This window comes from Aphis gossypii, chromosome X (assembly GCF_020184175.1).
Source record: "Aphis gossypii isolate Hap1 chromosome X, ASM2018417v2, whole genome shotgun sequence".
Lineage (NCBI taxonomy): Eukaryota > Metazoa > Arthropoda > Insecta > Hemiptera > Aphididae > Aphis > Aphis gossypii.
In genome coordinates, this window is record NC_065533.1 from 14785050 (window position 1) to 14857138 (window position 72089).

Here is a 72089-nt window from a genome sequence, read left to right on the forward strand (position 1 = left end):
TATGTTTTTGTAGTTTCACAAATAGTCCACTGCCAGATGGAAATAGATTTTGAATTATATCAGTGTATTTATTCCCACCTTTTTTAATTTTCGAACCGTCTGCTGTTAAATGAGCCGATGTTTTATTTAATATAGATTTATAGATTTTTAAATTGTTGCTGGTGTATAATTTCGGAGATTTCGAAAATATTAAATTTCCAAGTCCTGGTGTTATTGGATAAGATAAGTCTTCAATAGTCAATGTATTATCGACAAGCTTAATTTCTTTTTTGCCCAAATACATGTTTCCGTTTGTATTTATTTTAGGTCCGTACGTCTTGTCTATATCGTAACACTTAAAAAAATACTTTTAAACTCACTAAAATTTATAAAGACGGGACGAGCGAATAATATTCGTGTACAACGATTTGAGACTGTAGACGGACTAAAGACAACTATCAGTTGTTTCTTCATAGTTTGGTGTACAAGACATTAGTATAATAGCCGTGTGAATTGTCTCTACGATATGTAAGTTTAAATATTCTAATGTATCCGCTATTAAAGATCAATTAATATTGCTAAACATTTTAAAATAGTCCTATTAAGAATCAATACATTTAATAATATGCTTACCAGGTGGTATATGTCTCCAAGTATCAATACATTCTTAAATCACAATATAATATCCGGATTTGCTAATGTGTCTGCTATTAAGTATCAATACATTTAATTACATACTTACCGAATGTGCCTGCTATTAAACATCAATAAATTCTTTACATTTAATTCAGATGTATTAATGCGTCTGCTAAAATTGCCAATGATTATTACATTTAATTAGATGCCTACAGGATGTGTATACATTCTTTACAATATCTTAATGTGCGGCGACCCTATTAAGTATCACTATTATAATATGACCAATTAAAGACATTTGATCGGATGTGTATGCTAAAATTGCCAATGACTATTAAATTAGATTTTATTCTTAAGTATAACAGTTTTGATTACTATCATCAATGTAGTCAGAGTCGAAGTGGGTAAAGACGTCTTCGAATGTAATGGGGGTATACGGTTCAACTCTAAGACCAGATTTTTTATATATTTTTCTTTACGCTATTAAAATTATATATGATAACAGTTGATAATAAAATGATAACAGTGATATGAAAATGATAACATTGATAAGAAAATTATAACAGTGATAATGATTAACTGGCGATAACATAAAATCGATGTCGGTTACGTAGTGGATATGGCGGCGGCGGGCGATGGATGAGGGATGAGGCGGCAGCGGGCGATGGATGAGGGATGAGGGGTGCGGGATGAGGGATGAGGATGGGGATGAGGGATGAGTGATGAGGGATGAGGGATGAGGATGAGGATGAGGCTCCAGAACCTACCAAATTATACTACTAAACTTATTTTGATACATGATGTTTGAAAATGTTTGGAACCACTTATATATTTAATACCTGACTAATGGGAAGCAACTAGTACTAGACCCTTTTCGTTTATGATAAAATTTAGGGTACGTCAGGAGGCAACTCGTATATAGTCGGGAGGCAATTCGTATATAAATTATGGGCATTTTTTACTTCGGGAGGCAACTAGTGTGCGCCCGTAAAAAGGTATGTCAGAGAGAACAATAAATCTTTCAAAATACAGGACGTCAAAACTTTTATGACTGAAGGAGTAAACAGAGTTGGTCCTGACATGTGGAAAAATTTCATTAATCATGTCATCAAAGAAGAAGGAAGAGCTTGGAAGTTGGATGACATGGTCAATGGTTCAATGACAGCAGAAAACCATCGTTCGTCGTCTGTCGACATTCGTCGATAATCTGTCGTTATAGCGATAACAGAAACAACATACGTGATCTAAATTATCTGAATTATTTTTGTATTTAGTACACTCGCGAATGCCAACCTTATTCGCTGTCGTTTTTATAATAATTTTTGTTAATTTGTGTATTATTTTATTTAAATTTTAAACATTTTTCACATCATGGAATCTGAATCGAAAAAAAAAATGTAGGCAGTATAATATTGAATATTTGAAGTATGGTTTTATTTAATCACCCTCAAATATAACATTACTAATGTGTCAGATTTGCCGAAAAGTATTTTAAAATGATGCTATGAAACTGTCGAGACTGCAAGAACATTTAACAAAAGTTCATGCTAATAAAAAAAATATGGATTTATTTTATTTTCAAGCACTTGAAAAGAAATTTTTGAAAGAGCAGACATTGGTCAATATGTTTTCAACAACGTCGAAACAAGATGATGACGGATTGCGAGCTTTGTACAACATTTCTCTACTGATTGCCAAATCTGGTAAACCACATACTATTGGCAAAGAACTTATTTTACCAGCTAAAAACAAGGTAATAAAAACAATGCTGCATAAACCAGTTTTTGACATTATTAAAAAAATTCCTTTGAGCAATAATACTGTGCAAAGGAGAATTGATGAAATGGCACAATCATGGCACAATCAAATGATACATAAAAAGAGATTTGTATTGAGTCAATTTCACAACATTTTACTTCTAAAGAAAATGAATATAGCCCAGAAGTAGCATTTTCAGAAATAATTACAAATCCAACTAAAGTTTTGCTTCCAAAAGGTTGGGAATGCAGATCAATTAATGGAAAAAACATATTTGTCACATTCTATTATCTAGTACCGTATATTGATGGAACTCCTGAGTTTATAATTCAAAAACAGATAAGCGTTGGAAAAGAAATGGTTATATCATGCAAAATACACGATCAGTTGATTGATTTTAATAAATTTGGTATAATAGTTCCTAAATTGCCATCAGTAAATGATATATTTTAAAAATAATAAACAGGTATAATGTTTGTATTGGTAAACCTTGCAAAATTCAGTTCCTTGACTTTCCTATTAATACTGTTAATGTTACAAATGGACGATTACGACATATTAAGTGTCCATACCTATTGTAAGGCAATGAATTAAAAAATCAAAGTTGTTTATATTGCTTACAACTAAGTAGTGCATACCGAATGAGGAAAAAAAGAAAATTGGATAATAAAAAATATAAACTGGATCTATCATATAGTAACAAGCGACTCCAAGTATTAAGAAAAAATAAACATATTATACAAAAAAAAGTGTTGAGAGTAAAGTTTAGAGTAAAACAGTTACAAGATAAACTGAATGAAGCAAAAGAAAATTTAGACAAAGTATCATTGAAGAATATAGAAGACTTAATCAAAACTCATAAATTAAATGACTCTCAATCTGTTATGATTAAAGAAATAGTATCTGCAAGCAAGTTTAGCAATCCTAAAAATCGTCGATATTCAGAAAACTGGTTATTACTATGTTTATTGTTTTATATAAGAGCATTGGGTGCTTATAAATTTTTGAGAAATCAACAATTATTACCATTACCTTGTATTATTACTATACAAAAATATATTAGTATTGTTAAAACAGACTGTGGTTTTGATAAACAGTTTTTTGAACTCTTAAAAAAAAGAATATCCAAAAAACCTGAAAAACACAGACATAGGATGTCATTATTTGATGAAGTTCAGTTGCGAAAAGGTATTTATGTCAATACTAGAAATCTTTCATATTCTGGTTTAGAAGATTTAGGTGATGACATTATAAACTCTGATAAAAAAGCAGACCATGGGTTGGTGTTAATGTTTCAAAGTTTAACACCTAAGTTTTCACAACCAATCGCAGTGTTTGCATCACATGGTACAGTCTCTGGCAAGTAATTATTTTAGTATTATTATTGATAATTTAATAATTTACATGGATTTTTTTTAGGTTTAACACTTGCACAAATTGTTTTGAAGGCAATTGTCTTATTAGAGAAATCAAATTGCATTGTTGATGGTATAGTATGTGACGGTGCTTCCACAAATCGTAAGCTGTGGACAGAGTTTGATATCTGTGAAATAAAAGGAAATGTAAAAAATTATTTTACACATCCTTCAAATGAAAGTAGAAAGGTGTATGCATTTTCAGATGTGCCACATTTATTCAAGAACATTAGAAATCGACTTCATGATAAAAAAATTCTTCAGGTAATCATTATTATTATTCAGGTCTTATTGTTATAAGTATTTTGATTTCTAACCTAAACCAAACTAATAACTAGGTGAAGCCTGGGAGTAAACCAATCAGATGGGATCATTACATAGAAACTTTTAATGCCGATAGTGTACATCCTGGCATTGCAAGAGCAGTGCCAAAAGTTACAAGAGACCATCTTTTCCTATCCAGTATAATGAAAATGCGTGTGCGTCTTATGACTCAAGTAAATGTTACAAAATAAAAATTGTTTTATTTGTACTTGATTAAAGTATTATTGTTAATTTATTTCAGGTATTTAGTGGATCAATGGCCAGTGGGATTGAATTTTATCGCCGCAGAAATCTTCTTGCATTGACAAATAGCGAAAGTACTCAAAATTGGACATTATTTTTAAATAATTTATTTGATGCCATGAACAGACGTTACAAAGCTGAAGGAATCAAAAAATTTGGAAAAGATTTAACAGTAATATTTTTATGTTAGTTCTGAATTATTTTTAAAAATGTTATTACATTTCATAGGTTATGGAAGATGCTGAAAAATGGCTGAATAATTGGGAAAGTTGTTTGCAAGAAGGACTTATTTTTCAAGATGAATACCTTACTATGTCAACAGCTGAAGGACTTAGGGTAACATTGAGGTCAACCATAGAACTGACTAATTATCTGCTTTCAGACTGTGGATTTAAGTATGTTTTGACTGGGAAAATGAATCAAGACCCATTAGAAGTTTGTTATATTAATTTATATTTATTATTTTTAAAGAAATTTTTTGGTATGATACGCCAAGCAGCTGGTCCTAATGATCACCCGACTGGACCAACTTTTCTCCATCTTTACCGAATTCTGTCACTTTACTCAGTATTAAGTCCACCTAAGTATGGAAATTGTACAATTTTAGACAACCATGCTCCGAAAATTTCAGTTACCGAGTTAAAAGAAATTTTCCAAAGTAATAGTACCGAAAATATTATGAGAAAAATTAAATTGAAAAATTTGGAGTCAAAAGTTGATAAATTAGTCAAAGATGGACAATGGGAAGCTGATGAAATTTTCGAAGACCATAATTATAATAATGCTGAAGCATTAGATTGTATTATATACTACGCTTGTGGGTAGGTAAGTAGTAGTATACATTTGTATGTTCTGCGCACTTTTGACTGCGGAGATTGCAAATTTTTAAGGGGGATTTTTCCCCTCAAACTTTTTTTTTCTCCGCTCTACCAGACTGCGGTGATTTTAAAATTTTTAGGTGGATTTTCCCCCTCAAACTTTTTTTTCTCCGCTGTACCAGTAAAAAAACACTGATTTTCAAAAACCATAATGTATGTTCTGCGCACTTTTGACTGCGGAGATTGTAAAATTTTAAGGGGGATTTTCCCCCTCAAACTTTTTTTTTCTCCGCTGTACTAGTAAAAAACACTGATTTAAAACCAATTATTTTTTCCCCTGTTACACATAAAGTTTAAACAGTGTATACACTATTTATTTCCCGTGTATCACAGACGGAGTATTCCGCTACAACCAATAAATTTTTTTCTATGTTACACATAAAGTTTAAGCAGTGTATATACACACTTCATAATTATATTTTTTAGTCATGTTTTTTTTTAAAAATAAAAATAATACGTTTTGGTTCAAAATAAAAAATATATATTTATATGTATTGTCTCATTATTCTAAATTAATTTTAAATTGATTAAACTAGTTTTCTTACTTCTCTAGTAAAAGGTACATATTCTACAATGCGATCATGAATTAATAAACAATAAGCAGTTACACCTGAAAGAGATTCTGATGCTTCAATTTCTAATTGAACATCTACTGATGAAGCTGTAGCTGAATCATTCTGTTTTGACGTATCGATAACAATAATTGGAGCTTGCGTTAGAAATGTAGATGGGCTTAATATCGGGTTCCGAATACTTTTTTCATAGTACGATTCTTGAAACGATGTATACATATCATATAATAAGGTAAAATTATTTTTAGCAAAATCCAAATTTAAATTATCATAAGGATATGCTATTGAGTTTAAAAATACTTTTACATTAGTTATATTACAATGATCGAATACACCACAATCTTTTTCTAACGAATTTTTACGTCCCTTTTGTAATCCGATTATAATGAATCGAGGTTTTTCTAATTTTGAAGCAGTTTTTAGGTTCCATACAACTTTTTTTGTGGTTCCGAGTTCAGGATATTCAAAAGTTTCAAAAGATCTGAACGGGATAAACAAACTTTTTTCTTTTTCAATAAGTTTTAATAATTTTAACCTTTCTTCATCATCAACAGTAATATGTGGAACCTTCCAAACTATTTTTTTCAAAACAACTTTTCCAGAATTTGTACTTCCACTAGTAATTACTTTTAGAGCGTTTAAATCGCTATGACTTCGAGTTAATATTAGTTCTAATCTAGAATTAACTAATATCTTTTTAAAGTCTTCAAATAGACCTAACCAATATTTTAACGGAATGCATGCACTAAATTCTCCATTACTATTTGCTGGGTTTGAACTATTTTTAAATATCCAACCAGCATTTTCATAACAATTATAATTATCAGGTGTACCTGATAGATAACCTTTTAACGAACTGGTAATACCAAGTACACGTGTACTATCTACTTCTATTCCATTGATTTCAAGTCGTATTTGTTCAAAGAGATAGGAAAAACCGTTATTAGTAAGTTTTACTTTTCCAGCATCTGATACTTCACCTTCTAAATATATAAAGCTTTCATTCAGATACGGATAAACATCTGTTTGTTGGATTGATATACGTATTTCATCATTATTATTAAATGAAGTTGTATACGGTGTATATGAATGATATTCGATTTTCGTAATTTTAGAATCGGTTTCAAACGGTGAACTTATATCTAAAATATCACTTTCTGGCATTCTGCTTTAATTTATAACCTAAAGCCTTTAAAATTGTTTATTTTTCGTTGTTATTTTTTTTACTTTATTCGATGTTACCGGTAACGCTTTAGTTATATGACTAGCAAGATTTATCTTTTGTAATGGGCTTATATTAAATTTTAATCCCATCTTAAGATCCGTAACGTTTAATATGTAGATTGATTACTAATTTTTCACCTAAATTGTTTATCGGATTATGATCTTGATCAACTAATTGTATAGTTATTAAATCGATATTTGTTTTATTTAATTTATAATATATTAGGTTAGTTGGAGATTGAATCAGCTTCGCCCCTATGTTCTCAGTAGGAGAAAACTCATAAATTGAATGACTTGGCATGTGGTTGTTGAATGAACCTTGAGCTATACTGCACATTACTTTTATTGAATTAACATTGTTTAAATTTACCACTTTCTTTGAACGATGACCATCAATGTTTTGCAAGTGTGGTTCATAATTTGTTTTTTCAAATCCTAATAAAGGTCCTATACTGTTTGCTACGTTAAAACGTATTGTTGCATTACTGAATATGGTTGTCTTAAAATCTACTTGATCAATCCCGATATCAAAAGTTATTTTCTCTGTTAGTTGTATTCCAATGTATTCGTTAACATTATGAAAGTCATCTATTTGCTTTAAAATTTGATTTTTAATATCCTTAATACCGTAACACCCTTTTTTCAGTGTGATAAAACAGGTTGGAAATTTATTATTATTTAGTAAACGATCGGGGTTTTCTAAATGTATTTCAAACTGGTTATTAGTTTCATTTATGTTTGGAAATGTATTATATGTTTGTAAATTTAACAAAGCAATTTCCGAGTCATCGTACACATCAATTGCTGGAAAATAATGTACAGATAATGTAGTTTTACCAGTTAAACTTAATGTAATTGATTCATACATTGTAAAAATTCAAGACATAAATGTCCACAATTAAATGAATTAAAATCTTGATAATTTGAATAGTTATATATAATCGTGTTTCCTTTGAAATAGTTTTGTAATTCAATTGGTGGAGGTAAATCACCGAAGCTATCAAAATATACAACCTTATCTTTAATTTTGTAAAACGCTACCCAATGACTTCCATCACCTGAAGATACGTCTAAGTTTAATATACCACATTCAATTGTTCGTGGTTTTTTAGGTAAGTCATCTCGTGAAAAGACTCCTCGGAAATGATTGATATTAAACTTTGCAATGTATTTTATAATGTCTCTAGATGTGAGTGGTCTGTCAGGTAACGTTTTTATCAGTTTTTTTTCCTTGATCCATTATTGATTAAATTCAATCCGCTACCTTCTTTTTTTTCGAATTTTGAATTGCATTATAAACACTAGCACTCCCAGACATTAAACTACCGAGAGCTGATAACCCTGCGAAAATAGGAATTAGAGGAATCGCACCTCCTGTCTGACCTGGTGTTAAAATCAATCTTTTACCATTAGGATTTTTCTTAACCTTTCCTTTTTTTGCAGCTAGTGTTCTCTTTTTTATTTTTTATTACTTTTATGTTTACCTTTATAACTCATACCTATTTTCTGTTTAACCTTCATCATACTTTATTTCAGTATTTATAAAGAAGTTTATAAAACCTTCACCAGTCTTATCTGATTTCTACTTACAGGTTGAGCACACTATCTTTCACTGGTTATAAATTAAAAGATCCAGAGTATTTATAAGAAAAAAAAAATGGATTTGATTGAACAGAAAGATAAATTAGATATTTCGAACGTTGATACTCAAAAATAAAAAAAAAACGTCAAGACATGGACCGTTATTACCTGATACTATACGTGCTATTATAGTCGGTCCTAGTGGTTCAGGTAAAACAAATATAATGTATAATCTAATCACTCATGAAAACGGAATAAGATTTGAAAATATTTATTTATACTCAAAAACTTCTAATCAAGAAAAATATGTTTTATTAAAAAAAATAATAGATGATATAAAAGGTGCTAACATTTTTATATTTTCAGACGCTGATAAAGTTATAAAACCGAATTTAACTAAAAAGAATTCTGTAATAATTTTCGATGATGTTTTATGTGGTCCGCAGTCGATAATAAGAGAATATTTCGGAATGTGTAGACATTCAGGTGCTAGCTCTGTATTCTATTTAGCACAAACATATTCTAAAATTCCGAAGCAACTGGTAAGAGATAATTCAAATTTATTAATAATTCTAAAACAGGATGATACAAATTTAAAACATATATTCAATGATCATTCATCAGCAGATATGGATTTCTCAGAATTTCGGAAAATTTCTCATTTCTGCTGGAATCATAGTGATTACGGATTTATGGTTATTGATAAAACACGTGAAATGAATGAAGGTAGATATAGATGTGGTTTTCATACTTTTATTAAAAAAAATAAGTATATAAATATAGTTGTAATATAGACAAAATCTACATAGCATTATCTTTAGTTGAAGGAAACAGATATATTAAGTTCATTATTTTCAATGAATAAAGATAAAGTTTTGTTAAAAAATTTGATATTATCAAAAAAAATATCAAACGTAAAATAATGAACATGAAGCGTGGTGTTATAGATTCTGATAACTATTTTCGCGAAACATTTATACCTTTACTCAAACCATTGACTTCAATTCCAGAAAAAAACACTTCATTTATTTCTGACACTACTAAAAAAAAAAAAATACCTTGATCACTAGTGATGGAGATAGCGAAAACGAATCAAATTCATCGTTCGATAATTTTTTAATTTCTAATCCTAAATTACAGCGATATGATAAATCGTATGGCATGCATTATGATTCGGTTAATGATCAACTTAAAATATCAGATATTCCTGTCACTTTTGATCATGGTAACTTACGCTTGCTTGATAATTACTACCCTTGGACTAAAGGACTTTGGTCTTTATTATGTGAGAAAGTACCAAAAAATATGACGATAGAAGATATGGAATCATATTATAATATTCTAAAAACAAGTAAAGTTTATTTAAAGGCAGACGGGAAACCTAAAACCTCAAGATATTTCAAATGGATGAACGTTGTAAAACCTCTATATGATCGAATGAAAATTGATGAAAAACAATTAAATGAGGAAGTATTGAAAATAAATAACACAAAAGTTAAAACTCCTTCTCAATTAAAATTAAAAGAATTTGATAACTTTTTATCTAGCTCAGGCGCAAAACAAAGAAGAAACATTATTAATGATACAGCCATATCAAATGAACCATTTGATTTTTCTTCTTCAGTGATTAATTCTAAATTTGAAGAACCTCCAACTGATCAGCTATTTAACTTTAGTTTATCACCGTCAGTTAAGAAAGGATCTGGTTTATATAAAGATGTAATACCTCGTACACAATTAGTGTATTATGATGATCCAAATGAATTAGTTGTTAGATTAAATCTTTTAACATCGTCCCAAAATGCTGGTAATACTGGTGTAAATAATGAAATCATATCTATTATAGAAGAATTACGTGAGAGGAATATTATAGTTTAATGTCTACATTAGAGGGTTTAGCTAATGAGCTACATCGACCTGCAAGAAAAGTATTTCCAAGACGTAGTATAATAACACGATTTAAAGATGACCTTTGGCAAGCTGATTTAATGGATATGCATATCTCATTCTAAACAAAATCTTGGTTTTAAGTATATTTTAGTTGTTATAGATACATACACGAAATATGTATGGGTAGAATCATTGAAAAATAAAACAGGAAAAGAATGTACAAAAGGTATGTTTAATATATTAAAACAAGCTAATCCAAAATTATTACAAACAGATAATGGTACAGAATTTTATAATAATCAATTTCAACAGTTAATGAAAAAAAATAAAATTAGACATTATAGTACGTATAGCGTTATCAAGTGTTCAATTGGAGAACGTGTTATACAAACTCTAAAAAATAATATATACAAACATTTTACTGCAACAGGTACATGGAATTGGTATAACAAAATATCAAAAATTATTTATAATTATAATCATACAAAACATAGATCAATTAAATGTACACCATATGAAGCTAGAATAAATACAAGTAAAATCAAATCAAATATACAAACAAATAAAACATTATATAAACCAAAATTTAAAATTAATGATAAAGTAAGAATATCAAAATATAAGCATATATTTAGTAAAGGATATACACCAAATTGGACAACAGAAATTTTCACAGTTTCAAAAGTTTTACATACAGAACCAATAACTTATCAGCTAAAGGATGGATCAAACAATATAATTCTAGGTGGTTTTTATGAGCAAGAAATTAAATTGACTGATTTTCCGAACACATTTCTAATTGAACGTATTATAAAAAAAGTTAAAGATAAAATGCTTGTTAAATGGATGGGTTTTGATTCCAGTCATAATTCATGGATATTATCGAAAGATATTATTAAATAATTTTTTTTTTATATATATTTTACCTTTTTATAAAAAATAAAAAAAAACAGTATTAAATTAAATTATTTTAGTTATTCATATAATGTTTTCCTTTCACTTTGAACGATACCTACTGATGATAATAATTTAAATTTTAGAAATAATTATTATCACTAGATAGCGTGGAAAAAACACCTACTGATGATAATAATTTAATTTAGAAATAATTATTATCACTAGATAGCGTAAAAAAAACACCTACTGATGATAATAATTTAATTTAGAAATAATTATTATCACTAGATAGCGTAAAAAAAACACCTACTGATGATAATAATTTAATTTTTTTAGAAATACTTAATATCGATTTTCTTAAACATAGTGAATATTAGAATAATTATTTTTTTAACTATAATGTTCGTATGCTAGTGAGTTAATCCCATCGTTGTTATAAAACGTTTATCATCGTTACCACTTAGTACAAGCTTATTCATTGTTTTAGAATGAACAACATGTTTATTCGATTGAATAAAATTCATGTTTCTACAAGTTTGTTTATTATCAAGAGAGATATGGTTTATGTACGCATTTAATACTTCTATATAATTTTTAAAATACATATGTTGATTAATTACATATTTTTTTACACCTTTAGCTTTTTTAACCTCATCGTTGTTTTCAGTCTTGTAAGCATATAATTTCGGTCTTAATGAAACAAATTCTTTTAAAATTTTTCCCCCCATTTCATCTTTAAAATAACCAGGTTGATTTTTATGATTTTCGCTAAAACAATAATGATCTTTTGGATAGTTTGATGTATCAAAATACGGAAATAAATCATATCTAATATCATCAAAAAAATTAAATGTTCGAATATTATATACCAAAGAATCTGTATCCGAGTACAATAATCGTATTTTATTATTATATTTATTTTTCATTACATTATAATGAAAATCATACATAAATGTTTTCGAGACATCTAAAATTGCAGACCCTACATAAATTGCTTTATCGAATTTGATAGTTTCCTTATGTTGGTGAATAGCCATAAGATTTTCAGAGTATATAGTTCTATCTTTAAAAGTATTTTTCATCATCAATTTATTTGCTTGTTTATCTGATGTAACCAGTTTTAAAGAAACTCTAGTTCGAACATTCTCCATACATTTACCAAAAACGCTATTAATTAATAATTTCCAAAAATCTTTTTCAAATCTATTTTTAGCTTCTCTCCTCATTCTCGTACATAGTTCGATATATGAGGCCATCCATTTACTCTGTGAAAATTTGATTGCTCGATGAATTTTTACTAATTTAAGACCATTAGCAATTGCTTGTTTTAAATTTTTATAGTGTAATATATATTTTTTTTTTGATGATAAAGTAGTTAATAATTTTTTAACTTTTGAATTTGGAGGACATTCGTTTAAAGGTAAAAACGGGAAATCATTATGTTTTTCATGTAAATATTCAGGATAATCAATATCAACTTCTAATATATATCCGACTTTTGAATCATCAGGAATTTTAGTAACATCTATGTTCAAGTCATCAACCCATTCGAAATCTTTGAAAGGTAGCTCAGTTAACATCGATTTTCCATATAAATTTACACAATCAAGATATGTAATCCATGAAATTGATTTATTAGGATTATAGTTCAAACCTTTAATGTTTGGTATGTTTGCTTTAGCATATCTTTTAACTGATTGACAGATACCCCCTCTGATTGAGGATTCAAAATATAAAAGCATGTTATAATCAGCCAATTTTTCTAATTTAACCTTAGTATATTTAAGCATACAATCGAAAGCAAAGCCTGGAGCAGTCATATAATGAGCAGGATCTAGACTAAGAGTAGATAAACATAAATCTCTAAAATTTTCGAACACATCCGTTAGTATGGTGACATCAGTTTTCAAATAAAGATCACTATACTCACCCAAAGTTTTAATATTAAATACTTTCCAAATTTTTTTAGCATGAGAATAATCATTATTATTAATTTCTTCATTTTTTAAAGAGTTATAAAATGCAGATTTTGAAGGTAATCGAGTTTCGTTTAATTTACTCCAACTATCAATATACTCATAAGGGAAAACCCTTTTCGTGTGACTAAATCAAATGTTTTATTAGAAAATAATTTTAAAGTTTCTTTAAACCTTGATTTATCTTCAAGTAAATTTTTTGCAAGCTCGCTTAATGAGGAGGCCATAAAACGGAATGTATCAACGAATTTTATACTAAATCTCGGAGCAACCTCTTTACTAAAAGATATATATTTTTCTACAGAATTTGGAATAACATGTATATTCTTATCATCAAAACCAAGTTCTCGAATTATAAAGTGACTATCGTAAGATAAGTTATGAAAAAAAATTGGAACAAATGATGGGTTGGTTATTTCAAAATTACATTTAAAACAAATACATTGTCTATATTTACCAGTAATATGACAGTGATCTCTAACTTTAAATAATTCATTTTCTTCAAAAGATAATAAACATATTTTACAAACCTTTGCTATTTGAAATTCTTTTTCCTCCTTTTCAGTCAACGTAATCATTGGTACATTAATTGATAAATATCATTTATTTTTTTTGAAATATCAATCATATTTTCCATAAAATTTTTGCCGCATCAATACCTCTATAAATTATTATGTTTGTTGGAATTTTAAACTGTTGCATTAACTTTTCTGTGATAATATTATAGTCAACTTTTACATAAAATGCATAACTCATAATTTCATGTAAATGTGTGATATAAGTTTTACTAGTATTAGTGAATTCATTTGTCTGTTTAGGTTTTAAAATACATTCAAAGTCAGCATAAATAACAAATGGTATTCTAGAAGTTTTTTTATAACTTTTAAAAAATATGAATTTATTTTCTTTTCCTTCTTCAAACATTATCGGTCTTCCTAATTTATTCTTACTACACATTTTTTTATGTTCAGTTAATCCTGTTTCACCCCAAAGTTTACTTTTACATGGTTTATTTCCAAAAGTTGTAAAACACCTCTTACAAATAATTAATTTAGAACAATTTTTAGTTTTCTGACTTCTAATAAATCTTGAAAAATCTTTAATATAACAATAATGTGATGTTTTATGATTATTGACAAAAAATAAATCAAAATGATTTTTTTCTTCTTTATTATTTATAAATAGAGGGAAAATAGTACCTTTATTATTTAAACTATAAACATTAACTGAAACATTATTTAAACGTTCAAATTTTTTAATTTGATTTATTGGTGTTGGGAAATCAATACATTTAAAATCTAACCCACTCTTTTTTTCAAGAAAATCAAAATATTTTTGGTTAAATCGTGATTTATTAGAACGCTTATCATATTTGGTTAGTATAGAATATTTAAAACAGTATTTATCTTTATTTTTAACGTTTATAATAGCCTTTTTTTCTCGTATAAATTTAGGTAAATCTAAATATGTACCTCCTTTTAATGGATTTACTAAATTGATTCTCAACTGTAACCCATCTATTGAAACAAGTGTCCATCCTGAACCTTTAGCAATAAATTCAGATTCTTCAGCTAATATTTTATCAAACTTTATGTTTAACAAACTAGCGAAATCGGATGAATTACATGCTAAAACATTCGAAGTTTTAAAAGCTACATCTTGTTTATCATGTGTTATAGGACGTGTGTAAGTAGCGTCAACGTGTAAATTAAATTTGATCGACGTTTTAATACACGATTGTCTTAACTTTAAAATTAACTCATGTAAAATATAGTTAAAAAATAATTTGTAATCTATATAATTTTCACAGTTCTTAATTACGAAAGTTTTTGAACCTTTTCTAAATCTTTCTATTTCAATAAGTCCACTTCCAATCGTGTTCATACGCTGTTTTTTGTTATTATATTTCTGTTCATAATGAGACTGAAATAATAAAAAAAAAAACACATTAAATTTATATATATATATATAAATGTATGTTTTTTTTGTTTTACATTTTTTAAAAAAAAAAAAATAATAATAATAAAATTCTTAAATAAACAATGAGTACTTAGTTTTTTTTTTTAAAAAAAAAAAAAATCATTTTAGATTCAAACAAAAAGATTCTGTTAATAAATTTAGATCATCCAATAATGTACAATAATCGCTATGCAGATGATAAGCTAACGTCTGTTTTCGAAATCTAACATAACCATACAAATCATAATATTTATTAACAAGTAATATTTCATTTCTCAAATTTATTATATTCTCTTTTAAGATTTTTATTTTTTTATATCTTGTAAAAGTGTTTTAGCTAAGTATTTTTCATATCTTAATATTTTAAATTTTCTTTTGATTAAAATTATAGTTTTTCTTTGTTCATGTTTACTTTGTACTTCCTTCTCATCATTATCATCGATTTCTTCATCCAATCGATGAATTTCAATTAAGATATGGTTAAGTAAATCCATTTTCTAAAAAAAACATTTTTTTTTTTTATGTTTTGGAAAAGCTATTATGAACAAAGTAATACTTCTATATAAGTAGGTGTATAAAAAAAGAAATAATATAAATCAGGTAAAAAAAAAATAGATTTATTTAAACAAATTTATTTATTAAATCTTCTAGTTGATTATTTAAAATTGTGGAGCGATAACGTATACGTCTATTACATTTTTCACCAATATAATAAGAAAAATGAAACTCATCTAAAACGTCCCTTTTTTCCTTTCTTAACCTATCTATTTCAACTAGATCTATTATTTTTTTTTATATAAATTATTAATTTTTTATTTAAAGCTCTTATATCTATTTTTTTTCTTTCTTCATCTTGATCAACACTTTTTTGGTTTTCTAAAACATTCAAATGTAATTCTTCAATCAAAGATCGGAGGTAAACGATTTGAGGAGATTCCATTTTATAATTCTGAAATTATAGGTAAATATTTATTCGTTTATTTTTTTATTTTAAATATAAAAAGGTAATGTAAAAACTATATCTCATTTACACCACATCTAAAAAAAATAATTTGTACCACTTTTCAAGTTTATAATTCACACCAAATAAAATTTAAAAAAGGGGTATTATCTAATCTGTACTTACTAAAATTATAATTTGTAACATTGTTCACATTATTAAAATTATAATTATAATAAAATGTATATATATATAAGTAAATTTTTTGTTTAACAATAATTCATAAAATGTATAAAATCAATCATACTTTAATTATAAATAAATGTAAAACAAACTCTATATATATATATTAAATAAGTAAATTTTTGTTTAGCAATAATTCATAAAATATATAAAATCAATCATACTTTAATTATAAATAAGTAAAACAAACTCTATATATATATATTAAATAAGTAAATTCTTGTTAAGTATATTATACTATTTTTTTTTTTTAAAAAAAATAAAACATAATTTATAATTATTTATATCAACTAAACTCTGAAAGAAAAAGCTAGTAACTATTTTTTGTTTATATATATATATATATATATATACCACAGAATATATTCCGTGTACATACCGTACATTTACTATAACTAAGCTAATTATAACAAAAAAATAATAATAACTAAAATTAAGTGTATAAGACGTAACAACACAAAATATTGTTTACGATGTATCTGTGTATATGTGGTTTGGAAAAAAAAAAAATGTGAAGATATAAAATTAAACATATTATTATTATTATAATAAATGACATACTTTTAAATGTTGTACTACACACTAATCTTTTTGAACTATTCAAAATGTTTCGTACTATACTCAATTTTAGGGCTGGTACAAATTACATAGGTATTTCATTTCGTTTTTTTTTTAACGTGGTGTAAAAAAAAAAAAAAAAAAAAACTAAAATTTATTTATTTATGTAACGCAAATACATGTTATATTTTTGATACAAATGAACCTATTTGTGGTGTAAATTATGTAAAATACCATTATTAAATGGAATCATTTTTTATAGTAGAAAATTATAATAGTAAATATTTAATTTAAAGCTAGTTAATAGTAGTAAAGTAATAGTACTTACATTTCTGTTAGCGTGGAGATGCTTGAAAAAAAAAAATATACTGGCTTCTAGTTGTAGTGAACGGTCTTGGTGAAGATGGTTCAGCACGATTCAACGACGAAGTCCACTTTGTCGTATGTGTAAGAAATTTAAAATTAAAGTTATTTATTCACTGAATATAATAAAAGCAAGCTCGATGTATTGTTAAGTATAGAACAATGTCATCGGTCTATGCGTAAGTGAAGCTTAACTTTGTCTAATTCTTAATACTACCACAACCCATTTTATATTAAACTATTTGGGAGTAGTCCCCCAAAAATATACGTGCGTGTCATGGTAAACAGGAAATTCGACTATACGTTTCTATTTCATATTTTACTATAACCAATTATTTAAATACATATTTTTTTTTAATATATATATATATATATATAAACGATTATTAAAACTATGTTCGTAATCCAATTATTTAATATATTAATATTTATTATTCTAAATCTAACCAACTAATATCAGCTCAGGGCAACAGGAATGAAGTAATGTAATATGTCGGATTTCTACATAGTGTTTTTACTGAACTAGCTGTATGTCTAATTCTTAATACTACCACAACCCATTTTATATTAAACTATTTGGGTGTAGCCCTCAAAATATACGTACGTGTCATGATAAACAGGAAATTCGACTATACGTTTCTATTTCATATTTTACTATAACCAATTATTTAAATACATATTTTTTAATCTTTAAATATATGTGTGTATATATATTATATAATATAAACGATTATTTAAACTATGTTCGTAATCCAATATTTAATATATTATAATATGCAGGATTTCTACATATGAACTAGCTGTATGTCTAATTCTTAATACTACCACAACCGCTTTTATATTAAACTTTTTGGGCGGCGTAGTCTCCAAAATATACGTACGTTTCTATTTCATGTTTACTATCACCAATTATTTAATTTTAATCTTACCTTGCTAAATTTACGTACCTTGCTAAATTGTATATAACCTTTCAAATCTGACATTGAAATGTAGAAGTCAATTACATTCTTTTAGATACAAATTGTACTTGTTATTACATTCTATTTTTTCGAATTGAAAAGACGTACCTTTCAAATTTTATTCTAGTTAGTGTTTTAGCTGAACTGATTATTTTAACTTAAGAGGAGGAGTAGAAGTGGTTATATAAATATATATATAAGAGACTCATCGATACAGTATATTCAGTTTACTTCAACAGATTTACAATCTAGACTTTTTTTTTTTTAATAAAATTAATTTAATTTTGAAAAAATGTCCTGCTACTCATTTAAAAGCGATGACGAGGAGTCGGTTGTATTTTCCGAAGTAAGTAAAAAAAAACATTAATTTTTTATTTATTTTTTCATTTTTTTTTTTATTATAATATAATATATAATTTTTAATTAAAAGACATTAAATATTTTATGAAAAATTTATTTTGTAAACCGTCATCAGCTTATCGTCTATTTTAATTATAGGATAATATTGCAACAACATCTCAAAAAAAAGGTACATCGAAAAGGTTAGCTGTAAAACCGGAGAAGAAACCAGTATCGAAAAAGACGAAAAAGGTGAGTTATATAAATTTATAACATATTACGAAAAAGTAAAAAAATATAATTTAATTATTATTTTATAGAGCACTGCTATTTGTTATACAGACAAAATATTAGATTTAATAACAGATCCAACTATACCAACCGATGCAGAGAACACCTTGAATATAAAAAAGGATGATTGTTCATTAACGGTTAAGACACCTGTAGACAATACGGCTGTAGATTACTGGACTATAGCACATTATAAATGTGCTAAAATTGATAAGTTGCTCTGCAAGATAGGTAATAATATAATAATAATAATAATAATAATATATATATATTTAACTAAAGTGAAATATTTATAATAAAAATGTAATTTAACCTAACCTAACTTTTTTAGATGGAAGCATGCTGAATGCTCACTCAAAATATCTTTAACAGGACAGCATCCGGATGATTTAACTACAGCCAAAGAAATGGTGACGCTCATTCAATCTGTTTTCGACAAAATGATGCGACATCCCGCCAAGAAGCTAATCAGACACAAACAAAAAAAATAAACTTATAAAATGTATGTAATAGGATATGGTGTTGGATTAATTTTATTTAATAAAAAAAAATTTTTTATATTTATATTTATTTTTTATTATTTAGATAAAAAAAAAAAAATAATAATAATCATTTATAGGTTAAAATAAAAATAAAAATAAAAACAAAAAAAAAATAAAAATAAAAATATTGAAAGTTAGTATACAAGTGGTATTAATTTCACATTTTTTTTTTTTTTTTTTTTACAAGAACGATAAATTAAAATAAATTAAGAAACTTTTTTTATATTACATCACTAAATCTTGTAATATCATGTTCGACAATGAATTAAAATGAAATTGTAATAACTCGTACATAAATGAACAATCTTCACTTTGTATATTGCTGTAGCTGAAATCATAATTTTGAATATATTGATTTGTAAATTCGTTTCGTTGACAAGATGATGGTAACCCATTTACGTCAGACTTAATTAACGTATAAGCTGTATCAAACGTTTTTTGGTATGATTCCAATTTTTTCTGTTTTTCAACAATATACAAGTCAATACAATGTTGTAATTGTTTCAAACGATGAAGATCAATATGAGATAATGTTATATAATTATCATTAGAATATAAAACTATAGTTGATTGGTTTACATTAACAGAGTAGAAAAAATTATCAGCTATCTTAACACGTTTACAACGAGTATGCAAATTTTCGATAATTGTATTAAAATTGTTTTCGCACATTAACTTACACCACTGATCAAGATCTAACGTTACAACTTTTTTAGTTAATTTACATTCTAATAATATAATAATTGAAATTTGCTTATTAACTAGAAGTCCAACGGTTACACTTTTCTTACTAAAAGGACGAATATCGAACACAGATTTTGATACAACGATTGATGGATTCATATTGATAAAATAAAAAAAAACAGTAAACAGTATTTTTTTTCTAGAAATATGAATATGATCACTAGACAGCTTAGCTCAAACTAACAAGTTTTGTTTATCCATACATGTTATATACTAAACAAATGTAAGGTTACAAAAGAAAAAAAAAAAGAAAAAAAATGTGAACGTATAGTGTCTAGTTGGATAAACAGTAAAGAGTTATTATACTTACCTACCTAATTCGATAGAACCTGAAACATTTTTTAAAAATCATTAACATATTAAATTTAAATTAGACGCGTTATCCCACTAGGCTATACGTTCACGAGGTATTAAATAAGTTATTAACACATTTAAGTTTATTAAATTCAGATTTTTTTTATTGAAATATAGAAAGTTAAATGAACTAAACAACAGTATCATATGACCTTGATCCACAATCACAATCACAAATATCGATAATCTTACCATATTTTTTTACTACATTTTCAACAAACTGATTTCCTTTTGATAATAATACAAAAACACATTTCGGATTCCATCTTGAATGTTCAATCCATGGATTATCTTCTTTTTCCAACGATGCAATATAATACCGCAGCAAAAACATTCAACAATATCTTTTTTCCCTGAATATATAAAACCGCTTTCAGCTAATGAGTATTTATCTTGAGATGAAGTCAACGGAAATAAATTGAATGTTTTCAATCTTGATATAAATGTAGTGAATTCTGGATATGTAGGATATGCATTGTTTCGTACTAACGAAACAAGTGAACAAAAACTGTTGTTAATTTGTTGAAAATTCATTTTTTATAAAAAAAAATAAAAAAACTTAAATGAATTAAACTTGATTAAAACTAACAGAACCTGATTGAACGATGGTTGAATATTAACTGAACTGTCTGAACTGAAATGAATTCATAAAACGACTTTTATCTATAATTATTAAAAAAAAAAAAAAAAATGAAATTATTGTGTAACCTGAATGTTTAACTTACAAGGGAATAAATAGTGTTGAAGTGTGTATACACTGTTTAAACTTTATGTGTAACAGGGGAAAAAAAATTGGTTTAAACTATATCTTAAATTTTAAAAATATCCGCAGTCAAAAGTGCGCAGAACATACATTATGGTTTTTGAGAATCAGTGTTTTTTACTAGTACAGCGGAGAAAAAAAAAGTTTGAGGGGGAAAATCCCCCTTAAAATTTTACAATCTCCGCAGTCAAAAGTGCGCAGAACATACATTATGGTTTTTGAAAATCAGTGTTTTTTTACTGGTACAGCGGAGAAAAAAAAGTTTGAGGGGGAAAATCCACCTAAAAATTTTAAAATCACCGCAGTCTGGTAGAGCGGAGAAAAAAAAAGTTTGAGGGGAAAAATCCCCCTTAAAAATTTGCAATCTCCGCAGTCAAAAGTGCGCAGAACATACAAATGTATACTACTTAGGTATATATCAAGAAAATTATTAAAAACTACATCTTGCTTATTATGTAGTAAAGCGTTAAAATCAAATAATGCTTTCGTTGATTTACCTGAAGCAGAACTAGTGAATTTAAAATCTAAAGGTGGCTTGGTGCATCCAAATATTCATTTATTTTATTTTTTATCAAAAGTGGAAAATTCTTTTGCTAAGCACTGCAATAAAAGAAATGTTTTCGACTTAGCTGTGGATAAAATATTTGAAAATTTTGTGTTTTCATTTCCTTGTGAAACACATAAAATTTGCTTAGTTTCTTCAATAATAAGTAACTATTTAGTGATGCGCATTCGACATTATGCCGTGCAAGAAAATAGAAAAGAAAAAATTGCTCAAAAGAAAAAAAAACTAGCAAAATTGTCAAATATATAATTCTTATATTATATTATATGTATTTCTGATACATGTTTATATTCTGCTTTTATGCTTTGTACTCGTAGTTATTTTATGCTTTATAAGTTTTATATATTTCTTTCATGTATTATAAAAAAAATTGTTATTGCTTATTTCTTTATTAAATATACTAGTAAAAAAAGTATTACCTTATTAAAAAATGAATTGCTTTGGTTCATTAGTCATTACTAATCTGATGGACCTCACTGTGCATGAATAAACATAATAAAAATTCCGGATAGAATTTTCACTTAATTATTGATTATTTTACTATTTAATTTGTGTTTTTTCAGGTTCAAACATTCTGGATCCTTCAATTCATCTTCTGACATGTAGAGTTGATTTGATTAGATTAATTTAATCAAATAAATTATAGTTTTGGCACTATATTAGGGCTTGAATTGGTATGTGTAAATATAATATATAAAATGTACTTTTTAAAACTATATTTACTTTGTACCACACAGAATAACGATATAATAATTCAATTAGTTTGATGAAAAATAATTTATTAACATCAAAGTTTCTCTACATTGTTAGAGACGTAGGGGCGAAATAAAAAAAAGAAAGTATAAAAATACAGTAGGCTACAACACCCAAAATTCAAGTCTATAAATTTCCTATGAATACGACTCTAAAATTTAAACAAAAGGTTAATTAATTTAATAATTAAAAAATTAGTTTTAACATGGTTTGCATAGGAAAATGTTAATATGTAACACGGATGACTTGCAGCGCTCGGCGGTTTGAAGAACTACACCACTGTAACAAAATCTGACCGAAGATATTCCTTCCGATGCATAACCTGTTCTTTATAATCGTGTATACAGATACGAGTGTGTGCGTGTGAATATGTGCATTATGCGTGAGTTTCATCTTATATTTAAAGCTATCAATTATTATAATTATTATACATATGTTATTATTACAATTATTATATATACCATTGTATTTTATTGAATATTATTTATTATACATTTAAAATTTAAGATATATGATGGCTAAGATTACATCATTACAGTGGTAACCAATAATTTTTAATAATTAAATGAATAAAACCTAAATTTTTCCAACCGATAACCTTTAATTGTATTCATGTTTTATATATATATATACTAATGGAATTAAAAGACATTTTGTTAGAAAGTATTTTGGATAAAACTTAATTTTATATAAGTTATACATTCTAACATTTTTTCGTATCTATTATGGTTTATTAAATAATAATATAATTGATGTTAAAATCACCCTCTTATGTCATATTTTAACACTGTTTCGGCACCAGAAGGGGTAGAGTTAGCGGGTCAACGTTTTATTTATATAATTTATTTATCATTTAATAATTTAATTTTATTTTGATGTTTATTGCAATATTTAAAATATTTATTTCTAACTTAGATCCTATCATAAAAATGACTGTAACTTTTTAAAAAATATTTAAGATATACATAATAATAATATGTATTTATATAATAGCTATATTTTATAAATCTTATATATTATAATATATTCTTATAGATTAAATTATATTATTTATAAATATTTTTGAAAAATCTCAACAATATATTTTAAAAAAATTTATCAACAATATTAGTAAAATATTTTTTTTTAATGACAATAAAATATATTTTAATCGTTTTCTCAGAAACATTTTCCATAAAAGTTGTTACATACATTTTAAAAATATTATTTTTTAAATATTTTTTTAGAAATTAAATAAAAATATCTGTAAAATATTAATCTGAAAACATTTTTTCCTTTTGATGAGAAAATGTTTTAAAAATATTGTTATTTTCAAATTGTTGTATGGGTGTTTCACGAGTATAATCATGTTTTTTTTATTTATATTTAATTAATTTTAATCATTTATTGTAAGTGTTATAAAAATGTCGTTTTTATCAGCATTTAATATTGCTTCTAATTCGGTTATTGAATAAATACCAATAGGTATTTTATAAGTACCTATTATTTGAATATTCACCATTATTATATATTGTAATTTTACTTTCTTTCTCTATATTAATATAGGTACTGTTTTAGATATTTTGTCGTTTTGTTCTCCTCCAATTTATCTGTTATGGATCAAGGACCTTCAGTAAGTATATTTTATTTATTTTTTCATTGTAATTTCATGTGACTTCATGTATTTTTGTTATTCAGACTAGTGGTGCTAGTGCAGCTCAAGCTTTCACCGGACCATCGCACGTAAGTTTATCACGTATCTTTGTTATTTTTGTACTTGATAGTTAATGTGTTATATTTGTTTTTTATGTATTTTGATTCTTACAATTTTACGTTTTTGTAGGAACCCGAGCGCTCGCCAAGTCCCGGCTGCATTGAAGATTGTAATACCCCACTACCACGCGTGAGTACACAAATTGTTTAAGTGTTATTTTTTTATTTATTCCGCATCACCATTATTGTAATTTTTTGGTTATGATATTTGTTATTTTTTTTATTTTTAAGAATTTATTCTATTTATTTTTTTTAAATATTTGGTCTTTATGATTTTATGTTTATTTATTTATTTCAAGTTGTTTCCAAGGTATTGTTTGATATTAAAAATTTTTTTTTGTATATAATTATTGTATTATGATTTTTGTTAACAAGCTTGGAAAGCTCGGCATACCGGATTACCTGAAGTTGAAGGACGTCGTGTCCGACGTCGACAGCTTCGTCTTTGGATTTTCCAGTATGACCGGCTACAGACCAATGTCATCGTTCAATGTCAGCACGGATGGCAACATGGTGAAGTGCGAGAATGTTAAAATGCTCTCTGGTATTTTCGGCCAGACCCGAAAGAGTATATTTCTAATTCATAACCATTATTACGATTATCTTTATTAATTTGTATTTTTTGTCTTGTCTAGATTTCGAACATTTCGAGTTCACTTTAGGAAGTGACCCGGCTCTCCCATTGCGAGTGCTGGTGAGCGTTCCACGACACTCCGCGGCAGACGATTCGGAATCCTGTAATTCATCCTCTTCTTTGGAATCCGATCAAATGTCCAAGAAACTTACAATTATAAAAATCTGTTTATGGAACGCGTCTTTGGGCTGGCAATCCATCGACCAAAAGATGGTATATTCACCCAAGTGATTGGGTTAAAATAACATTTGAAGCCGACCGAATAGCCAATGAAAAAAATTTGACGTGCCATTTCCTGTAAGTATTTTATTGTTCTTTTTTTCAAAGAGATGTTTTTTATGGGTTGTTGTAATTGCATGTTTTATAGGTTAATTTTTTTATATTTTAGCGTTGTTTTCTTAAGGGATGTTTTTTGGTGGTTGTTTTCTGGGTTAATTTATTGATTGTTTTTTTAACGGCCGTTAATGGACGTTTTTTTTAATACCATTTTTAAGGCATAGTTTCTGGTTTTTTTTTTTTGAAATTTACGTTTCATTATTATTTTTGTAATTTAGGTTTTACGTTGCCTCGCATGGCCTTCAGATGCCACCCGATCAGCTTAACTCTTATATCGGCCGCTTCTTCGACCCGTACCATAAGACGATTGTGATTGTGCAAGTGCACGTAGCAGCCACCATTGCACTTAAATCGTCGGTGCGGGCGGCGTTTGCATCCCGTAAGGAGGCATTAGCTGTCAGGACCAAGGTAAGGTTTTACCCGGGTTTTGATATCTACGACTACGGCCACTTTAAGGCCGACGGCGTCAAGCCAGTCTACCAGGTAATTTTTTTTTCGAAATACATAAATAGTTTCCTTTGTGTAATATTAATTTTGTTGGTTGTTGTGGTATAGAATCTGTTGCCGAAGTGCCTATACTTACAATTGTACAATCCGGCCGTGCACATGCTCCGCCGGGCGTTGTCCACCACCTCGGTCTTCACGTGGTTGATGCTGGGCGGGCCCTCGTCGGGCCTTAGTGATATGTCTCAGATCAGGGATCTCGAGAAAGTAGGCACACAGTTTATCTGCTGTATGCTAGACTTTCTTGAAGACGCCGTCCTAGGGCCCGACATCCGCGTGGAGGCCGTTGTTAGTGGGAAATCAGCATCGGACGTGCTCGGCCTAGTTAGCGATTACGGGACCAGATTGATAGATTTTTGTCTATCATCTGGCCTGTTGGTCAGATCATCAAAGAACTGGCCGTTCTACATACATGGTCGAATGCACTCGGCGTTGGAGAAAATGCGTCACGTAGTCCGTGTTTGCGATACCACACATTTCAATCGCGATGTAAGTATTTTTTCCTAGCACATTTATGTTTTTAGTATTTTTGAATTGAACATTATGTTTGATAATCTTACTTTTAGCTCCTCGCCGAAGTTTATGACTTGGAAATATTGATGCGGTACTTCGCCTTTGAGGAAACCCGTCACCTTGACGGGAATAAGTTGAAGGCATTATTTCCCTCCCGTCAAGTTAGGATCGGAGGTCGGAAGTAGCGGCGCGACGATGGCGGATTCTGCATATATAATGCGTCCGCCATCGGAGAATTCAGTGCTTTGTTGCCAAGTTTTTTATTCAGTAGTGTTCCTGTGGGCAGCTTCGTCCGAGAAATCATCTGCCATGTATTTAATTACGTGACAGTTGATTTACTTTCGTGCAGCCCCGACGCCGTATGTTTTTTGTTTGTTTATTCTCGTTTTCAAATTTTCATTGCTGTGTTTATTATGCAGGCAGCACAAGAATGGTTGAACATAGTATCCAGAATTGTCAGTTTTGAGTCGGGAATGGGTAGCTCCGTCACCGCAGGACTAGCGTTTAAGCTTAAACGCTTAACACGCGAGTACGGCGCCCATTCCCAAGGCTCAATTGGCCGATTGTCAGTGGCTGGGACTGTGCATCCAATCGATGTCTACAGGGCATTTGTTGAATGCCACAGTTACAAGCTGGGTATCCTAATTGCTTGTTGAAACGCCGGTTTGATTACGATGCGGTAAAAGTAGTCTTAAAGCAATTAATCACCGACGAAATTGAAGTCGTACCACAAAGTTTTGTAATCAAATGATCTCATCGATCCATGTATGATAACTGTCATGAATGTATTTCTGTTATAAATGTAGTATTAATTTGGATTTTTTTTATAGGTGTGATTGGACATTCGTGGGCCACGTGGAAGCGGGTAATTCTAGAGTCATTCAATTTCGGGCCGAAATGTCCGAAGCCAATATTTTCCATTCTTTGGAGAGGCCCGAATTGGAATGAACCTAGCCCCTGGAACAGCCCCTTTTTTGTAGCCGTTGTTCGGTTCGTGGATTAGGCCCATAGGGGATACCACGTTAAAAAAACTATCGACGTGGGAATGTCAGTGGATTAGGCCTCTTGGGGAAACCACTTTAAAAAAACGCGCTGTAGCTGATACCCCGGGTGGTAGTGTGGAAATTCAGCTAGTACATGGGCATTGCAGCTGACACTGACAAGACTTAGACTAGACTAGACTTCCAGGGCGGAACACTGCGGTCGGTTAGGTTAGGTACAAGTCCTTTTTTTATTAATCAGGGCAGGCCGGGACAATCTCCCCGATTCGCCGCCTTACAAACGTTTTACAGATAATTTTTACCTAAAGATATAGATAAAAAATAAAATAATGAATATGCGATAGGTCTATTGATTTTGCACTCCGCTCCTAGGTTAGGTTAGCCTATACGATAGCCTCCTGAGCCTCTGCGTCCCGACCTGCGTTCAATTGGTGGGCTTCGCTGACGACTTGGCGGTCGTAGGAAGGGCGGCGACACCGTAACAACTAGAGGAGCGCATGAAATGATGTTGAGCCACGGGCTATAACTTGCGCATCACAAGAGCGAAGCGGTGATGATGACAAAAAGACTGGCGTACACTTGTCCCCGCCTGAGGATAGGCGGTCACACCATCTCAATTAAGGACGACGTCAGATACCTCGGGGTCAAACTGGACACCAGACTGACCTTTGCGGCACACGTCCGTGCCGTCGCAAAAAAGGCCATCACGTCGGCAACAGCTTTGATCAGGCTAATGTCCAACCTCGAGGGACCGGGACAATAGAAGCGAAGACCGCTGTCCTCTGTGGTCGAAAGCCAACTACTATACGCAGCCCCCGTCTGGTTAAAGTTAAATTTTAATTTTAAGTTAATTTAAGTGATGTTCAGTCAAAAATGTGTATATTAATTGAAATGAAAAAAAAAATATATATAAAAATGTATATAGTATAAAAATATATCGAAATATTTGAAGATCAAATTAAAAAATTCATCAGTAGAAGGTATTGACCGATGTTCATATTTTAAACATAAATGTATTAAATAATGTGGACATCGAGTTCAAAAAATTTATCGAAAAACTGGAAAAATAGTGAATGCATCCGTATGTGTTTGATGGTGTCAGCTCCATATAAGTTATAAAAGCAATAAGTAATAATATAAAATAATTATGCAATATTTACTAAAAAAAATATCAAGGTGTTCAGCATACCAGCGTTTGATAAAAATTGGCTTGACCACCAATCCATCATCATGCGTAACATTCTTCCAGGAAGATATTTCAAACACTCTGTTGGTTTTGGCTTATCTTTAGTTGTACTTTGAATATACCATTTCGTTATACAATACTGTATGTAATCTGAAAATGTATAATAATTATTTAAATGTATTAACACGTTCACGGCCACGTGTCACATATATGTGACATGTGTGTCTGTTCTGAGAGACCGGTGTCACATATGTGTGACACGGTCAATATGATGTTTAAAAGGGAGTTATTTACTCCGGTTTATCCTAACAAATATTATTTTGTCGTGGTTTAATTATACATTATCTGAGGAATTGATTAATATAGTTGGTTTAAAATTGGCCGATAGATGGAGTTGTTGTTCCTTTTTTGTTATTGTACGATATATATGCACTATCTCACATGTTCGAATCGTAATCAATCGTTATCAAACGAAATTAATTATTATTAATTATTTTCACATAAAATGTAAATTTACATAGTAAAATAAATTCATAATTTTAAAAATTATATGTAAACTATGGATCCTGCCGCTATCAATGAATTATATACGCCAGTTCAGACGATGAAATTTTAAACGAGTATGACGATAGTTCTGATGAAAATTTCCCTGGTGATAACGAGGAGTCGGAAATAAGTGATGATTCAAATGTTTCTAGTGATAGCGAAGATAATCTTATAAGTTATGATTGGGAAACCAATAGAAATGAAGAACCTCAGTTTATTCCGTTTGTAGTTGATTTGATGTAGTTGAATTCAAAAAGTTTTTAGGTTTTACTATTTTGATGGGTTATTTAAAATTTCCGACCGTTCGCACTTATTGGTCACAGAATGAAATTGATTACAATTATAAAAATCTGTTTATGGAACGCGTCTTTGGTCCGGCAGTGTTGCGATTGCCGAAGAAGACAATGAGTAGAATGAAAGGGGCTGGCAATCCATCGACCAAAAGATGGTATATTCACCCAAGTGATTGGGTTAAAATAACATTTGAAGCCGACCGAATAGCCAATGAAAAAAATTTGACGTGCCATTTCCTGTAAGTATTTTTTTGTTCCATAAGACGATTGTGATTGTGCAAGTGCACGTAGCAGCCACCATTGCACTTAAATCGTCGGTGCGGGCGGCGTTTGCATCCCGTAAGGAGGCATTAGCTGTCAGGACCAAGGTAAGGTTTTACCCGGGTTTTGATATCTACGACTACGGCCACTTTAAGGCCGACGGCGTCAAGCCAGTCTACCAGATAATTTTTTTTTCGAAATACATAAATAGTTTCCTTTGTGTAATATTAATTTTGTTGGTTGTTGTGGTATAGAATCTGTTGCCTATACCTACAATTGTACAATCCAGCCGTGCACATGCTCCGCCGGGCGTTGTCCACCACCTCGGTCTTCACGTGGTTGATGCTGGGCGGGCCCTCGTCGGGCCTTAGTGATATGTCTCAGATCAGGGATCTCGAGAAAGTAGGCACACTTTATCTGCTGTATGCTAGACTTTCTTGAAGACGCCGTCCTAGGCCCGACATCCGCGTGGAGGCCGTTGTTAGTGGGAAATCAGCATCGGACGTGCTCGGCCTAGTTAGCGATTACGGGACCAGATTGATAGATTTTTGTCTATCATCTGGCCTGTTGGTCAGATCATCAAAGAACTGGCCGTTCTACATACATGGTCGAATGCACTCGGCGTTGGAGAAAATGCGTCACGTAGTCCGTGTTTGCGATACCACACATTTCAATCGCGATGTAAGTATTTTTTCCTAGCACATTTATGTTTTTAGTATTTTTGAATTGAACATTATGTTTGATAATCTTACTTTTAGCTCCTCGCCGAAGTTTATGACTTGGAAATATTGATGCGGTACTTCGCCTTTGAGGAAACCCGTCACCTTGACGGGAATAAGTTGACGGCATTATTTCCCTCCCGTCAAGTTAGGATCGGAGGTCGGAAGTAGCGGCGCGACGATGGCGGATTCTGCATATATAATGCGTCCGCCATCGGAGAATTCAGTGCTTTGTTGCCAAGATTTTTATTCAGTAGTGTTCCTGTGGGCAGCTTCGTCCGAGAAATCATCTGCCATGTATTTAATTACGTGACAGTTGATTTACTTTCGTGCAGCCCCGACGCCGTATGTTTTTTGTTTGTTTATTCTCGTTTTCAAATTTTCATTGCTGTGTTTATTATGCAGGCAGCACAAGAATGGTTGAACATAGTATCCAGAATTGTCAGTTTTGAGTCGGGAATGGGTAGCTCCGTCACCGCAGGACTAGCGTTTAAGCTTAAACGCTTAACACGCGAGTACGGCGCCCATTCCCAAGGCTCAATTGGCCGATTGTCAGTGGCTGGGACTGTGCATCCAATCGATGTCTACAGGGCATTTGTTGAATGCCACAGTTACAAGCTGGGTATCCTTAATTGCTTGTTGAAACGCCGGTTTGATTACGATGCGGTAAAAGTAGTCTTAAAGCAATTAATCACCGACGAAATTGAAGTCGTACCACAAAGTTTTGTAATCAAATGATCTCATCGATCCATGTATGATAACTGTCATGAATGTATTTCTGTTATAAATGTAGTATTAATTTGGATTTTTTTTATAGGTGTGATTGGACATTCGTGGGCCACGTGGAAGCGGGTAATTCTAGAGTCATTCAATTTCGGGCCGAAATGTCCGAAGCCAATATTTTCCATTCTTTGGAGAGGCCCGAATTGGAATGAACCTAGCCCCTGGAACAGCCCCTTTTTTGTAGCCGTTGTTCGGTTCGTGGATTAGGCCCATAGGGGATACCACGTTAAAAAAACTATCGACGTGGGAATGTCAGTGGATTAGGCCTCTTGGGGAAACCACTTTAAAAAAAACGCGCTGTAGCTGATACCCCGTGGGTAGTGTGGAAATTCAGCTAGTACATGGGCATTGCAGCTGACACTGACAAGACTTAGACTAGACTAGACTTCCAGGGCGGAACACTGCGGTCGGTTAGGTTAGGTACAAGTCCTTTTTTTATTAATCAGGGCAGGCCGGGACAATCTCCCCGATTCGCCGCCTTACAAACGTTTTACAGATAATTTTTACCTAAAGATATAGATAAAAAATAAAATAATGAATATGCGATAGGTCTATTGATTTTGCACTCCGCTCCTAGGTTAGGTTAGCCTATACGATAGCCTCCTGAGCCTCTGCGTCCCGACCTGCGTTCAATTGGTGGGCTTCGCTGACGACTTGGCGGTCGTAGGAAGGGCGGCGACACCGTAACAACTAGAGGAGCGCATGAAATGATGTTGAGCCACGGGCTATAACTTGCGCATCACAAGAGCGAAGCGGTGATGATGACAAAAAGACTGGCGTACACTTGTCCCCGCCTGAGGATAGGCGGTCACACCATCTCAATTAAGGACGACGTCAGATACCTCGGGGTCAAACTGGACACCAGACTGACCTTTGCGGCACACGTCCGTGCCGTCGCAAAAAAGGCCATCACGTCGGCAACAGCTTTGATCAGGCTAATGTCCAACCTCGAGGGACCGGGACAATAGAAGCGAAGACCGCTGTCCTCTGTGGTCGAAAGCCAACTACTATACGCAGCCCCCGTCTGGTTAAAGTTAAATTTTAATTTTAAGTTAATTTAAGTGATGTTCAGTCAAAAATGTGTATATTAATTGAAATGAAAAAAAAATATATATAAAAATGTATATAGATAAAAATATATCGAAAATTTGAAGATCAAATTAAAAAATTCATCAGTAGAAGGTATTGACCGATGTTCATATTTTAAACATAAATGTATTAAATAATGTGGACTCGAGTTCAAAAAATTTATCGAAAAACTGGAAAAATAGTGAATGCATCCGTATGTGTTTGATGGTGTCAGCTCCATATAAGTTATAAAAGCAATAAGTAATAATATAAAATAATTATGCAATATTTACTAAAAAAATATCAAGGTGTTCAGCATACCAGCGTTTGATAAAAATTGGCTTGACCACCAATCCATCATCATGCGTAACATTCTTCCAGGAAGATATTTCAAACACTCTGTTGGTTTTGGCTTATCTTTAGTTGTACTTTGAATATACCATTTCGTTATACAATACTGTATGTAATCTGAAAATGTATAATAATTATTTAAATGTATTAACACGTTCACGGCCACGTGTCACATATATGTGACATGTGTGTCTGTTCTGAGAGACCGGTGTCACATATGTGTGACACGGTCAATATGATGTTTAAAAGGGAGTTATTTACTCCGGTTTATCCTAACAAATATTATTTTGTCGTGGTTTAATTATACATTATCTGAGGAATTGATTAATATAGTTGGTTTAAAATTGGCCGATAGATGGAGTTGTTGTTCCTTTTTTGTTATTGTACGATATATATGCACTATCTCACATGTTCGAATCGTAATCAATCGTTATCAAACGAAATTAATTATTATTAATTATTTTCACATAAAATGTAAATTTACATAGTAAAATAAATTCATAATTTTAAAAATTATATGTAAACTATGGATCCTGCCGCTATCAATGAATTATTATACGCCAGTTCAGACGATGAAATTTTAAACGAGTATGACGATAGTTCTGATGAAAATTTCCCTGGTGATAACGAGGAGTCGGAAATAAGTGATGATTCAAATGTTTCTAGTGATAGCGAAGATAATCTTATAAGTTATGATTGGGAAACCAATAGAAATGAAGAACCTCAGTTTATTCCGTTTGTAGTTGATTTGATGTAGTTGAATTCAAAAAGTTTTTAGGTTTTACTATTTTGATGGGTTATTTAAAATTTCCGACCGTTCGCACTTATTGGTCACAGAATGAAATTGATTACAATTATAAAAAGCTGTTTATGGAACGCGTCTTTGGTCCGGCAGTGTTGCGATTGCCGAAGAAGACAATGAGTAGAATGAAAGGGGCTGGCAATCCATCGACCAAAAGATGGTATATTCACCCAAGTGATTGGGTTAAAATAACATTTGAAGCCGACCGAATAGCCAATGAAAAAAATTTGACGTGCCATTTCCTGTAAGTATTTTTTTGTTCCATAAGACGATTGTGATTGTGCAAGTGCACGTAGCAGCCACCATTGCACTTAAATCGTCGGTGCGGGCGGCGTTTGCATCCCGTAAGGAGGCATTAGCTGTCAGGACCAAGGTAAGGTTTTACCCGGGTTTTGATATCTACGACTACGGCCACTTTAAGGCCGACGGCGTCAAGCCAGTCTACCAGATAATTTTTTTTTCGAAATACATAAATAGTTTCCTTTGTGTAATATTAATTTTGTTGGTTGTTGTGGTATAGAATCTGTTGCCTATACCTACAATTGTACAATCCAGCCGTGCACATGCTCCGCCGGGCGTTGTCCACCACCTCGGTCTTCACGTGGTTGATGCTGGGCGGGCCCTCGTCGGGCCTTAGTGATATGTCTCAGATCAGGGATCTCGAGAAAGTAGGCACACAGTTTATCTGCTGTATGCTAGACTTTCTTGAAGACGCCGTCCTAGGGCCCGACATCCGCGTGGAGGCCGTTGTTAGTGGGAAATCAGCATCGGACGTGCTCGGCCTAGTTAGCGATTCCAGATTGATAGATTTTTGTCTATCATCTGGCCTGTTGGTCAGATCATCAAAGAACTGGCCGTTCTACATACATGGTCGAATGCACTCGGCGTTGGAGAAAATGCGTCACGTAGTCCGTGTTTGCGATACCACACATTTCAATCGCGATGTAAGTATTTTTTCCTAGCACATTTATGTTTTTAGTATTTTTGAATTGAACATTATGTTTGATAATCTTACTTTTAGCTCCTCGCCGAAGTTTATGACTTGGAAATATTGATGCGGTACTTCGCCTTGAGGAAACCCGTCACCTTGACGGGAATAAGTTGAAGGCATTATTTCCCTCCCGTCAAGTTAGGATCGGAGGTCGGAGTAGCGGCGCGACGATGGCGGATTCTGCATATATAATGCGTCCGCCATCGGAGAATTCAGTGCTTTGTTGCCAAGATTTTTATTCAGTAGTGTTCCTGTGGGCAGCTTCGTCCGAGAAATCATCTGCCATGTATTTAATTACGTGACAGTTGATTTACTTTCGTGCAGCCCCGACGCCGTATGTTTTTGTTTGTTTATTCTCGTTTTCAAATTTTCATTGCTGTGTTTATTATGCAGGCAGCACAAGAATGGTTGAACATAGTATCCAGAATTGTCAGTTTTGAGTCGGGAATGGGTAGCTCCGTCACCGCAGGACTAGCGTTTAAGCTTAAACGCTTAACACGCGAGTACGGCGCCCATTCCCAAGGCTCAATTGGCCGATTGTCAGTGGCTGGGACTGTGCATCCAATCGATGTCTACAGGGCATTTGTTGAATGCCACAGTTACAAGCTGGGTATCCTTAATTGCTTGTTGAAACGCCGGTTTGATTACGATGCGGTAAAAGTAGTCTTAAAGCAATTAATCACCGTCGAAGTTGAATTGTTGTATAGGTAAATCTTAAAGCAAATTCCATCATATCTAAAGATTTAACACCAAGATCAAATCTATCTACCTGGTATAATACTGATGTAGTTGAATTCCAAAAGTTTGTAGGTTTGACTATTTTGATGGGTTATTTAAAATTTCCTACCGTTCGCACTTATTGGTCACAGAATGAAATTGATTATCAGCCTATTTTTGGTAAAACAATGAGTAGACACCGGTACGAAACTATTTTACGCTGTTTGTGTTTTTACCAACCAAATTTTGTTGACCATTCAGACCAGTTACATAAAATAAATAATGTTACAAATCAAATAATTAACAATATTCGTACCAAATACTATCCGAACGAAAATTTATCCTTAGACGAATCTTTGTTGTTATGGAGGGGCAGGATAAGTTTTCGTCAATATATACCAAGCAAAACTCATAAATATGGTATAAAACTTTACGAACTGTGTACAAAAGATGGGTTTATATTGGATATTTTGATATATAAAGGCAAAGGTACAGTTGAAGACAGTAGAGGTGTAACATTTGGAATTGTTGCTAAGCTTATGGAGCCATACTTAGGAAAAGGTCATACAGTATATATGGACAACTTTTACAATAGTGTACCTTTAGCTCAATTTTTATTTGAAAATCAAACTATGGTTGTTGGTACATTGAGAAAAAACAGAAAAGATAATCCCAAAGATACTTTGAATGCTAAATTGGGCAAAGGTGAAGTAGCTCATGTCCAGAAAGGCAATATACACGTAATTAAGTATAATGATAAAATATATGTGTGCATGATTTCCACCAAACAGAAACTGGATTTTGTAGAAGTCACCGACAGATTTGGACGGAAAAAATGAAACTTAATATTATTGTTGATTACAATAATATGTCTGGTATTGACAAGGCTGATCAAATGATCAGCTACTATCCTACACCTAGAAAGTGTTTACGATGGTATATAAAAGTTTTTTTCACCTCATGGATATGTGCTTATGGAATGGAAATCTATTGTATAATAAGCACGTTAAAAATATGGCTCACTTAGAATTCAGAAAATGTGTTGCAAGTTGTCTTATTGGTATTTCATACAATCAACGTGTAGTTCATAATAGACCATCACAAAAAACGCAAAATCTTATGAAAGTAAATATTAGAAAAAGATGTAGAGTTAGTCATCAGAATAAACTGCGAAAAAATACTGCTTTTGTTTGTGATACATGCAAGGACGATAAAGGGAATACAATCGGTTTATGCCCTGATCCCTGTTTCAAAATTTATCATTTATAATTAGCCGTTACTAAAATTATTTTAATTTCTTTTAATGACATTCTAAAATTACTATTTATCTTAGCTACATACCATTTATCAGCGATCAGTGCACCCATCAAAAAGCAAATGCACGAAGACCTGTGCAACCTGTCTATCAAAAACTATTGCTAAGGATGATCCACCATACATTTCAGAAGGGCACCGGACTTGACCTGATGGGTCAATGTACCTTTATATGTTGGGAAGGTAATAATTCCAAGGACCTCCTAGATAGCGAGGTGAAATAGTCAAATACCCTACCAGTCGTCCAATGAAAACAACGACAATGCAAATAACAAAACCCATAACAACTACAAAGTTTATTTAATTAATACTGATGGTACTATAAAATTATAATTGTTTAATATAATTTTGTTCAATTTAATATTTTGACAGTCATACAACTTTGTTACATTTTAGATTCTGAACGGAGCAATGAATGTTTTGACTTTAAAATTAATGTCTTTCTTTTGGATCTTTCATTAACATCCATAGCTGTTCTAATACTTAAATTTTTAATTTGATGTACTAACTTTGAGAAAGGAAGACGTGTCGAAAGTAAAATTTCTTCAAAATATTCATTTTTATTTTTTTATGAATTTAGATATAAATTTTATTTTATTTCGGTCTGATACAATTTTCGATTAAAATGATTGAAGAAATTCTTATTAAGGAATTATTCAAAAAAAATAACTTATCTATTATGGTTTCTTCTCAATAACAATGTACATGAGCAACTCTCTATAAATCAAAACGAGTTGAAGTACCACGTTTTCTTATAAAAATTACAATATGATGTACTTTTGTTTACAGTTATTTGCAGTAAAAATTGATTTTATACTATGATACTTACAGATCTAATAAGAATATTATAGAATACCGAAAGAGGATTCCATTCACAACTACAATGAAACCAGAACCCAAAACGATTTTTGACTATTTGCATTTGTTTACAAATCGTCGTTATCAGCCGTAGGGAATGAATATATTTTGTAATTATTTTTTTTTCAATAAATAATTTAATTTTCAATATATTTTTGAATATTATTAAATTATTTTCTGTCATGAGTTTTTTTTATAAATTTGTTCGATTAACCATATCGTCATCAGTCATAAGCAACAGTGATAAAGTGTAATTTTATTTTTAACCTATGTATTTTCAAACATGTATTGCAAAAACATGTTATTAATTCTGTAGGTACCTAAATAGGTACTTTAAACATAAAAGTCTATTTTTATTTAATAAATCGGTTTAATTATTATAATGAAACTGCTTTAAATCAATAAAATGTATACAAAAGTATTAAGTAATAAATATAGGCCAACTATAAACAACTTATAGTTATACATGTTTATAAATGATATTTCAACATTGTTGTCAATTGAAATTGATGATAAATGTTTTTATATTATAGCTTTCACATTTATAAAATATTAATATCTTCAGATGTTTACTATAAAATAGAAGTGAAAACTCACAATTCTGAGAGAAAGTCAGCATAATATTATATCACTAATTATATTTCATGATATGGTTTTTTTATTACAGTCATTTATCTTTTACTTTTAATATTACTGTTAATTCAGGTTAACCTCATTGGATTTTCTCAGTCTCCTATAAAATTCCAAAATAGGTAGAATAAAATTAGATATTTTAAATTTATAATTATTTTAAACTCGCTCTAAAAAGTAGTGTTAGGGTAGTATGTATTTTGTTTTTAAGTATCTAACCATTAAAACTATTACAGATCAATTAATTTTTGAATTTAAAGGTGTGTCCTCAATTTGGTGTTGGAATAAGCAGAGAAAATGAATCTCTGTCTTCACCTTCCCACTTGTATCACTGAACAGACATCACGTATGACCTTAAAAGCTCATACAGCTCTTAAACACATGCATACTTACAGATTCTACTTTCCTTGATATGCATAATGCTTCATAAAAATCTCTTGTTTCATAAAAAAAACAGCAAAAAAATTGCTTTTTATTTAACAATGTAACATTGGTGGTCTTTAGACTTTAAGTAATTCTGAATTATACATTTGGTTAAGCAAGTTACAATTATTTACTAAGTTATTATAAAAATCATCAGTTTGAACATAATATACGGTTGAATCTAAAATAATATTTAATTAGTATGCACATTGAATGTATTTAAAATAACAATAAACAAATAATTCTTATTTATGACATATATTTTTAATTAATTCAATTAAAAATATATGATATTTGATAAATTATAAATTATAAATTATGAAAAACTTATTTTTTAATTTTAATTTTTGTTAAGAAAACCCTCTTGTAAATACTTATGACATAATTTAATTCAAATCTAATAAAGTACCTAAATATTAAATTTATTTTACAGTTTGTTGCTTGTTTAATATTAAATCAGAATAGAAGTGCCCATCATTGGTATAGACCTGAAAGCACAATGAAGCAATGATGGTTTTTGTTCATCATTAGATAGTTATTACCTACTACTACAAACTACCGGTTATGAATAAATTAGAACGTTTAAATATTTCACTGTTAAAACTTATAACAGGTTTTCCGTACGGCTGAGCTGACGTCGACTACCACGAACATCCTCACGTCAAATAGCTGTGTTTTATATAATATAATTACAAGTTTTCGGTCCCCGTCATGACAAGGTAAAGGTCCGATTTTTAGCACAAAACACCGCGCTTTGACATAACGGGTGGTCGCCAATGGCCAATTATTAGCAACGCTCAAACGTACCTAGAAACGCTACCATCATAAAATACCGTGTGATGGTTCACAACCGCAGTGCACCAACAATTTATACCAGTATATATTTTTATGATTCTTAATATCGCCATGCTTATGGAATAAATAATGAAATCCAGTCAAATCCAGCGCCGGTTCACGAAAACAGTACAGAAGGCGATCCGCACACTTATTTTTCAATAACTGCTTGATAATACAATAATTAAAATGAAAATATGGTGATTTGTACACACCCGTACGGAAATATTACATTATACCTATTATAATGTGACAACAATTATTAAAGACGGTGTATTCACTCTGGTAGTCAAAATAATAATATGATTTACTGCAAATTTCAAAGCTTAGTGCTTACGCAATTGCTCGTTCGACAATCAAAACGATACTAACATAAATTCACAAGGCATAACGCAGTACCATAGACCGGCCCATCCTATACTTAAAACTGTATTTAGTATAGGATGGTTTATGATGTATTTTATTTTAAAATACATAGATAGTCGCAAGCTGACATAGCGCAGTGATATCCGTGGTAAATAGGTCTATCTTTACTTATACGATCATTTTTGTACTGTATCAGAGTAACTCGGTAACCGAAAAGCGCTACCTTTCACGACACGGTAGAAACGCGAAGAGGACCGGTCTATGAGTAAATCACAACTCACAATAATAAAGTAAATAATAAATTTACTATTCGAGTAAATTTTAAAAACAATAATTGCACGCACATAATATGTTACCGCGACAACGTACGGGACGAGAAGAAGTGTATAATACGGCGGCCGTGATAATTTGCGTAGACGGCGCGATGCCGTATGATAACACGGTGTTAGGTAATCTACATGTTATATAACTCACAAGACATTCAAAAATTCAATTATAACTATAACAAAAATAAACAATACGATAAATGATTTATTATGTGTGTGACCAGCTGTTCTCGCTTCCCGATATTAATTAATAGTAAAATAATATTAAGTACGTTTATGTATAATTAATAATTATGTTGCGGCGGCAACAACCTTTAACATACATATATATTATCACGAGTTCTAATATATTTCTAAATAATTATATTTGTAATTATAATATTTGTTTATTTAACAAAATGAATTTCATATCAATGCTTTTCTTGTCTTTAACGTGCATACTTAAAAAACACGTGTAAATACAGTAAAACTCAATAATTTTTCGAAAAAAAAGTAATGTTATTGTTGCGTCCCGACTAGGTCGATTCATGCATCAACGTACAAAATGAATACGTCGTGTTGTTCAAGTATAAGTTAATTGTTTATTAAAATAAGTCTTGCACGAATACAAATATTATAAGCTTAATGTAGAATATATAAAATAAGATGGTGAGTGGTGTTACGACCTGCCTCAGAAACTGATATCAAAAATGACTTGAGTGGTGTTACGACCGGCCTCTGAGTGTCATAGATATCCCTATTCGTTGGTTATACAGTAACCGTCTGTCGAGCTCTTGTCTCGATCCCTCTTATATATGATTTCTTACAAGAGTGGGCGGTGACTTCGTCATACGAGGAGTCCCGGAACGACTGCTTGTGTATTCTTACCCATGATTCTTATCGAATCGTTAAGACACCGAGTTTCGACTTTTGTAAAGAGACGTGTGAATTTACTTTAATTGTCAAATTATTATATTAATATAATATTCTACTCTCTCGTGTCCTGTACTCGTGTGCCTGTGGTATTAATTTTACAAGTTAGGAAATTTGACATTGTATGATCTTATGCATATAAAATAATCGATACGGACAGTATAGGTCCGTAACACCTCCCTACCAAAAAAAAGATTTATGTTTAAATCCTTAAACAGAAATCTAAAATAAAATTTACATGTAAGATTTCTTAATACTTAGTGTTAGTGTTTTACAAAATTTTATTATTATTTTTTTTTTTGTTAGTTTCTTAAGTTCTAATTAAATATAGTACGTTCATAGACATTATTTGCTGAAAATTAAAATTATTAATATCTTAATTTAAACAATATATTATATGACATATATTTGTCTTACAACTAAAATACAATTTTGTCTTATAATTAATTACATAAACAATTTTTTTTTTTTTTTTTATACATAATTTATATATATGTGACGCTCCCTAATCTATTGGTCAAATATTTCTAACTTTTTTTTTTTTTATTTACACAACTTATACAGTTGTATCGGTCCCATATCTTTTATAATATAGTTAAACAGACATTTTGTGATTATTACGTCTGCTATGGGGTCATGACTATGGGTTATATTATGGTTGGTTTTACAAATTAGATCATGGGTCTCCATTAAATTTAACATTCTCCCATTCTTTTCTTGGTAACCTATTTCGCTTGAGTACAATAATTTACTAGTAAGTCCACTTATATCTAGAAGTTTTAAGTTGAAATAATTGTCATTATTATCGCTATATGATGTAATGTTTAGCATTCTTCTGTTTAGTCCCAATTTTTGTAATATTTCCTTGTCTGTTGTCCCATTCCAAAAAACTATGACTGTGTTCTGTTATCAGTGTGCAAATATTGGTTTATATATGTAGTAGACAGAGTTGTTCCCCCTTTAAGCTTTAAACTAGCTTCTAGTTGCCCCAATAATGGTAGTAACAACTCTGGCTTATTTCTAAATATTCTACCAACACTTTGCATTACCTTTTTAACTTCCCTATCCTGAAGCATTTTGAGTTTGTTTGTCGTGGTTAAGACTATAGGTTTTCCTTCTAATTTTACTGGTTTATACTTTTCTAAACTGTTTGACATTGACCCCGATACAAGTAGTAAATCCTTCCTATTTATCATAGTGAATTCAAAATCCACTATGACAAATTTAATCTTGTCACTGTAACATAATATAATAATTAATATATATATAAATATAATATTAATCCCTTCCTTCCTCTCTTTTTTTCATTTTGTTTTATTTTATTCTATTTTATTTTATTTTATTTTATTTTATTTTATTTTATTTTATTCTATTCCGCTCCAGACGCTTGTATTAGTTCGTCTATTAGTATTGCTATTTGGTTACACGTTGGCTCACGTATCTCGCGCACTAGTATTATTAAATTAAGTGTCATCGTAATAATTTCGATTATTCTATTCATTTCAATTATTGTATAGGGTATTTGTAGTTGTTCGTTCGCAATGTTCATATGGTTTGTTAAACACGTAGGCTCATTATGAGTATTATTTTTGTCTAGCACGTGTCGGAATACGTGATTGTCATGTCTAAGTGAATGGCGTAGCATTATTAAGTATAGTATACGTCTGGGTATCCTTTCTTGAATTGGCTGAATTGGCATTATTATTAATTTATTAATTTGGCAACTACTTAATTAATTGGAAATAAAATTATCTTGACTCTCAATGTTTCTTTATCTGTAACATGAGAAGATTTAATGTAATATCATTATATTCGCGTAACTTCATTCATTTCTCTTGATAATATTAGATGTCGTCTAGTTCTATTTATTGATCGTATTTGATTTACTTTGTGTCTATATTTTATTATAATTATACCGGCTACTATTATTAGAATAAGATAGAATAAATATGAGTGAAGGTCTGTAGTATCCTTATTGTTTTGTTTGTCTTTCTCCTCTTGTATAAGTTGTTCGATTTCTTCTATAGATTTCGAGTATTGTCCTAAGTCAGTTAATTTTATTACGGAGTTGGTGTGTGTGTTGCTATTATTGATTTTTCTTTTCAAAGTCGTGGGAATTGTTAAGTTTGTTGTGATGCCTACATCGGAGATTAAATCTTTGTAGTGTGTGGAATTTAAATGTCTACTTGGGGTTAACACCATTTGTGGCGTATAGCCCCTGCATTCTTCGTTTAATGCTAGCACCCCATTTCCAGTTAGTTGTATATTTATGGCCTGGTCCCTATTTTCGCAAGAGACAGCTACATTGTCAGTGGTTTTTATTGTAAAAATTCACGCATTTTGATATTTTAATCGGTGATAAATACTACGGGTGATGTCAAGATAGTGTATGGGACAAGATGTTGGAATACTTGACGGTTTTACGAACAATTCAACTTCACACGGTAATTCACTTGCTCCTAGTCTTAGGGGTTGTGTCTCGGGACATAAAGTACCCATGTTTATTAATCGACATAACATCAGGTAGTTCATACACAATGTAAGATAATATTCGTGTGTTTTCGAGATTGCTATGTATGAGTATTCAGGAATAATATGAATATAGTGATCATTTTTCGCGACGGGGAGTGGTATTACGTGATACAACGTTAATTCCACTGAATTTACTAAGGGTATTATTATTTCAAAGATTAAGGTTTCGTTTTTATAAATAATATTCAATTTCGATATTTTACTTAATTCGTATAGCGATACTTGGTTTAAATTAAATGGTAAGCTTTGTTCTTTAGGAACTATTAATGAAATGTCTTTTAATTGTTGTCTTAATTCATTTACGGCTATTACACTAGAGTGCATTATGCCACCTTGTGCAGCAATTATTATTTCACATATTGTGTCGGTTTCAAAACTTAATTGTTGGAATAATAGATTTAATGTATTTATTTGTTCATTAATATTAGTTCCATTAGTTCTATAGAATAAGTTTTCATAAAGTATGTTTATTTATATATTTTTAGTAATGAAGGTGAATTAGAACGTGTAATAAACATGCTAAATACGATGGAGGCTGAACTATCTTACAGCTCGCAGCTAAATCTTAGCGAACGTACGATGATGGTTACGAAATTATGGCAAGAAATCATGATGCGTTTTGAAGACATGGGCTTGGAACAGACAGTAGGTCTCCTCCTGTTTCGTGGGTCTAATTATATCGAATACGTGGATTGCGATATTGAAGGCGATACCGGGACAGTGGCGGCGCCAGGGGAGGGCCTGGGCGGGCCACGGCCCCCTCTAAATTTGTCTTGACCACCCCTTGGCCCCCCTAACCACAAGAGAAAAAAATTATTTAAAAGAACAGATTATAAATCGAAATATCGAATAATTGTGGTTATAAATTATTATTATTATAAGACCGTATGATGCCCGTCTGCACGGCTATATAATATTATATCCGCGAGCCGTGCCTATCTGTGACATAATGTCATTTGTCAACGATTTAATATTTTATTGACAATGAGTATTATTATTTTTGTCTACGTTTTACGTTTACATTTTACAATTTTACAGTGCATAATACAGTTTAATCGGTTTAATGTTATCTATACCATGTCGAATATGAAAAACATGAAAAACCCAATAATAATACGATTTAAAAGACGCGTAGTTAAACAACAAAGATTATCATTATACTTACGTACTCGTAAAGGATATCATCTTAAACGTTGTATAATTTTTAACTTAATAATGTCCAAACGAAAAATAAATGACTTTTTTGCATTAGTAATAAATAAAAAACAAACTAATGATTCTGATTCAATTTTGTCACAAAAAAGCAAGTAAGAGATTTTAATTTCAATTATTATTTTAGAATAATAAATTAGAGTATATAATTTATTTGTTTTATATTATTTTTTTTAATTTAGTGACTTTGGTGAACTCATTAGTGAAGATAGTGAAGAAGAAAATGTTGGTAGTTTAAACAGGTACCAATATAATTAAATTTAATATCTATTTAAAAAAAATATGTGTATATTTTTCATTCACCAACCTAATCATAAATATTCCATTTTGATTTTAGTAACAGTTCCAGTGATGAATCTACAGATAATCAAAATGTGTTTGAGGCAAATTCAATAATAACTCCTACACATGTAGTTACGCCACTCAATGTTCGTACAGCTCTTGGTCCCAAAGATATTTCACAGACTATAGATGAAGGACCAACCCAGCCAAAACTAAAATATTACCCAAAGTCCATTTATGGAACTGGAAATTCTAGCCGAGTAAGAGGTTTTCAAGTAGGTTGGTTTGACCAGTTTAAATGGTTGGAATATAGTAAATTAGAAGATGCAGTATATTGTTTACCATGTAGATTTTTTTCATTTAAACTAAAAACTGATTGTGATAATATTTTTAAAAGCACTGGGTATAAAAATTGGAAAAATGCACTATCAAATAATAAAGGATTATACAAGCATGATAATTCTGAAGACCATAAACAAAATGTTGTTACTTGGATCGATTATAAAAAAAATAAAACTAACAAAACATCAGTATTATCTCAATTAGGTGATCATCATGCTCAAATAGTTGTTGAAAATAGGAAACCTAACTTAGTATATGCAACACAGTCTTTACAATAGATAGTGTGTAAGCCCCCTACCCTATACTGAGCCTATGAATGGGAAAAAGACCACGAATTGGGACTTTTTTGGCCCTACCAAATTTTCAAAGGCCACCAATGGGCCCCCCCAAGATAAAATTCCTGGCGCCGCCACTGTACCGGGACGATTTTAAGAGCAGAAAATGTTGTAAGTACTATACCCACTCGATTTCAAAACGAGATCATTACCCGGTGGCCAAGTTATGTGCATGGTCGTGGTTTTATTCCGTAGTATCGAACCATTGTTTGACTAGGTGGGGAAAGTGTCTAACCGTCACATGACGAAAACTGGTCGCCGCCGGGTAATGATCTCATTTTGAGTTGAGTGTAGCATTTATATTCCACTTTTATTATTTTAAAAATAAATAATTGTTTAGGAGTACTTATCTGTATCATCATCCCAAACGGAAATAAGAGACGTCGTGATGAGTCATACACAAGCTGAAGTTTTACTTCAGCTTAAATACGAATACGAATTATTAGCTCGGGATGAAGACGAAATACAAGAATTTTATACTAAGGTTCAAATGATAACCTCAGTTTGGAGATTATCCTATTTCGTTTCAAACGGTATAATGTGCAAATTGTTAGACTCATAATAAATATATATAAAGGTATAATTTTAAATTATTTTTAATATGATAAGACGATTTTTTTTTTTATTAAAAATAAATTTATTTATTTTTAATAGTGAAGTTATGATAAAAAGTGTACGAAACATGCTACATATGATGAAGGCCGGACTGTCTCACCGCTAGCAGCTAAAGTTTAACGAGTGTAATATAATGATTACAGAATTATGGCAAGAAGTTGAAAAATCAGAATGATGAAACATATCTTTTACATTCAATAGCTATTGTATGTTGTGCCTTAATTAATATGTGTAGCTCAGTGGTACCCTTGGATTAATTGTTTTAAATTGTTGTATTAATCATACGTAATTTTATTATATTTTATTGTAAAATACTATAAGTATTTTGTTTATTTATTTAATCTAATTTAATGTTTAGACAATGTTTTTGAATTATGAATTTTAAATGTAAATATAACTAGGTTGTAACAATATTGTTTATTTTAACTTAAATTTAATCATTTATTTGTATTTGTGGACCACGTGTATGCAGAGCCGTAGACATGAGGGGTTAGGGGTTCAAACCCCTCCCATTCACATTGTATATTGTGGAAAATAAAGGTACAAATGTCTGACTACTTTATAATGTTTTAAATATTACTTCAATATAATAATTAACCCCCAACCATAAAAAAAATCCTGCCTACGGCACTGCGTATGTGTATGACAAGCAGTGGCGTATATAGGTTTTTTTTATATATTTTTTTTATTTATATATACATTTTTATAATAAAATATATGTACATTTATTTGAAGTTCTCTGGGGAAAGCATTTCTGCAAGACCTTTCAACTCTCTTTACATCATCAGAGTAATAATAAACTCAATCATTTTTATAATTTATTGTACCTAACATAAAAACAAGTTAAAACTCTAAGTTTCAATAAACAATTTTTTAATCACGTCACTCAAAATTAAACAAGAATACAACCAATACTAATATAATGTATATAATTAATAATCGTACAAGAATAAACAAATCCTAAAAAATTTAAATACATAGTTTTGGATTTATAAAAAGAAAAAATTACAAGACAAAATTAAGATTTCTCGGTACACTTGCAAACTTATTAAGAACTTCCTCATCACTTACATAAATGTCTCTGTGAATGGATAACAAGGCCAATCCATTCATCTGGTTTCAGATGTTGTATTTCTCAGATACGTCATTAATCTTCGTAATGTCGAAAAACTCCTCTCGACAGTTGCAACAGAAACGGGCAAAACTGCCAACAATTTTAAAAGAGTATTCATATTGGGAAATAAATTCTTGTTACATCTTTCTATAGAGCAAATGGCTGTTTTAGGCAAGTTAATAATTTCTGCTTTAATCCATTTCTCTTTCCACAACATGAATTCGCTCTGCACGATTTCTTTGAAATCTTCTTTATCTTCTGAATAAAATTTATAAGCAGAGTCCAGTGATGAAAACCCACTTTTTATGCAAAATTCTGGAAGAACGCATTGCAATGATAAGATTAATTTTTTATGGGTTTCGAAACGTTCATTCAATCCACTGCAGAAATCGTCAAGGTAAGGTACATAAACTGCTCGCCGATAGTATTCTTCTTCTGAGTTGTAAGGTACGTTACAACGGAATCCTTGAAGGCGACAAGTTCTTGGGACTTCTTCTTTAATATAATTTTTGCTAGCAAATTCTCTTATTTGGACGTACAGTTCTTTGAAATTATCCTCTACATTTGATGTTTGTTTTTCAGCAGATCCAAAATATTTTTCACACTTTTCATAGCTTGTGAAAGGTCAATATTTTTCTTTTGCAGTATTTCAGACAAATTGTGTGTCAAGGAAAGCATGTTGCTCAAAACAAAAAGATTAACAATAAATTGATATTGACTTATAGAATTGCTTAGAGCATGTGCTTTTACATTTTTTTCCTCGATTTTTAAGAGAGCAAGATTAATTGGCTGCAGTATTTCTTTAAAGAAGAGCACTGAGTCGTGTCTTTCGACCTACCGTGTTTCGCAAAGGGATATCAGTTTCTTCTTTCTTTGTTCAGGACAACATTCAGTAATGGCTAATTTGAGCAATTCAGTCCTTTGGGCTGACATGTGAAAGAATGCACACACTTCACTAATAATACCCATACAGTTTCTTATAGAAGGTACTTTACTTGCTTCTGATAAGCACAAGTTTAAATTATGAGAAGAACAATGGGTATACACGGCCAATGGTAGTTTTTGTTTAATGCAAGCTTGCACCCCTCTAAATTGGCCTCGCATGGCTGATGCGCCATCGTACCCTTCACCTCTAAGTTTATTTAAATCTAGACCTAAACTTGATAAAGTCTCCAACACCGTTTTAGCTAAAGCTGAACCTGTAACTTCATGTACAGGAACAAACATAAGGAAATCTTCTCTAATTTCAAATGAATCTTCGTCAACATACCGAAGAAAACAGAGAAAATTGCTCAACTTGACTGATGTCAGTTGTTTCATCCGCTAATACAGAGTAAAACAATGACTTTTTTTACGTTGGACAAAACTTTAGATTGTATAATATGTCCGAACGTATTAATAAGTACGTTCTGAACTACTGAGCTGGTATACATACTCTTTCCACCGCTATTTTACAGCTGGTCTTTAAGATATTCATCTCCACTATTAGCCGTATATCGTAGCAAAGCCCTGAAATTTCCATCGTTGTTTTCTGGCTCTTTAAAATCTATTCGTCCACTATCACGATGGCCCCTTAAAGAAATTTGCTGCCTCCCACAAAATCTTATACTTTGTATTATAGGAATAAGTTTTTTTCGATTTTCTACAACATTAATCTTTCTTTGGGTATTAATTTGATTTATTACACTTTCAGTTTTATTATTTAATATAGATCTTATGTTTTCCACAGTTATCACTGTATGTTTGTGATAAATACAATTTTGATGTTGATTAAACACCTTTCTAGCTTTTTTTAGATTAGTAAAAGGCTTTGTTACTAAACTCCCCGCCATTTGGTGAGATCCTTTCCCCACAAATTCAGAATGAGAAAATATTACACAATATTTACAAAACGATCCTATTTTTTTTTCAGAATATGCTAACCATTTATATTCTTCAAGCCATTTAATTTGAAAAGTTCGAGTATGATTTAAATCTGATATTTTTGGAAATTTATATTCACGCTGTGGTTTCCAAACATTGTCAAAAATGAAAGTCGTTCTTCGTTAGTTAAAGAACGAACGGAGCCTTCATTGAAAAAATTCCCAATGTCATAACGATTAATCGTTACTTCTTGGTTAGGACTGCAGTCCATGATGGCTACTGGCATATCTATGGCAGAATTGTCAGTATTAACGATATTGACGATGTCAACAATGGCAGATGAAACGTTCCTGTTACTAATTTCAATTTTATTATTAATGACATTATGTTTCTTAACAAAAAAATTTTGAATCGACACTTGTCTCTTCATAATGACGATACTATAGTAATAAAAAAAATATAAAGTTTTAAAGAAAAATTGTAACACGATAAAAATTACACAAAAACACGAAATTTCACATGTATTGTGGAACGAACTCAACCAAATCGATCACACTACTGATGTACGATAACAAATATTATGATGTGGCAGTGACTAACTGGACCGAGTGCAGAATAAGATAAATACAAGGTTATAATAGAATTAAGTAATATAATATTATATTACTATCTCACCACCAGTTATTAGATTAATTCTAAGAAGTCATGTACTAAAATTACATACACAAATAATTTCCGTCTGCCGTAAACAACTATATATCAACCAATATTGATTTTATTTATAAAACTTAAATTGTATTACATAATCATTAATAATCGTCAAAATACCAACTCATTCAACACGCTCTACTCTTATTTTTAGATTATCACATAAGCAACAATTTCGTTCGTGACGTCATGGTTACATTTTCGGTGTTGCGACAAATTTTTCATTTCGGGAGGGGCCCGGGCCCCTTCGCCCCCCCCCCCCCTCATAAATACGCCACTGATGACAAGAATTCACGTATGTCGGACCTACAGGCTACAGTATATTATTATATTTTCTACTTCATTTCTACTTCATTTCTACCATATCCTGGATAAAACGATACAATTTGTGTTGAACTCTACGTATCTTTTTTTTTTTTTTTTTGACACAATAAAAACGTCAAACAATGCCCAAAATGATTTGGCCGATATACCTCCCTGCAGGGTGCAATTTCAATGTGTATTGTGTATATAATATAAATACCAGCATTGGAACCGGATGAAGAACGTTAAACTATGCGATGAGCAACCTTATATATGACTTACCTATAATATTTACATTAAGTTTAACGGCGAACGAAAAAATAAAACGCAAACAAATAACACAGCCGACTACCTAGTATGATATTATTAAAATATTTTATAACGTTTTACCCATCGTCGTTGACACGAAAAAACCTCCTGTGTGCTTAAACCTAATTTTTCAGGAGAGACGAAAAACGTTTTAAAATATAAATTTTTATTCTGAATAAAAATGGAAGCAAAAGACTTAATATATACGTATTTATAGTACAAATTGTTAATATTTCATCACATAGGAGGTTATGTTAATCAATCTTTTTACCAAACAGTACATAGGAGGTTCTTTGAATAATAGTTGGTGCCAGAGAAATAATAAATAGACGTATTTTGAACGATTTTATAAAAAAAATCTAAGTTGTGTTATCTAAGAAATAAATATTTATTAACAAATTATAATTGTATAAATTACTTAACATAATAAAACAAAATAACTTTAAACTTTATATTCATAATAAAATCAATGTACTAATAAAACATAATTGCTAACTTTTATAAGTTATAACTAATTATAAAATTTAAAATATTACAACAAAAAAATAATAATAAAAAATAGTTAACCACTTTATCACTCCTCATAATAAAATAAATAACAATTAATAATAGTTACTCATATAAAATACTTAAAATATACTTTTTTGAATTATAACAAATAAGGTAAAAGTTTAAAATAATAATGTAATAGTAACCAGTCTTTGGATTTCTTATCACAGTTTTAAAAAATACATAGTTTCTCATTTTTCTGTTTTATGGGTAACTAATCATAGAAAATTATAATACAAAATATAATATAATAAAAAATAGTTACCACTTTATCCGTCATCATAATAAAATAAATAACAAAATATTATCATATTATTTACTTTAAATAGAACTCTATATTAAAGTATATTAATTATTATCTTATATTTTATTATTTTTTGGATCTTTAGAATGTGGCAAATTGTCATAAAAATGGTGATACTCTTTATCTATGACTGGCTTTAATGATTGCAATCCTTAAATTGTGTATCAGAGATGGGCAATGGTGCATTGTAAAAATTCGTTAGTGTTTGAGATTCAATTACTGTTCTTCTAGTTATTTTAACTTTTTTTTGTTCTGGTAGTTTTTTCCAATCATCTTCAAATTCAGTTTTGTGTAGTATTTCACCTGCATGAGTGTAATGAAGCTTACAAATATCTGTCACAACTTTGTCCCCGGTTTTTTTTTCCTGGACGTAATGAAGTTAACGAGCAAACATCATCATAATTTTTAAAAAATGGGTAGTCCAAAATGTTGATTTTATATGGTTGTTTATTTCATTCTACTAATAAAAATCTCCAGAAGAATATATTGGTGATTTAAAATAGTGCTCCAGAGTAGAATGGACATTGTCAGCTTCCATCATAGTATGACCCTTTGTCAGAAATAACTGTTCTATAGTTATACTTTTAGTTTTAGCCAAGGTATTTAGAGCACTTGCCAGTGTTTTGTTACGATTTTGGTAATTACAACCATCTGAGATCAAGATAACTTCAGTCACTTCATTTGAAGTGTGTCAATATATTGAATGATGCAACTGGTAAACTCATTGGCACTTACACTACCATTTCCCTCATGCCAGACATATAGAGTAACATCTTTATCATTGAGTCTGTAGATTGTAAAGTTATGCAGTTGTAGTTTTTGTTTATAATACATAGCAGATGCATCTGTTTTTGGGCAAAGTAAAACACTTTGTAAATCCATAGTTATTGCAACTTTGGTACTTGAAATCTCAGCTTTATTTTTTTTTCTCTAGCCATAGTTTTTCTATTTACATGTCTATTAAAACAGGTTCTGAAACAGAAACTAATTTATATCCAACACATATGTCACATAGGTCGTTACGGGGCTGATGGATTTTAATATTTTCTGTATTTAATGTTTTGCAAAATATAGTTTTGGTAGCATAAGTTATGTTTTTTTCTTGGCACCATTCTTGAAACACTTTATACATGCTAGATAGATATATAAAGGTAGATTCAGCATAGATCTTAGAGGTAGACTGTCTACAATAATGGCTTGGTACTTTAGAAAGTAAATGTAACCATTCTTTTATATGAAGTACATCAATACTTTTTTTAATTTTCTTGATGAGGGAGCTGGTTCAGCTTCTATCCCAGGTTCTGTAAATTCAGTACTTTTTTCTGTCCATCTTTTGAAACTATCTTCACCAATGTTTAATGTATTTTAAAAAAAAGTCTACATACTTTTAAACATTGTCCATTCAATGTCTGCTATCTTACATCTCGACTATCTGACTTAACATATTTATTTTGTTCATTTATTTTTCTTCGTTTTACTGTTGGTCTATTAGTTACCATACCACAAACAAAACCACGTTTCTCATCCCAAGTCTTTATTTTCAATCAATCACAATTTATTATAATATAGTACTGCTAATAATCAACAACACAAATTAAGCATAGTAAAATACCTATAATAATGTATATAATATTATAAAGTATAATATGATAAAATATAATGTTCCTACTCATTTGAAACTTTGTTCATGTAATTATAATGTTATATTATATTATTATAAAAGTTTACTTACAAAATATACAAAACCTTTTCGTTGGTAAAATTTTGAAAGGCCAACTTCAAATTACTGTATGAATTTTACATCATTTTTAATGTATTAATGTAATAATATTATTATCAAATGATATTAAATTGATATTATCATTTATGAACATGGAGAAATCTTCCATGTGCATATTTCGCACACGACACTACATCTACTCTGCATGCCAATATCTCCAATGTAATTTTGACCAAATTTTTAATCACATAGGAGGTATTTCATAAATGATTTATGGTTGGTAACACATAGGATGAATTGTTTATTATTTTTCATTAATTCTACGATGGAAATGCACATTGGAGTTTTTATTAAAATGACCGCCTATTTTTTCTGAATCCAGTGATACCAATATCTCAAAATCGAAAATTTGGCACATAGGAGGTTTTTCGTGTCAACGACGCCATACTATTTAAGGAAGTACATTATACATCATATTATACGGTGAGCATTGTTGTTTAGTCTGGCATGGACCCTTGATTACGGATACGGATATATTTTATAATATATAGCTCTTGGTATAGATGTACTCTTATTCAAAAGTACAACCGCAGTATAATTATACTTATTAATACGTGATATATTGTAGTTTATGGTTCGTACGGATAGCCACGTTTGAGTTTTGATTTTCTTTAAAAAGAAAAACTGGGTCTTATATCAAGTTAAAATCGGAATTATACATATAAATATGCACGTGTGTGTGTGTTTTCTTCGATATTTGAGGACGTATTTCCCGAATAAATGCTTAGTACAGTTATAATGGATTTTATACAACCGATATAAAAATAGCATTTTTGTACAAATGTACAATACATACTTAATATACAAGCATATTATGTGTGAACTACAACTATAATTATATGCCATATTATGGTCTAATATATCGGGAAAGTAACTTTTCAGTTAGCTGTATCGTAATTGAGTTTCAGGTGATACCTAATATTGAAATTAATAATAGTTTTATATTATATTATATAACTATAAATTTTAGAAACATAGTTAAGTACAACAATTAAAATTCAATATGTAATTTATAATATATAACATGATCACCATCAAATAACAATAGTTTTGAATAAATAACTTATTGTATATTTTGGACGATGTTATGTTTCAGATCGCTTACCTACCTATACGTTGCACAATTATTTGAACGTTGGGCGTTGACCGTTGTATTTTGTTTCATAAATATATGAATAATGTCAATGAAAATAATATATGATCTCGTTATATTCTTATTTGTTTTTTTTTATTATATATTGTTTTATAATATAACCATTTGAACCGATGGACATAAAATGGGTTATTTTGTTATGTTACATGCGTGAATAATATTTAATTTTATAAATAAAATATAAGACATCGGAAGTATAATCAAATTATTATTTGACTGTGTGGTGGGTGGGTCAGGTTAGGTTAACTTGAACTTCGTAGAGCCTTGATAACATGATAAACAAATTTTAATATTTAAAACTACACAATTTTTATACTTCAGTATTTTAAGTTATTTTATAATTATTATATACAGGATACGTTGACTTCTATCTCTATTAGGTACGCTCAATACCTAAAACCCTCAAACAATGAATTAAAAAATAAATAGCACAATTATTATAGCAAATAGGACAGCAACGTTTAATAAAATGCATGTACACGAATACTTCATAGAAACATACAAATATATTACATAGGTAGGTAATTATTAAGTAAAAAAGATTGTTTTCTTTGTGATCAATTTAATTTATAATTGCGATTTTTATTTTTAAGTAGATACCTACCTAATTATCCAAATAAATTTCCAGGTGTTATAAATTTCTTATGAAATGTACAAAAACATATTTTCGATACTTAAGTGTATTTAAAATTATTTTTTATAGCGTTAAAATATTAAATAAATTGTTTATGTAATACTACTATATTCTATAATGCAATAGAGAAACAAAAAACGATTGTTGTTTTGAATTTATTTTCGGCAAGATGATGCATATTTTTTTTTTATTGTTATCATGGCTTGTTCGACGGGTTTATTGGATCCAATTTTTGTTTTGTTCCGTATTGCTGTTTCGATCTGACTCTTTCCGCCGGCGGCAGACCATCTTTGAGTATTTGCTTGTTTTCAGCGAATCTTTCGTTTCGCAAATCCACATATATTTTTGGTGGCTGCTCTTTAGGCTTGAGCCCAGCTGACGGTTGTGGGTTTTTAGAAGATGAAGGTGGAATTTGTTTCCAAGACATTTTTAATACTGTAACTACGAAAAACAATAATCACATTTAAATATGAATAAAATAAATTAAGTCGACTCGTTACGTTTGAAACTGAATATTGCCTACAGTAGAAGTAGGTAGTTAACATAACAGGATATACTGTTAAATGATATGTAGGCAACTTATTTGACAAAGTAGAATATTTGTCAATAAAGCAATTTTGTGTGCGATTCATACAAACTTTTTCATCCTATGGCTCTTTAGTGTCTTTAATGTTAATAATTATAAATGTATGTAAATTATATTTATCGCTATTACATTATGGAAATAATAATGACATTCGCATGACAAATTAAAGTTCGGTTTAGCAAATAATTATTGATTACGATTCAGCGTTTCCCGACCGGTGTGCCGCGAAACATCATGATTATCAATAATAAACGTTTTATATAAAATTTTGATAGTAAAGATTTTTAATAAATTAAAATATGATTTTTCATAAGTATTCCTAACCTGGGTTTTTAATTATAGAACGCAGCTCCCTAAGCTCCCTTCGAAAACTCCCACGACGCCATCGGCAGTCGCGACGCAAAGTTTGAACAACTCAGCCATACATCAATTAATATAATATTATTCACTTTATACTCACAACGAAGACACCATCTGAACAAATTGCTTCTTGAATATTTATTTACCGTCCGTATACACTATAGACACTATGCACAACTATCGACGGTCGCGGCTCTAGTAATCAAAATTCAAATCAACAGTAACCGTGTCGAAATGTCACATTTATATACAAGATTTTAATTTGTTAATCGGTCCGCGATGAACTTTATAAATCGTTTTACTATAATGGCACACTATATTTGTAATTACAAATCATATATACCAAATTCATTAAATCGGACATCAATATTATGTGCGCTGATAAAATATAAATTTAATTGGTAATTAATATTAAAATGTGTAAAAGTAGAAAATATCAAACATCCAATAAGTACTCGCATTATTATGTATAACTTAGCATTTTAGATAAAATTTTATATTTTATTGAACATTATCGTAGAAATTGGCATTTGAGAAAATTATTAGATTTTTTCAAATCCTCATGATTAATTGAATAATGTGAATTGTTAAATGTGAAATGTATACCATTTTGTGTTATTTTTCTCTTTTAAGATAAAGAGGTATATATTGATAATATCAACTAGAAAACTATGAACTTGAAAAAACTACCCATTATTCAATTGACATTTAGGTGATTGCTTTGATAAACAAAATTATTAGAGTTTAATCATTAAACCATATTATTACAATATTACCTATGATTACTATTATTAGTAACTCTCATTTCAAACACATTACTCTCTTGATTCTTTGTCGTTATTCAGCCCTTACATTTAAAATTGTAATACATATTACTCATAGGTGTTAGCTGGTGGCTGGAATAATATAATATGATATATAATGAACTTCCTTAACCCATAAAACGTGGTAAAACGTTATAAAGTATTATGTCAAAAAAAAAAAAAAAAAAAGACACGCAGAGTTCAACACACATTGATCGTTTTACCCAGGATATGATCGAAATGAAGTAAAAAATATAATAATATACTGTAGCCTGTAGGGCCAACAAACGTGAATTCTTGTCATAAACATACGTGGACACATGGTCCATAAATACAAATAAACAAAAAACTAAAATTTGTAAGATCATTAAAATTACATTTAAATACCTACTACTATTATAAAATCACATAAAAATAAAATACAAGTACCGAGAACTGAGAAAATTTATAGGTGTACAAAAATAATAAACGAGTTAACAACTTATTGATGTACCTTAAAGGTACTACCTATATTGTACTAGATATTGCGCTTTTGTACTATGGAATTTATTTTATTTTCATCTCGTTCAGCCGTTTGTGTAGTTCACCATATTATGAAAAATATTTGGCGATATCGGCTGATATAGATCGTATCCGCTCAGAATTGCTCAAACAAATTCCTACTTTGCCTTAACTTTTCAAAATGTATAGTTATACAGTGTATTGTACTATTGTGTATCTTAAATAATGATGAAAATGTTTATTTAGCACTTACTCGATTATCAACAAAAAATTTTTGTAGGTACACTTACAGCTGTATTTTTAGCTGTACGTGTATTTAAATGTGTAATCACAAATAGTTCGCTACGGTACGATGACCATTATCACATTATTGTCATACGATGAAATTATTTTTGTCACACATCATGCATCTAAGTTAGAGATATCTGTGTTCGTGTAGGGATTATGCAATAGAGAAAGAAAAAAAGGTTGTCGTGGTACATTTATTTTCAGTAAGATGATGCACATTTTATTTTATTTTTATTGATATCATTTTTTTTCGAATCTTTTATTTGGTTCAAGTTTTGTTTTGAACCAAACTGCGGAAACTGCATATGATTTTCATATACCTAATTAAAACTCGTGATTAGGAAAGCACAGTTCGATCTACACTTCATAGTGTGTCTAATACATAGAATACCTATTAGAATCACATCGATAAATGGGACCGTAAAAATATAAAACCACTGTAGTTATTCACATTATATATTATAGAAAAGGAAACGGGCGTTGAAATTCATAAAAATAAAGAGTTTGTTTTGTGCGTCACGTAAACGATACCGTGATGCTTACGACGAGGTGTAATATTAGATGTAACAAATTAATATAATACTATACACTGTTATAATACTTACAACGAAAACGCCGTCCGACTAAACTGCTTCTCGAGTATTAAATTTATTTGCTGTCTGTTTAGGTACTATATGCACTACTATCGACGACCGTACTAATAATTCAAATGAACAGTAGCCCTCTCGAAATATCACATTTATATACAATACTTTAATTTGTTAATCGGTGCACGATGAACTTTATAAATCGTTTTACTATAATGGTACACTATTTGTAATTATTACTAATCATATATGTCAGATTCTTAATGAATCTGACATCAATTTTATGTGAGCTGATAAAAATATAAATTTACTTGTTAATTGATAAAATGAGTATTAGTAGAAAATATCAAACGTCCAATACGTACTCGCATTATTATGTATAAATTAGCATTTCAGATAAAATTTTATATTTTATTAAACATTATCGTAGGATTTGGCATTTGTCTATATTATGAGGCTATTCTCATATCATCATAACTATTTGAATAATGTGAATTGGTAAGTGTGAAATCTATAGGTACCATTTTGTGCTATTTGCTCTTTTCAGATAAACAGTTAATAAACTCAAGATTATTGATAATACGTCATTATTATACCAATTAAAACTTGAAAAAAGTTTCTAATTACTCATTATTCAGTTCACATTTAGGTAACTGATTTGATAAATAAAATTATTAAGTTAAATCATTAATCCATATTATTATTACCATAATACAGTAACTCTCGTTTCAATCGTATTACTCACTTCGATCTTACTCACTATATTCTATGCAGTAAGACATTTTTTTTTTTTTTTGGTAGGTTTATTAAAAAATTCCAAAAATCAGATTTTGAATAACTGCTTCATAGGAAAAAATATGGGGGTGACTAGCCCTATATGTATGAGTATGACACTGTAACGCAAGAATTTATGTTCAGTACGAGTAACTTGAGTTCTGACGATACCCCTTCCTCGAGTCGTTAATGCATTTGATACGATTTTCTATTAAACAATAAAACTACTTTCTCCTCTTTTGAAAACACATCTATAATGAAAAATAATGAACCATAGATTTTGTAGAGTACGTATGTACTATGTATAAAAAAATCTCATACATTATAACATATGACTGTGTATATATATAAACGTTCTACCTATGTAGCTATTATATGCCGTAAAATATTTTATAGTGTATTTGATGCACTGTACGATACGTAACAAGAGTAACGTAATAGTGTATCATAATATAATAATATTTATTATTTAGTTTTATTTAACCACATTTATTTTTATTATAAAAAAGGTCTAAGTCTTAATATTTGTAAAAATGTACGGTATTATTATGTTAAAAGCATAATGTATTTTTATAAGAGTTCATTTTTTTTTTTTTTTTGTTAAAACTAAACATGTTTTTAACTTAAAAGATCCCAAAGTTAATCTTAAACTAAACTTTATTTAAAGATAGTTTTCAACCCTAGTATGAATGTATGACCATATCGTTGAGTAGATTAATTAATAAAATACATTTCTAGAACTAATCAGATTAATTGAGCTTTAATCTTATTATCTATAATATGTATAAGCAACGAAATATAGTGTGGACGTTGATATGCATAATCAAATATTTATTATAATAATTGATAGTCTGTAATATGAGATTTAATTTTATACTGAAAACAAATGAAGAAATTTGATTATAGAATTAACTTAATTATTGTTCACTTTATGTTTTTATAATCATTATTAATTATATTACATATTACGATCCTGTCAAGATGTATTTTGACTTTTATTTTTTTTTTACAAAATATTATGCTGTTTTAGAATTACCTAGAGATTTGCCATCTATGCGACAGCAGTGAGTAGACGTACTAGCGATGTGGATACAAATCAATTTATTAATGCATTAGGTATAACTATTATAATAGTGTAATAACTTCCTGACTACGACGTACGATATTGTTCAATTTTTTTCATTATTTCAATAAATTATTTCTCATACTTCTCATCAGATTACAATTTATTATTAAAATAGCGAGATTGTTGTCATAAGCTCATTACATTCAATAGGTAGGTACTGATTCGGATGACACGAACATAGGCGTAGCGTATCAAACTTTTTCTATTTCCTCACGGCTATTCATGTAGAAACACGAAAAACTTTTCTGTCTATATAAATTGTACCGAACCGAGAAGTAGTCCGAAGTAAATCCTACTGTCATTTTTGTTGATGCGTTGAGGAGTAAGGACTAAGCGTGGATGAAAGAACGAAAAGTGTATATAATTAAAGCGAACGACGGTGTCCCAGGGGAAACTGATCTAATAAAAAGCACAACATGTAACCCAGATATAGTGCAAGATAGCTAAAAACATGGATAGTCATGCGATATCTGTGCGAATTCGATCACCCTTATCTGAGTTCGGATAACAAAACACTTACTGAACGAAGCTGTGGTAGCGGCTAGCATTAAGTACCTATATCATTCGAATGATAATGAACGGTGCCCTGTTTTCGTGTTTTTGAAATTATTAAAATATTATTATTTATTAGTGATTTCTACGGTGAGTGGAACGTTACAATTTCTATAATATGATTAGTTGTTACAGACCTTATATTTTATAATATAAGATAATATTGTGTTTAATTCATTGATAAACATATACCTGGAGGGTGAAAACAGATACGAGGCTGAGGTATGATAAAAACAAAGGGAAAATCCAGGTAACTTTAATATCCTAAAAGGATTAAATATCCGAAACTATTGGAAGTGTGGCACAACAGATTTTTTTTAAAATGGACATTTTCCAAGACTATCATTATTCATTATAAAATAGTCGTTTATAATAATTAATTATAACACGTTTACTACAGACATACTATCTTCTATCTGATATTTATTATATTTGTAATTATTTAAAAAATGCAAAAAGACCAAATAATAGAATTTTTATTAACTAGTGGTTAACTAAATATGTAATACTGTAATATAATGAGTTTTTCAATAAAAGAGTTTTTCTTGTTCGTTGTTGTATGGAGTTTATGTTAAATAATTTTAAATCTCCCTAGAATATTAACTCACGAGCCGCTACTGAAACAAATATAACGTGTTTGAACAGTAAGGTTTTGATAAATTCGGTTTATTATATATGTATATTTTTTTTTTATGAATTGCTTTTGGTTATAATAGTTCTAACCATTATCAAATAGTTTATAAAAAGCATTAAAATGTTTAAATAGTAATTATTCGAACCAATTGGGATGTATACCGTTCCTGTCCTAGGAATATTCGTTGTAATTATGCGATTATTCATAATATTATTATTGTGAATTTCGCATATTTGTACAAATAATACCTATTACCTATATGTACGCTGTCAACGGTAACAATTTTGACAATAATATTATATAGCCATTGCATACAGTTTTGTTGATCAATAATTCCTATATAAATAATTTAACAGTAGGTAACAATCTTACTTAACAGTTAACGTTTCGTTGTTTTACGATTTTTATAATATGTAAAAATTGTGCCTACCATCATATTATTTACAATTCATTTATACTTTTCGAGTGCTTACTACTTTACATGCAGCGTTTTTCTAAAACTTTTTTCGCGCACCTGATGCAGTTAATTTGCAGTAATGCGTACGTACGTATCGCTGTGTACGAGTACAATATTAAATAATAACGATATACATTGTTGAAACGCAATCAATGACCTATTTATTATATACATAGGTACGCTTTTATTATTTGCATTTTATCTCACGTCTGAATAATTTCACTAGGCACTTGTTAATTTTGCCCGTAAAATACTCAACAATACAACTTAAAAACATTTGTTTGCAACATTTAATCTTCTCCTCTGCGATAATTTCTTCAACCATATATGCATTCATATATATCTATAGCATTGCTTCTATTTTTAATGAAAATTTCTCTTATATTCGTGTAAGCATTATGATGCGTATGTATACATATATTTAAGACGTATATTCGCTACCACAAGTTCACACGAGCAGCTGTTAAAACTCGGCTACCTCGTTTATCACTCTGGCACTGTACGTCTGTACAGGTAATATAAATATTTATAATTCATCGTGAATCTCTGTAGTCTTCATAATAGCTCTTCTATTATACGCTTGTTCAGTAAAATTACTTTTGACTTTTTTTCGCACTTAAGTCTCGAGTCCAAAAACTTTTTTAATTTTTTTATTTTTACCAAATCCTTATGTAAAGGGTTCAGTAGGTACATTAAAATATATGTACCGTGCATTGTGAGTGGGTGTATTTCTATTTTTTCTACATCATTATCATGAAAACTATTACTCAATCATAATTCTATACATTCTTACCTACAACCTTCATAAATATTATGTTCTTTAGAAACTACACCCGCGCCTTATCCAATTCATTCTCTGCATACTGTATTATATACGGTTTTCCAACAGCCATTAGAAAATTGTGAATAAACTTATAAGAATATTATTATTATTAATCTATTATAACACGTATTTATAAAAATATAATATGGAATATTATGTTTTTATGTTTACACTCGGCGGCATCTCGCATTATATCGCTCATCCTCAAATTTATTTTTTGTATACGATCTACTGAATAACCACTAACATTTAAGTATTTTTCTTTCAAATTTATAATGGACGTTTTTGAAATCTAAATCAATCTATTTAATCTCTATATTATATCCTATAGTTTGTTTAGTTTTTAATCTTAATATATTATTATTTTATAAGAGTATTTAATTTGTCTTCGCTTCCACTCTGGTCGCTACGGCTCCGGCTGCAACGACTGCGGCTCACGAAAACGGTGATAGAGCCATTAATAGCGGGCAACGGCTTATCGGAAGCCGAATTGGAAATTGTATCACAGGAAGAGCCGGCGCAAGAGGTGTTGGTGGCAATGCCGTCGGCGGACCTGTCCGTTGCCAATACGGCAGCGGTTCTTAACCTGTGGTACGAGTACCACAAGTGGTACGTAGCAAGCTCATAAGTGGTACGTGAAGAAAATCTCCCTATATAAAAAACATATACGTATGGTACATTATTAATAACCAAAAAAAAAAGCAAAAATATAGTTAGGTGGTACGTAAAAATTTTCAAACTGTGTAGGTGGTACTCGAATACAGAAAGGTTGAGAACCGCTGCAATACGGTCGCCGTTCGGCTGGGTTCGGGGGTGGATGACGATCCGTCCACGGCGGAGGCGGAGGACGACGTCGAAGACAAGAACATGGACCGTTACGGTAGCAATCGCCGCTGCACAGTGGTCTGAAAAGTAAATTTACCTTACACAAAACCCAATTAAGAAAGTATGATAATAATAATAATAATATAATCGTGGCGGCGACGACTACCGTGACGGTCCATGTTCTCGTCTTCGGCGTCGTCCTCCGCCTCCGCCGCGGACGGATCGTCATCCGCCCTAGAACCCAGCCGAACGGCGACCGCATTGGTGACAGGCAGGTCTGCCAACACCTCTTACGTCGACACTTCCTGTGAACAGATTTCCAATTAGGCTTCCGGTAAGTCGTTGTCGATTAATGACTCCATCACCGTTTCTGGTTGGTCATACTCCAGTCATACTTTCCAACGTTCATGTCGGAGAATAAAAAAAAAAAGCGGAAAAACGATAAGAGTAAAAATACGCTTAAAATAAAACGCCGTGAATGAGCGCAAAATGAACATACAATCGTCGAGTTAGAGTTGTTTGTACAATATTACTTAAGTCACCAAGACGATATGCCACTCCCGTGGTCTGTGTTTATGTTTTCATACAGGCCAAATGTATAATAATTATTATAGGTATTATAATACTATCGATGGTGCTCTGTTTCCACCGAAAACATACCTTTCCATCGATATCACGTACAGACAAACAAGGCACAGTCGTAAGTATTCAGTTTTCATTTTATTTTTCATATTTATTTTATTCTACTTTGTTCAGACCGGTCTCCCACCTTCGTGAAGGTAACGTTTTATCGTTTTTAATTGTTTTTAAAAGTGAATCTTGTAAAACAGCCATGTTCCGTGTGTTATTATTTTTGGGTTTTCATTAGTTTTAGATAGGTATCCTTGGTGTTCGAGTATTTTCCTCAGTATATATTTGTTATAGCAATGAATTTGTTGTTTTGCTTTATTAATCATATAATTTCAAAGTCGTGTAGCTAATTCTTTCAACCGTATATTTCTATACATTTCTTTAGGTCCTCAATAACAACTATCAGTGTTTATTTCAGACCTTCTATCCCAGGGGGTATCGTAAATTTTCAAGGGGGTATGCCTTAGGAATCGCATCACAATATACAATTTACATAATAATGTCATACCTTTTTTCGGGGGGTATACATTTTTCTCCGGGGGGTGAGGTATAACTCCCCCCTCCCCCAGTCACCTCCTTGAAATAAACACTGACAACTAATACTTTTTTCACTTAGTGTTTACATTGAACGGTAGGTGTAGTTGGACAAAAAGGGGTCCATGTTTAAGTTTAAATATTATTTAACTGGATATGTAACGTCAAAACGATAAATATTGCAAATATTGAAACAATAGCTTCAAATAGCTTGGGAAACGGAAGCAAATATTTATGAATGATTGGTGCTGGTTCGGTAAGCGGTCTACAGATTTTTCCGTTCTACACTCTCGATTTACGTTTGGTACGGGAATATGGTGATGGTGGTAATAGATTAGACAGAAAGAAGCAAGGAGTGTGTTACTGACTGGCAGGGCCCCGACTTGTGGGGGGGGGGCGTCTGATGGACCTTACAGAGTACAGGGGCCCGTCTACCTTGGAGTCTATCTTGTGGGCTCATTGAAATTTGTTTTTAATTTTTAAAATTTTTGTACAAATACTTATTTTATATTAAATAATATTGTGAAATAACATTTTATGAAATATATATATTTATAGTCATTGATTAATGATAATTAATTTGATATCAATGATTCATTGATTACGCTGAGTTCAAAGCCTGCAAAATATAATTTTAACTTAAAAAAAAAAAAATAGAAAAAACATTATTAATTTTGAAAGGCTTATAAATTTTGATTTTTTATAATTTACTACCTGACCCAACAGATGTTGTCCTATCTTAACAATGAATATTGAATTTGAATTGGTATAAATAAAAAACAAATATTATTTCAAAAATTGTTATATAAATCATTTATTATAGGGGCCCGAAATTGTATGTGGGAGCCCTGCCGTTATTTTTATGTTCATTGACGCGATCGAGAAACACTTCTATCGATATTAAAACGTGAATGCTAAACAAGATCAGAAATTCATTTTGATGAATGGGCTGCATATAGGTTTCTCACAATCGTAGATTTTGTACATAAGACGGTAAATCACCAGATGTAGAGCGCATACCAAACTAGAAACTTGACTGTAGAGCGCATACCGAACTACCACCGAATGATCTTATACATAATCAATATTCAAAACTTATTGTCCGTACGAAAGTGATAATAACTTTACAGTAATCTGGTATGTATACTGTACAGCTATATTATAGGTTATGGCTCAGAGTGTGTTAAATGTAAAACGCACAAACTAAAATACGCGGGGAAAATGAATAAATATCTACTCTGCAGCATCCGAGGCACATAAATATTTAAAATGTCTACGCTAAGTAGGTAATGAGTATAATACTACAAAGACATTTTATGTTTATAATATCAAATTAGATGACTAATTAATTATTAAGGGATTTTCTTTTATGATAACATAATAAATAATGTATTATTATTAAACAGATTTGAGCGATTATAATAACCTAGTGTATTATATGGTATAATAACAGTATACATACCTACGTAGGTATACTGTGTGTATATTAAGTACTTCCTTATAATACTATAATATGCACGTGTATAATTATAATCACCTAGTAACCTACCCTTCCGTATTAAATTCATTAATTTCGAGCTCTACGAGTTAATTTTAATGACAATATTTATGTATGTAGAACATGCTGGGCACATATTGATTGTCGAAACACGAACGGCTATGGTATTATTATTTTAATATAGGTAATATTATATGTTATAATTTATACTTTGCAGACGATAGAAAACGAATAATAAATGTACGAAACAGCCTGCAGTATGGTTGGAAATTGGAATAGTCACAACTTTCGATGTACGCCAATGAGGATGATTATCGCTATATGTTGAAAAAACAAAAAGTTCATAATTACTTAAACAACCATTGCAACTTTTAAATTTGTATACGAAAAACTAGGATGCTCTAAAATAAATTACTTTTGTGTTTTTATTTAGAAAAATAAAAGTTAGAAGCAGACCTTGGTTAAAAAAAGGAAGAACACGAGAACAATCTGTGTTCACTAGAAAACATAATTTACCATTGTATTTTGAAACTCAAGTCGTGCAAAATAATATTATATATTGAATATTTATTTTCTTTGTTGGCCCATGTAAAAAAAAAATGTTATAAATTTCGAATAAGTCTTATTTATTTAATAGAAATATCTTATTGATTATAAGATGTAGATACTTGTGAAATACATTGCGTCCGAAGTATGTGCACTATTTTTTAAATTGAAGTGCGCTCTTGCCAATAAATTCTATCTTCGTATCAAAGAAGTTCCATAGCATATAATATATAATATAGATATGTAATTGCTTCTTCAAAAAAGAGCTGTATTATTCCAGGCTTTGCTTTCACGCGTTGACAAGGGTGTACAAAATCGAACGAATCAAAGTACATAACATTGATTAGTTTTGGAATTCAAATTTGTGTTATGACAGAGATGAAGTAACGCACCACAGAAAAAAATAGTTCGCTACTTCTAATCACTGAAATATACCTATGAACGTGGTACTTTTAAACACGCGACTTGACCATAGGTCATAGCGATAATGTGGCGGTATAAAAAAATCTGTATAATTATATTTCACGTTCGGAGCGTTTGTTTTTATTTAATCGAGACACGTGATGATAATAGTATTAATAATGTATCATACCAAAATAAGTGGTCGGTCTGCACAACCGTTTATTTTGCTTTCTCGAACGAACCACACATAATAAAAGACAATTTGGTACAGTACTCTTACTATAATATCTACAATCACACGTACGACAATGTCTAAAATGAATTGTTTTGGTAATAATAATTTTTGATTAGGAACGCGATAAATACACATTACAGTCATTACACAATCATACAGAATGGCATGTCATCTCAAACGAATAATTATATACAAGATTTATCCGAAGACCGATATGCAGGGCCGGTCTTAGGGGTGGACGAGCTGGGCGATCGTCCAAGGTGCCTATATATTTGGGCGCCTTCGGAGCCAGATATTAATTAGTTCGTGAATTTCCAAATTTCTCTTTAAAAAAACATAAACGTATACATTATTAATAAGCAAAAAACAAAAAGCAAAAAATAGTCAAGTGGTACGTAAAAATTTTAGAACCACCTGCACTAGAGGGTGTATTAATTTCCTTGCCCAGGGCGCATAGTTCGCTAAGACCGGCCCTACCGACATGGATATGTGGATATGTATGTGCGCACAATACAAGAATAATATAGTAGTTATAGGTTACAGGCGCGAGTTGTAACACACGCAGGCGTGTACACAAAAATATTTTGGGGGTGGTTTTGATAATAAATTTTTATTCTTATATAATTTAACCTTTATTAAATTATTAAATTTCGGGGGGGGGGGGGGGGGAACCCCTAAAACCCCCCCTTGTATACGCGCCTGAACACACGTACCTGTTTATTTTGGAAATGTTGGAATAACTCCGGTTGTTTGTGGAGATAAGCAGAATGTGTACAATAATTTGAATTAGCGTTTTCGATATATAACTAAGACATCTTCTATTTTTTATATATTTCTATATAATTGACAAGATTGATATTTATAATAGTTTTTATGTTTTTGGGTATTTAAATGTTATAAAATGTTAAAGTTTAACCATATTTTATTTTTAAGCGTTATTTAAATTTTTTGTTTTAAATTGAAAGTTAAAAATAAAAACAAAACTGTAAACACTAATGAAATTGAATATAAATTATAAATAGTAAATACATCAGAACTATTAGTTGAATTACAAAAATATAATAAGTATATTAATAAATGTTGAATAAAAAAAAAAAAACAGCAATAAAATATTTCCGAAAATATTAACTTTTTTTTTCGTTAGCAAAAGTTAGCTAACTTTGAATTGATTATTATTGATTATATAATCTTATTGAAAATGTCCAGGAGCCCCCGGCGATCGTCGTGTAGCCGGGTGGGCCAGACCGACACTGGTTAAAAGGCATAACTATTTTTCATCATTTTTAGTTTTTTTTTGTGGATTCAAAGTATTGTCTTTTTTTTTATTTTCAGCTTCTTTAGTGTTAGCAGGAGTTCTTTGCAGCTTTTCCCATTCCGTAACAAATTTATCCATACGCTTCCTCATTACTGGATTTTCAGCTCTTACATGACTAAACTGTTGATGATTGCTTGACGATGGCTGTTTATTTTTATCCGCCATTGATTCCTACAAAATAATTACAATAAACATGTAATAAAAATTTTAAATTTTGCACATTTTTTCAAATTTTTAGAATAGGTATAAATGTAAGTAGCGAGATCAATAAGTTTTAAAATTGAATTTAACACAATACATTTTAAATAAACAAAGACATTTAGTTACTGTTCATGCTATTTTCACTAACGATTGAGCTATTACTTATTTATACAATTTTAATTTATTACATGTACAAATCAATAATTATTCATATTTCATAGTATCTAAAATAAAATAATATTATATTCATCAAAAAATAAAAAAATAAAATATTCCTAAATACTTTTTTTTAAATTCGCTATCCTATGTTCTTGAAATGAACTTACTGAATGAATATTAATAATCGACCTGACGACACGTCTATTAGTTCACTGTGGTATTATAGACTATCAATGGATTGATCTATCTAAATAAAAAATAAAAATCATTAATACTTTATTAAAAAAAAATAAATAAATATTTATGCAAAACCAAAAAATATAAAGGTATATTACACTATTATTTACGTCGACGATGCTAATTAATAAGTATCATGAATCTATCTATTGGTATGTTTGGTCGTTTGGATACAGTAATCCAATCATATCTACTAATAGTATTTAATAATTTAGAGCTACAGATTAACTAAAATGTCAATTGAATAACGACTAACGACAATTTGATATAATATTATAATTGACTATATATCAGTTGGATAATTAATGATTTTGAACTTCCTATATCTTATCAAATTTTGATGATATTTAACACAATTTAAAACAAAACGTTGATTATTAGTTTTAATAGAACATTAAATCAATAAGAATTAATTTAAACCAAGATTACTTCTAAACTTTAATAAATTGTGATAGTAATTTCTGAAGTTCAGATTTGTTTTTATTTAGCATACTATTTGATACTTTTAACGTATGTTTAAGCATCGATGTGAAATCTATATAACTGCATAATCGTTTTCACAATAAATTTGACTATCGTCTGTTACGGCATGAATACACAAAATAGATATGTAGGCATTGAATGGACAAAACCATATACAGATTCTAAAATACTGGATATCTCATTACTGCATACACATTTAGCCGCATAGTTTTCACGAATATCGTTGCTTATCGATAAAATATATATCTTAATCAAAGTTGCGCGGCATTATTAAGCTTAATTTGTAAAAATTTTTAACCACAATGTAAAAATTTGAAGTACGTTTTCAGTCAACAGTCAGTAGGTATTCGAGCCATCGTCCACCACACGTGACGTGTAAAATAAAATAAACAAAATGTTTAAACTTTTTACAAATAATCGTGAAAATAGTTCTACCAATTTTGACAACTACAAATATAGCGTGTGCATATTTATTTTGGTTGATCCTGTGATTTGCTTAGTAAGCACAAAATGGGTTTCATGAAATTATGATTTAAAAAATAAAACTTTTTTAGGGCATATTTTAGAATATCTCGATGTTTTTTTGCATGATAGTATGATATACTATTGTCTATTATATTAAAAAAAAAAAAAAAAATTTATTTTCACAGTTTATAATATCAAAATACATTGATATGTATACTTGTAGGTATAAACAGTTTTCCCAAAAATGACCTGAAATCGATTTTTTTTTTTTACTTATTCTTATTTTTCGTTCCTATATTTATCCATATTTAGGATACTTTTTTTGGGAGGTCTTATTTCTTTAAAGGATGTGTTTAGGCGTAGACCTAGAAATAGTCAAAGAGGAAATAGATCTTGTTCTTGTATCTATAAAATTAGAATTGATGGAACTAATGAAACTGCAGTATGTAAACAAGCTTTTTGCTCATTATTTGGAGTAGGAAAATCAATCGTTGAGAGAATTATTTCTAATATTAAATTGAACATTCCAAGCCCAACAGATAAGAGAGGAAAACAAACTTTGAATCGACCCAATAAAATATGTGATCAAATTGTGTTTCAAATAAAATCTCATATAAACAGTTTTCCCAGATGTATATCTCATTATAGTCGAATGGACAATAGCGAAAAAAGATATTTATCACCTGAATTGAGTGTAAAAAAAATGTATCAAATGTATTTAGAGAAATATGAACATGATTTTTTAGAAAGACAAGTAAAGGTGAAAAATGTAAACCTAAAGTTAAATATGATTTTTACTGGCAATATTTCAATAAGAATTTTAACTTATCATTTGCCTCCCCAAAGTCAGACACATGTCAAACATGTGACAGACTACAAAATTTAATAAATGCTGAAAAAAATGATTTAATTAAAGCAAATCTATTAGATGAAAAAAAGATACACACAGAAAAGGCTGGGATTTTTTATTCTGATCTGAAGAATATGTCTAAAGAGGCCAAAACAAATCCTACTCTTGAGGTTCTTTCATTCGACTACCAACAGAACATGCCTCTGCCTCACATACCATCCGGCGATGTTTTTTATAAAAGACAAGTATGGAGTTACAACTTTTGCATCTACTCAGGAAAAACAGGTCAATCATATTTTTTTATGTACGATGAATCTGTAGGAAAAAAAGGTCAGAATGAAGTGATTAGTTTCTTAAATTATTACTTGGAAAATCTACTACACCAAGGTATTCAAACTTTATATCTATTTGCAGATAATTGTAGTTCTCAAAATAAAAACACTGCTTTAATTCATTATTTATATACTATCATTCAATCTGAAGCATTTGGCTTAAGACAAATTATTCAACGATATCCGGAGCCTGGCCACAGCTTCTTACCCTGTGACCGCTGTTTTGGTTTAATTGAACAACAAAAAAGAAAAATTGAACGAGTATATATTCCAAGCACATACCAAGAAATGGTGAAAAACACCTGTGTCAGACGGTTTAATATTATTAACGTAACTCAACGATTTATTTACAACTTTTCAGAGTATTTGAAACCTTATTTTAAAAAATGCATCACCAATTCGAGTAAAGCTAAGTTCACTATTATGGCATATCGACAAATAGAATATAAAAAAAGAAGGATTATTCTGTACCACAATCCCACACTCTACAAGCACTGACCATTTTATACTTCATAAATCTGTAGTCAATAACTTTAAATATCCAATGGAGAATCTTCCTACATTACACTCTAAAAACCTACAAATTAAAAGGACAAAACTGTTAGATGTACAAGACTTGGCAGCCAAATATGTACCACCAGAACACCTATGGTTCTACAATCAATTTGAAGAAAATTATGTTGAAAATAATGATGTTCCATGTCTGTCCGATTATGAAGATTAATAACTTATGGTTTATAACTTTATTATATTGTTTTTTAACTCTGTTTGGACTGAAATAATTTTATTTTATTAGTTGATTTATTTTATTACATAAGTAAAGTAACTTATAATGTGTATATTTTATTATTTTGTTTCAAAACACTGAAATTATTTTATTTTATTGTTTTATTTCTTTTAATATATAAGTAAAGTAACTATTATAATGTGATTAATTTATTATTTTGTTTAAGTTTTGTACTATTAGAATAACTATAATACTGAT

At 30.2% G+C, this 72089-nt stretch overlaps 6 protein-coding genes across 6 annotated transcripts; 2 read left to right on the forward strand and 4 right to left on the reverse strand.

Annotated features, from left to right (window-relative positions):
* Nucleotides 1-13997: 13997 nt before the first annotated feature.
* Nucleotides 13998-15257, reverse strand: LOC126552371 (uncharacterized). Its single transcript, XM_050207062.1, has one exon. The coding sequence runs from the start codon at nucleotides 15255-15257 to the stop codon at nucleotides 13998-14000; it is 1260 nt and encodes a 419-aa protein (XP_050063019.1).
* A 3331-nt stretch (nucleotides 15258-18588) lies between these two features.
* LOC126552006 (uncharacterized) lies at nucleotides 18589-19499 on the forward strand. The gene is made up of 4 exons (XM_050206474.1): nucleotides 18589-18741; nucleotides 18894-18986; nucleotides 19055-19256; nucleotides 19357-19499. Exons 1-4 carry the CDS (start codon nucleotides 18688-18690, stop codon nucleotides 19392-19394), a joined length of 387 nt encoding a protein of 128 aa, XP_050062431.1. The 5' UTR covers nucleotides 18589-18687; the 3' UTR covers nucleotides 19395-19499.
* A 241-nt stretch (nucleotides 19500-19740) lies between these two features.
* On the reverse strand, nucleotides 19741-20963 carry LOC126552372 (baculoviral IAP repeat-containing protein 7-like; the record flags this gene model as incomplete). The annotated part of the gene is made up of 3 exons (XM_050207063.1): nucleotides 19741-19895; nucleotides 20622-20640; nucleotides 20858-20963. Coding segments are annotated over 3 exons (228 nt in total), but the record flags the coding sequence as incomplete, so codon positions are not given.
* Nucleotides 20964-40265: 19302 nt separating this feature from the next.
* Nucleotides 40266-46504, forward strand: LOC126552759 (zinc finger MYM-type protein 5-like). Its single transcript, XM_050207666.1, has 6 exons — nucleotides 40266-40520; nucleotides 43884-44705; nucleotides 44793-44852; nucleotides 44948-45680; nucleotides 45910-46146; nucleotides 46224-46504. The coding sequence occupies exons 2-4, from the start codon at nucleotides 44383-44385 to the stop codon at nucleotides 45510-45512; spliced, it is 948 nt and encodes a 315-aa protein (XP_050063623.1). The 5' UTR covers nucleotides 40266-40520; nucleotides 43884-44382; the 3' UTR covers nucleotides 45513-45680; nucleotides 45910-46146; nucleotides 46224-46504.
* A 789-nt stretch (nucleotides 46505-47293) lies between these two features.
* LOC126552373 (52 kDa repressor of the inhibitor of the protein kinase-like) lies at nucleotides 47294-52216 on the reverse strand. Its single transcript, XM_050207064.1, has 3 exons — nucleotides 52070-52216; nucleotides 48137-48621; nucleotides 47294-47912 (listed from the first exon to the last, which is right to left on the reverse strand). Exons 1-3 carry the CDS (start codon nucleotides 52214-52216, stop codon nucleotides 47294-47296), a joined length of 1251 nt encoding a protein of 416 aa, XP_050063021.1.
* Nucleotides 52217-62689: 10473 nt separating this feature from the next.
* Nucleotides 62690-63626, reverse strand: LOC126552374 (uncharacterized). The gene is made up of 4 exons (XM_050207066.1): nucleotides 63602-63626; nucleotides 63384-63506; nucleotides 63133-63297; nucleotides 62690-63042 (listed from the first exon to the last, which is right to left on the reverse strand). The coding sequence occupies exons 1-4, from the start codon at nucleotides 63624-63626 to the stop codon at nucleotides 62753-62755; spliced, it is 603 nt and encodes a 200-aa protein (XP_050063023.1). The 3' UTR covers nucleotides 62690-62752.
* Between the last annotated feature and the right edge of the window lie 8463 nt (nucleotides 63627-72089).

Bases quoted from the DNA above. Each gene is read 5' to 3' on its own strand.
- LOC126552371 (XM_050207062.1), bottom strand. From the start codon at position 15,257: ATGAACACGATTGGAAGTGGACTTATTGAAATAGAAAGATTTAGAAAA.
- LOC126552006 (XM_050206474.1), top strand. From the start codon at position 18,688: ATGTCCTGCTACTCATTTAAAAGCGATGACGAGGAGTCGGTTGTATTT. The intron at 18,742-18,893 runs GTAAGTAAAAAA...TTTTAATTATAG, and splicing joins AGTCGGTTGTATTTTCCGAA to GATAATATTGCAACAACATC. The intron at 18,987-19,054 runs GTGAGTTATATA...ATTATTTTATAG, and splicing joins TATCGAAAAAGACGAAAAAG to AGCACTGCTATTTGTTATAC.
- LOC126552759 (XM_050207666.1), top strand. From the start codon at position 44,383: ATGAGTATTATTATTTTTGTCTACGTTTTACGTTTACATTTTACAATT. The intron at 44,706-44,792 runs GTAAGAGATTTT...TTTTTAATTTAG, and splicing joins ATTTTGTCACAAAAAAGCAA to TGACTTTGGTGAACTCATTA. The intron at 44,853-44,947 runs GTACCAATATAA...TTTTGATTTTAG, and splicing joins AATGTTGGTAGTTTAAACAG to TAACAGTTCCAGTGATGAAT.
- LOC126552373 (XM_050207064.1), bottom strand. From the start codon at position 52,216: ATGGATTTACAAAGTGTTTTACTTTGCCCAAAAACAGATGCATCTGCT. The intron at 48,622-52,069 runs GTAAGTGCCAAT...ACTCTGTATTAG, and splicing joins GGCATGAGGGAAATGGTAGT to CGGATGAAACAACTGACATC. The intron at 47,913-48,136 runs GTAGGTCGAAAG...ACCTTTCACAAG, and splicing joins ATATCCCTTTGCGAAACACG to CTATGAAAAGTGTGAAAAAT.
- LOC126552374 (XM_050207066.1), bottom strand. From the start codon at position 63,626: ATGAACGTTGGAAAGTATGACTGGA. The intron at 63,507-63,601 runs GTATGACCAACC...TGTCGACGTAAG, and splicing joins CGTTGGAAAGTATGACTGGA to AGGTGTTGGCAGACCTGCCT. The intron at 63,298-63,383 runs GTAGTCGTCGCC...TTTACTTTTCAG, and splicing joins CGAGAACATGGACCGTCACG to ACCACTGTGCAGCGGCGATT.